The 72,089-nt window shown below is 34.2% G+C and overlaps 3 protein-coding genes and 1 pseudogene across 4 annotated transcripts; 2 read left to right on the forward strand and 2 right to left on the reverse strand.

Moving 5' to 3' along the window:
• The first annotated feature begins 25,380 nt into the window (after positions 1 to 25,380).
• On the forward strand, positions 25,381 to 32,808 carry LOC136208798 (vacuolar protein sorting-associated protein 35A-like). Its single transcript, XM_066000028.1, has 21 exons — positions 25,381 to 25,641; positions 25,743 to 25,839; positions 25,949 to 26,072; positions 27,179 to 27,364; positions 28,077 to 28,164; positions 28,337 to 28,393; positions 28,496 to 28,585; positions 28,691 to 28,813; positions 28,923 to 29,057; positions 29,567 to 29,683; positions 29,791 to 30,030; positions 30,138 to 30,200; positions 30,407 to 30,496; positions 30,593 to 30,682; positions 30,911 to 31,000; positions 31,102 to 31,170; positions 31,265 to 31,345; positions 31,433 to 31,540; positions 31,627 to 31,730; positions 32,035 to 32,148; positions 32,253 to 32,808. The coding sequence occupies exons 1-21, from the start codon at positions 25,549 to 25,551 to the stop codon at positions 32,461 to 32,463; spliced, it is 2,370 nt and encodes a 789-aa protein (XP_065856100.1). The 5' UTR covers positions 25,381 to 25,548; the 3' UTR covers positions 32,464 to 32,808.
• A 2,026-nt stretch (positions 32,809 to 34,834) lies between these two features.
• LOC136208942 (rac-like GTP-binding protein ARAC1) lies at positions 34,835 to 38,129 on the reverse strand. 2 transcript variants are annotated; one of them, XM_066000241.1, is made up of 9 exons: positions 37,877 to 38,129; positions 37,659 to 37,785; positions 37,466 to 37,566; positions 36,730 to 36,817; positions 36,531 to 36,640; positions 36,351 to 36,414; positions 35,479 to 35,543; positions 35,307 to 35,372; positions 34,835 to 35,220 (listed from the first exon to the last, which is right to left on the reverse strand). In XM_066000241.1, the coding sequence occupies exons 3-9, from the start codon at positions 37,562 to 37,564 to the stop codon at positions 35,119 to 35,121; spliced, it is 594 nt and encodes a 197-aa protein (XP_065856313.1). In that variant the 5' UTR covers positions 37,565 to 37,566; positions 37,659 to 37,785; positions 37,877 to 38,129; the 3' UTR covers positions 34,835 to 35,118. The 2 variants fall into 2 exon arrangements, with proteins under 2 accessions (XP_065856313.1, XP_065856314.1); XM_066000242.1 differs by having other exon boundaries at positions 37,659 to 37,802.
• A 5,225-nt stretch (positions 38,130 to 43,354) lies between these two features.
• Positions 43,355 to 44,803, forward strand: LOC136207989 (uncharacterized; annotated as a pseudogene).
• A 10,474-nt stretch (positions 44,804 to 55,277) lies between these two features.
• Positions 55,278 to 56,056, reverse strand: LOC136209712 (pectinesterase inhibitor 10-like). The gene has a single exon (XM_066001284.1). It carries the CDS (start codon positions 56,043 to 56,045, stop codon positions 55,449 to 55,451), a length of 597 nt encoding a protein of 198 aa, XP_065857356.1. The 5' UTR covers positions 56,046 to 56,056; the 3' UTR covers positions 55,278 to 55,448.
• Positions 56,057 to 72,089: the final 16,033 nt, after the last annotated feature.

Raw genomic sequence — 72,089 nt, forward strand, 5'->3', positions numbered from 1 at the left:
TAGATTAAATTCTTATGAATAAGAATAAGACCCTAACATGTTTTAAACAAAGGGTCCAAATTAAAGTTCTCTAATTTAGTAGCCTAAATTATAATTTGTTCTAACTCAGATAAATGTCACATTCTAAATTGACATAATCTTATTTTTACTTAATTATTATGTTCCTTTCAAAATGAATTAGCTTATTTAGTATTATAAAAATAAATAAATAAATTATTGCAAGTCAACGTGGCATGTATTGAATTAGGAAGAATTAGGTAGTAACCTTATGTGTCAACATATCAGCTTAAATAGTGATGAAAGCTTGCCAAATGTATATAAATTTTCATAAATAGACATGTGTTATCATTGATGAGATTTCATTTATCATAAATATATCTAAAATGAAATTGGAGTGGGGGCGAACCGAAAATCAAATAAATAACTATATAAGATGTGATTTTGCTGTAGTTTTGGGGAGGCTTTGATCATGGAAGGGTTTACATAGGATTGATAATGTTTCTCATTCGTTTTCTTTTTCTTCTTGAAAAACAAAACGTAATCGATCAAGGATAACGAAGAATAAGAATTTATCTATATAGAGCCAACGATCTCGAGCTAAAGTAAACGGTCTCATGTGGACAGTCTAGAATCTGGAATGTTTACACTTATAAGAGGTAATGTTATTTTCACTTTAATACGGTCATAGTTAAGATAATTACAAACTGAAGTGGATAATTGTTTGTAGGTTTCGGTAACGGGAAGAATTGACATTAGTTAATTATTAAACGGTCACGTTCTAAATCATTATATATTGAAAAATAATACTAATATAAAAAAATTGAAACTAAAAATTTATATGGATAGACTCGTAACAGTGTCACGAGTCTAACTGAACCTTCGGTCGGAATTAACGATATGAGTTTAGTTTACACGTTACAATTTCGGTGATAAACGAGAATAGTCCAATAAAAGTGTTTGTTTTAAAATTTAGTTCTAAGTTATTTGTATAATATTTTAGTGACTTTAAATTGTCGAGTTAAAATAAGTTATATATTAGAAGGACCAATACCGATATTTGTTAAATAGAGTTATAAATTTGAATACAAAACTAGGACGAATATACTCCTAATAGTTTAACATGGTTTAACGAGTCTAATAGTATCCATAGTTCTAAATAATTATTCAGTTTAGAATTTTGTTATCGTAACCGAAAATAGTCTGATAAGAATATTTCCTTTTAAACGATATTAAATTTTATTGATACAGAATATTTTGAGCTATTTAGTTCTTGGAGTTGGATTAAATTATGAATCGATGATTTTATATGAATTTTTAACGATTTTAGTTATATTAAAAGATTATTTGATTTTAACGATTGTGATTATTTTTGCGAAAATTGTTATTTGAAGTCAAGTGGTTTTATGATAATGGAATAAATTGAACGTTTGATTGTGAAAAGATACTTGAGCATATTGTGATTTTGTGATTTTTATATCCATCTAGAGTGATCCGGATTGGTGGTTGTGATATTTAAAGACCATGTTCAGTGAGGAACATGGCCTGTGTACACAGTGTAAAGACCTAGTCGGGTATTGGCAGCGAAGTGTGGGGTAAGACCAATACGGGATTAGGCAAGGTTAAAGAGACGTCTTGACTATATATGGTTTATGAAGTTTATGGATTGATACGTAAGGGGAGAAACTCTAGAATGGATATGAGGTTTTTGATATAAGGTTCTATGTGTCGATTATGAGTTGATTTTGATATAAGGTTTTAAGTTCTCGGTTATGAGTTCGTTTTGATATAAGGTTTTATGTTTTCGGTCATCAGTTAAGATTTTGATATAAGGTATTACATTTGATTAATTACGAGTTTATTTGATTACGGATTTGGTTTGATAAAGCGTTTGTTTGTTTGTTTACGAGTTGGTTTGATAAAACGTCGGTTTCAAACGTTTATTTCTTTTATGAACTAGTTTAACGAAACGTTTATTAGATTTGATTCGTTTTGATAAAGTGAAATATAAAATTATAGTAATAAAGTGAAATATACAATCAGTGGTGGAGCCAGAGCTCAAAATCCGGAGGGGCTCCATTGCATGAAGTTTTTTTTTCTTAATAACGATTTAAGTCTTTGATTCATAGTAGTTAAATCAAAAGTTTCAAATTTTTGATAATATAAGGGTAAATTTGATCATAATTAGAAACATTAAGGTACAAAACAACTGAGATTCAATATAAAGTAAAGATAAGGTGCAAAAATACTCTAATGTTTACACCTAAAAACAATTTTACCCATAACGTCTAAAATGGTACAATTTTACCCTTAACGTTGGCAGCCAAAAGCAATTTTATTCTTAACGTTGACAGTTTGGTCAATTGGAGAAATTATTCATCAAATTGTATTCTCGGTCATGAATTTTGTAACTAAAAAAATACAATTAGAAATAATAGAGGAGAATGAGGTTAATAATGATTAAAAATGATACTTAATATTGATATTTTTAAAGGATAATAAGGTTTAAGAGAAAAAACTAAAATGAGATAAAAAGTGAGGAGGGGGAGATTCGAACATAGGACCAAATGGATGTAAAGCTTCCTTTAACTATCACTCCAACCAACTATGCAAACTTAGTTTTATGTTATATAATCACACTCTACATTATAAGTATTAATTTTAACTATTTTGGTTCCTGCTCGGAACTGAACCATTATTCGTCAAGGGTGTTCCGGAGAGTCGGAGGGTCAGGAGACCCTCCCTTACCCCCCTAGATCCGCCCCTGTATACAATTAAATCATTATCATGTTAATCGGTGTGTCAACAAGTTAAAACGTCTCAATAAATTAAGAGAACTACCTAAAATAGGTAGAACTACGTGGCTTTGATTCCCGGTTTAAATATTAAAAGATGTTCGGGATACGTAAGAAGCTTGATAGAATTATCAAGTCCAAGCCAAATAATTAATAAAACTTTAGGTAGTCCAAATAAATTTTTATTTGTAGAAAAATCGGTTCGCCTTTTTGACTTACGAACGTCCGTTATCTTATTTTCCCTTCATACCCGATGTCATTTTGGGTCGGGTGTTACATATATAGTAAAGAGTTGAAAATAAAATTGTTTTTATTTAAAATATTATATAGTAGAATCTCAACAAAGTCTACTTTTAAAACTCTTCATTATTTGATATTTAAATTTGAAATATATATTTTAAGATTAATTGTTAAAATTCAGTTTTTATGTTAGATTTTCAAATTTAAACACATCATAGATTTAAGAGTTATTATATTAACTGAAAATTCAAAATATAATTATGAATGGTAAAAAGAAAATCACGATATTTAAAAACTGATATCAATAAATTAAATTTTTTTTATGGTAGTAACAAATTAATCTTATAATCATGTTTAAATAGCAAATAGTTAAGAATTTGAGTCCAAATTGGATTCTGTATAGTTTATCACCATAAATATTCATTGCCACTCTAATATTAATATTTTGATTGAGTTTCTAAAGTTCTTTATGTATATTCTTCGGAACCACGCATTATGTAGTATTTCAATTTTTTTTATACATTGATTATTTCAATGGATAGGTCTTATTTTGTTTCTAGAAGTTAAAACTTTGTTACATATATTTGTAATATTTGGCACACTTTCATAAATATAATTTTACAAGATAATACCTTTAAATAAACTAATTAATGGGTAATAAATATCGTCTATTATTACAAGAGGCTCTAGATAAAACATAATATCAACTACTATAAATATTTTTTATATGTGGACATACTATAAAATGTTTAAGTTAACAAAAAAATGTCACTTCAATATAAGAAAACACATAGGGATAGAGAAGAGTTAAGATGTTTTTGAATGGATTTTAAGCATTGAAAATGAAAAAAAATATTACTTCAATCATTCATATATTTGATTGCATTAAATTAGTTTTACTTTCGAATATTTTTAACCATTTTCTAAGTTATAAGTACAATATTCTTTGAATTGAACAAATACTAATATATATACATGTACAATAATATTATATTGAAAATAAATATGCTAAAAAGAAAAAGAAGACTGTGCATTGCACGGGTGAAAAGCTGGTATTAGTAAAGAAATGAAAAAAAATTATGTGCATTGCAATTTATAATATTAAAAAAACCACAGACATATCTGTGAATTAATAAACCATATGGATTTTTTTTAAATTGCTTTTTTTTTAATGTTAACCTCTTTTATTATTTAGATTTTGAAACTTTAGTTTATTTGTATAAAAGTTAAATTATTCTCGAGATAAAATTTTTCTTTTTTATGAAAACTCTCGAGATAAATTCTTTTCAAAAGTTATTTGTCACTAATATATATTTATTTTAAATTATATAATAGTGTTTCAAATTATATATATTAGAGATAAGATGATAGAGTTTTAGATTTTATTTTTAATTTTGTAGGATTTTGAATTATTCAAATCACATGTTTGGATACTAAACTAAATTTGGAACTATTTTCATATTCCTAAACTGTCACACCCGACCCTAAATGACTTCAATCGGCATCGGGCGTGAAATAGAAAGACAATAATCAGTACTTAGAAGTCTCCAATTTATCCATTACAATTGAAATACCAAAGTTCTAATAATAATTCTAACAATAAGCAGCCAACTTCCAAATTTAGACACGGACGTGACATAAACCATCTCCATTATATTAAACTTCTCAACTATATTATATTAAATTTCTGCGCACTACATCATATTACCCAGTTAGTCATAATAATTTAATTTTATTAATAGATTATAATAATTAATTACATCACTTCAATATAAATATCATAAACTATTCCATTACTTTTTAATTCACATATCCGTTGAAGTTTTTATAGGATAATTTCCCCAAATAGCCTATGAAGCATGGAAACGTTGATGAATCAACGTTTCCACGCTTTCACAAGATGAGGGAAACGGAAACGCCCGGAAACGGAAACGAACCGTTTCCGGGCACGTTTCTGTAAATAAGGAAAACTAGAAACGCGTTTCCAATCTCAGGTCTGTAAACCCATTCGAATTCCAGATTCATGAACTGAAATTTGATTAACTGATACGTTTAATCATCAGTTCAAAAGTCGTTCTCAAATCTATATAAACCTTACCTCTTTTAATTTCTTCAATTGGAATGTTGAGACTGAAATCAATCGATCTCCAGAGTTCAGAAACGCAGGTATCTTCTTCGCCTTCTTCGTTTTCTTCTTCGTCTTCTTCGTTTTTCTCTTCGTCTTCTGCTGCGTTATGCGAATGTTGTTCCTCTTTTGTTTGTGTGCCATATTGAGTGAGATGGATGAGACTTTTGGAAGGTTTTATTATTATTTTATTTTAGGGTAATTAATTTATTAGTCCCTATATTTTGACAAAACATACTGTTTAGTCCCTGTATTTTCAAAAACACATGGTAAGGTCCCTAACTTTTTTCTCAGTGAACTGTTTAGTCCTTCCGTCTGTTTGTTAGATTTTTTACCGTTTATGACTTCAGAAATGACGAAATTACCCTTTACTATTTACCTTCAAACTTCAGAAGAGGAAATCCAATTTAGAAGAAGAAGCTATTTGTATGGAGAATAAGAAAAAGAACCGATACAATGCTTACGAATTTGAACGATTAAGAAGAAAATCAAGAAAAAGAACATTCAAAATTGATTTCAGATGCATTAGAGTTTAAAGGAAAGGAAAATAAAGGAAAAGAAGAACACAAATCCAAATTGACTAACAGAATCTTCATGAGAGTCTAACGGCAGGGACTAAACAGTTCACTGAGAAAAACGTTAGGGACTAAACAGTTCATTGAGAAAAACGTTAGGGACTTTACCATGTGTTTTTGAAAATATAGGGACTAAACAGTGTGTTTTATTAAAATATAGGGACTAATAAATTAATTATCCTTTATTTTATTGGGTAAAGTAAATCAGGAAGGTTTGATTATTTAGTTGGTGGGTAAAGTATATCAAGAAGGTTCGTTTGATTATATAGTGGATCTTCACTGCTAATTTTTTAATATATAGTGGACCTTCAGTGCTAATTTTTTAATATAAATTTGTTACAGCATTAAGATGCTAGTGGATCTGTAGTGATGTTTTTTAATATGTATTTGTTATAGCATTTTTTTAAGAGATTTATTATAGCATCTTAATGCTAGTGGAACTAAATTTTGAGATGCTCATATATATTTGATGATGATAGTTTAAATTATATATTTGTTTTTATTTCTTAATTAATTGATAATTAATGCCAGCATAGTTGGGATGTCCGCCGCTTACCCTTCCTCGCTAATCAATCTTTAATCAAATTTAATTAATATTAGTAACTTGTTTATTTTATTAAATTGGTAGTTTTTTAATTAATTTGTTTTCATTTTACCCATTAAACTAAGTAGTGTAAAAATATTTGAATTTTTTTATATTAATTAATATATAATTTATATTCATATTTTTAATTAATATTTTATGATCTACATTTATATTTCTAAATTATTTTTCATTTTAAATTTTATATAGTAGCTCAGTTGAATTATGGATTCTGGAAGTACAAAAGGTTTAAATTCTAGTCAAAGTATTGGTAGCGGATCAAATGCGAACATTGATGATCACGGTCCTTTATGGCAATATGTTACAAAACTTGAGAAGACGGGAGATACGGGAGGAAATTGGAAGTGGATATGTAATTTTTGTGGTCAACCAAAACAAGGTACTTATACTAGAGTAAGATCTCATTTATTAAAGGTATCTGGGCAAGGGATTGGTTCTTGCAAGAAGGTTACACCAGATAATATAAGTGATATGAAAAAAGTGGAACAAGAAGCCGCAACCAGACTTGCCAATGCTCAATCTAAAAGGGTTCCATTGCCTACTGCTTCAAGTCCTTCATTGCTTTTAGGTAATCAAACTGTATACGATGGTTCAAAGAGAAGAAGGTCGGATGATTCTCCACTTTCCAAAGCGTTTGACATGCAAAATAGAAAGGAGTTAGATGCTACAATTGTAAGAATGTTCTACAGTGCAGGTTTACCATTTAATTTGGCAAAAAATCCTTACTATGTGAACTCTTATTTGTTTGCTGCTAATCATAATATGGGTGGATATGTACCGCCGGGTTACAATAAACTAAGGACCACCTTACTTCAACAAGAGAAGGCAAATGTAGAGAGATTGTTAACCCCTATCAAAAGCACTTGGTCAGAAAATTGTGTTAGCATTGTGACTGATGGATGGAGTGATCCACAAAGAAGACCATTAAATAATGTAATGGTTGTTACTGAATCTAGTCCGATGTTTATCAAAGTTGTCGATTGCTCAGGTGAGATAAAGGATAAAAATTTTATTGCCAACATTTTGAAAGAAGTGATTAATGAGGTTGGTCATGAGAAAGTGGTGCAAATCATAACGGATAATGCCAGTAATTGTAAAGCTGCTGGGGAAATTATTGAAGGTATATTTCCACATATCTATTGGACTCCTTGTGTTGTGCACACACTTAATCTTGCTTTAAAGAATATATGTGCCCCTAGAAATGTAGAAAGAAACCAAGACCAATATCAGATTTTGAATTGGATAACTGAGGTTCATGGAGATGCTATACAAATTAAGAATTTCATTATGAACCATTCAATGAGGTTGGCTATGCTTAATAAATTTAGCTCTATAAAGTTGCTTGCAGTTGCGGATACTCTTCGATTGTTGTTATGCTTAAAAGGTTTAAACTTATGAGACGTGCATTAGAAGTAATGATTTTAAGTGAGGAATGGATACAGTATCGAGATGATGATCAAGAAAAAGCTAAATTTGTTCGTGAATTAGTCTTGAATGAAGAATGGTGGGAAAAACTTAATTACATTGTTAGTTTCACTAGACCTATTTATGAAAGGATTAGAGTTTGTGACACAGACAAGCCATGTCTACATTTGGTTTATGAGATGTGGGATTCTATGATTGAAAATGTGAAGTTGGTTATTTTTTAGCATGAAAACAAGCAAACCCATGAGCAATCTAATTTCTACGACACTGTTCATTCCATTCTTGTAGCTCGTTGGGCAAAGAACAATACCCCCCTTCATTGTTTAGCTCACTCATTAAATCCAAGGTGATTTTCTAAATTAATTAATTTTTATGTTTACTTTTTTTACACATTTTATATTTTCTTATTTATTGAAACTTCGATTTTGAAGGTATTATAGTGAAAGATGGCTTGAAGAAGGAGCAGGTAGAATGGCTCCTCATGTGGATCCAGAAGTATCTGCTGAAAGACTTCAATGTTTCAAAAGAATATTTCCTTGTGATGAAGAACGAAAATAAGCTTATGCCGAGTTTGCTAATTTTTCACTTAAGAAAGATTCATTTGCTGATTTGGATTCAATTACTGGTAGGTACGAACAAGATCCTAAAAGTTGGTGGGCATGTTTTGGTTCAAATGCCCCTTTACTTCAAAAATTGGCTTTTAGATTACTTGGGCAGCCCAGTTCCTCCTCCTGTTCTGAACGAAATTGGAGTACTTATTCATTTATTCACTCTATTAAAAGAAATAGATTGGCTCCACAACGTGCAGAAGATTTGGTCTATATCCATAATAATCTCCGTCTTTTATCAAGGCGCAACCCTGAGTACAGTAATGAAAAGACAAAAATATGGGATGTTGGTGGAGATGATTTTGGAAGTATGGATGATGTAGTTATTCTTGAGGTTGCTAACCTCACTTTGGATGATCCAGAGTTGGAGTCCGTACTTTTCAACGAAGATGGAAATGAAATTGTTGAAGGAAGAGGTTCTAATGTGGAGTAACTAGTTTAACTTTTTTTTTTTTTGACAACCAAATAGCATATATTAAGAATCAAGAAGAAGCATATTACAAATAAAATCAGGGGGTACAGAAAACCACTCACCCCGATGTAAAGGTAAAATACTACTTCTAGCTAACAAATGAGCAACAGAGTTTGCAGAACGACAGACAAAACGAATAGAGCAATTAAAAGACTCGTTCAAAGAAAAATGACAATCATTGGCTAAGGCGTTAAAAGGAGATGAAACCTGTAACGGGCGGGCCATAGACTGTACCACGATCAAAGAATCTGATTCAATGATTATATCCTTCCATCCGCGGTCTTTGATCCAACTAAGAGCCTCTCGGACCGATAGCGCTTCAATGAACGATGCATCTTGATAATTCTGCAAGGATCCATTTTTAGCCGCAACAAAACGGCCCAACTAGTTTAATTATTTTAATTATCATTGGTTTTTTTTTTTTGAAGAGTTAATTATAATTGTTTTAGACTATTTTAATTACAATTATGAAATTATGGATTCTACATTTTTATATTTTATCAATAATTAGTTTATGTATTTATAATTTATAATTATTATTATGTTTTTATTATACTTTTTAATATTTATAAATATGCCCCTATATTTTTAATATTTATAAATATGTCCCTATATTTTTAATATTTACACATTTCCCCCACGTTTCCGTTTCCGTGCATCATAGCAAATGGCTATATTGATTAAAATATGAAAAGAAAAATTTCGTACATTGCATGGGTGTAAAGCTAGTAATAATTGTAGTAACTAGTAAATTTAAATGTTAATGTAGTATACGTGATGGATTTATAGTGTAAAATAAAAATTTATAAAAAATCAATAATAATATAAATAAACTATTTCAGCACAATTTTTTTTATATAAATTTTGGGTTATTTAAAAGTGTTTAATTATGGTTCTTGAATTTTTTTATGTTGTAATATTTTTTGTTTTATGTATTGATTCTTAACTGGTAAGGGTACCCGTGAATTAAATGGGACGGGTATAAGATGCAAAAAGTATACCTGTTAGGGAAATGAGACAAGTACGGGTTATACAAGTTTGAGATTGACACTACCGACGAGTACCCTACCCGTTGCCATCCCTACCTGATGAGCATAAAAATTAGTTTTAAAACTCGATTAACAGAGTGTTATTCATTTCACATGCGTTAAATTTTTTATTTTTAACAGTTTGAAATATTTGTTAATATATATAATGTATGTGGCTATAAAAAAACTATAAAAACCTTATTTCGAGTTATAAAAAATATAATTTCAAACATATATGAAATTAATAACACTTTTTCAATTGTATTAGATATTCACAACTAACCAATTTAACAACCAATGGTTTAATGTGACAAAAATTGAAAGATCAAGCTTTCGATATATCCAAATAAAAAATTAGAAGTTTAATTGTAACATCCCTAAAACCCTAACATATACATCTTCCCACATTCATATATGTTTTCATGATTGAATACATACATTTTAGATTCATCGCATTGTCATTAGAAGTTTCATATGCATAATGTGATTACCATGCGATTAGTAGACGATTAGTGTATCGTTAAGATGTAACGATTGGTTAATTGAGTTAGGACTTAAATGAATGAATGAATGAATTCATATGTCCTAAATTAATTTTGAGAGATAATCAGATGTATGCAAAGCTGAGCAAATGTGAATTTTGGATGGATGAAGTTGTATTCCTTGGTCATGTGGTGTCAGGTGAAGGGGTTCAACCCGACCCTTCCAAAATTAAAGTTATTGATGAATGGGAACCGCCAAAGAACGTTACAGAGCTTAGGAGTTTTCTTGGGTTAGCTGGTTATTACAGGAGATTGGTAGAGGGATTTTCTCTGATTGCAGGTCCATTAACTAAATTGCTGAGAAAGGGCGTTGTATTCCAGTGGAATGATAAATGTCACCAAAGCTGTGAGGAACTAAAGAAGAGATTGACTTCTGCACCGGTGTTAGTGTTACCTTCTGAAGGTGGTGGCTTTGTTGTTTATACAGATGCCTCGGGACAAGGTTTGGGATGTGTTCTAATGCAAAATGGGAAAGTCATTGCATATGCTTCTAGGCAACTGAGACCTCATGAGATGAATTACCCCACACACGACTTAGAGTTGGCAGCAGTCATCCATGCATTGAAGGTATGGAGACATTACCTATATGGGGAGACATTTCAGATTCTCACTGATCACAAGAGTTTGAAGTACATCTTTACACAAAAGGAGTTGAACCTAAGACAAAGGAGATGGATTGAGCTATTAAAAGATTATGATTGTACAATAGATTACCATCCAGGAAAAGCTAATGTGGTTGCAGATGCTTTGAGTAGAAAGAGTGTTGATATTGTGGCTAGCCTCCATCCTCCCTAGTGTCCACAACATGAGCTAAATATGCCTCACACCCATTTCTAATCCATCTGATTGCTTGAATTGCAGATATTAAACAAGACGGCACAACCTTTCTCTCCCCAACAAATAACACAGTTGATTCTGAAGTAAAATGTAACACAACTTCCTTTGAACAACAATCAACTTTAGCTTCATATTTACACAGCCAATCCATTCCCAAAATAATATCAAATTCTCTAAACCCCATAACTACTAAATCTATAGGGAACTCACTTCCCCTCACTTTTATAGGACAATCTCTCAGAACCTGATTTACAATAACATTATTTCCAACTGGCAGGATAACTCCCACATCATATCCTAATGGTTCTACCTTCCCATTTATTTTCAATATAAACTCAGGTGTTATGTATGAATGAGTGGATCCAGGGTCAATCAAAACAAAAGCTATGGTATCAAGGATAGAAATTGTACCAGATATAACTTCTGGTGCTGTTTGAGCTTCACCCCTCGTCATATTGAAGGCTCTGTTTCGTGGTAAATTTTGTGTCTGTCCACCCATAGGAGCATCATGTCTACCCCCTCTACCTCCTCCTCGACCTCTGCCTCTGCCTCTATCCACTCCAGCTGCACCACCTCCTATATTAGACTGAGGTTGAACTCTCTCTCCTCTATCAACTAGTAAGGGACAATCATTACGATAATGGCCTGTTTCTCCACACTCAAAACATGTACCCTTCTTAAATGAACCATAACACTCTCCTGTGTGAGATCGGCCACATCTGCCACAAACAGGGCCGTCTCCAGCATTTTAGAGGCCTTAGGCAATTTTTTTTTTTCAAATTTGTCAATATTAGTTTAGAGATAACAACATAATTTCAAACAATATATTAGCGTTCATATAACAATCAAAATCAAATAATAATAACCTAAGCTAAGAAATTATTATTATTCTTGCTTTTATATGTGCAAAGTCTCTAATTAAATCACTATAATAGCTAAATTTTTTTCTTAATAGACGATATGGCCAAACAGTTCAACCTCTCTTATGAGATAGTTGATCAGAGATAATTTTTATTAACTTCAGATTAGAAAAACTTCTTTTGGAAGTAACTACGGTAACTGATATAATCAATATAATCATGTAAGCAACCTAAGTATTACGAAAAGTAAGATGCAAATTCCTTATGTATTCTAACACTTCAACTGGTTTGATTAAATTATTGGTAATGATTTTCTGATTTTTTTGTGTCACTGAATAAATTGAACCACTATTCATACATAGAAAACTAAAATGACAAAAAACGGATACAATAGTAAAAAATTGCATTGAAAACTAAACATTACAAATAATATGAAATAAAAAAATTTGATAAAATGTGACAGTTATTTTAAATTGGGGGAGCATATAATCAAAGGAGTAATAATTTTTTGGGCTATTTGCATGAAAATCATATTTGATTATAAAATTACAATTATATCATATTACGAAACTTAATTCTCAATATGTATATCACAAATAAAGTATGATTTTATATCTTAATTTGTAAATTTTAGACCTCAATTCATAAATCATAAACACTAAAAAATATATTTTAGATCCTTAATTCATAAAATATAGTTCTTAAAATATATGAAAAACAATGGTTTTTTTAGTTTAACATTGTTTAAATTAGTACTTGGCATAGTTGTAAATAATTTGTAAAATCTGAATTTCTGTATAAATTTTTCTTTTTTTTTTTGTAATTAGTGCAGTAATTAATTAAAATTTAATTAGCCTTAATACGATAGGCTTACTCTTAAATAATTGTACTCACAATTTAATTAGTACAATTTAATAGATAGCCTATTTTCTAGTGTAGTGCAGTATAAAATTTACAAAAAAAAATTATGCCTTTTAATCTATTACTAGTCTTTGGAGTAAATTAATAAATGTTGGCATGTTGCTGAAGGTTTAAATTAAAAAAAAGAAACGAATTAAATGAAAGAGACAAGATAAACTATGATTCGTGAAAATGAGTGGATGTATGAGGTGAGGTAACTGACTATAAGTAAATGCTCATGCAGTTACTTTTAATCACAAAAAAAAAACGAAACTATTCATTAAAACATAAATTTGAGGCCTCACAATTTTGTGAGGCCCTAGGCCGGCGCCTAGGGAACTCCCCCTGGAGCCGGCCCTGGCCACAAACCAGGGAAGGTCCCCAACACTCACCTCTGTGTACCCGTCCACATGTCTGACAAGCTGGAAAAGATGTTGTCCTCGCTCCTCTTCTATACCCACTATTAAACCGACCACCTGAAAATCTGTTACTACCAACGGATGGAGCACTACTCAAAACATCTCCAAATCCGCCCCGTGATCTAGTCCCACCACGATGGATACTACTACTACCACCTCTAAATTGTTGAGAATAGCCTCTAGAAGAAACTGAGAATCCACCTCTCTTTGTTGGCCTGCTAGACTGGCCCTCTGTATCAAATCTAGCCCTTTTGGTTACAAAAAGTTGTTCTCTATCTTTCACAATTTCCTCAGCTCTGAGTGCAGATTCTACTAACAATCTAAAGCTAGTTTCATGTGCATGAATCCCAATTCTAACATCTGGGTGTAGACCATGTTCAAACCTACGACATTTTGCTTCTTCTGTAGCCACATTTGCAGGTGCATATTTGGCTAAAGTGTTAAACTTAAGCTCGTATTCAGCCACAGACATATCCTCCTGCATAAGAGTCAAAAACTCTGTTTGTTTCCTATCTTTGTATATCATTGGCATGTACTTATTAGTGAACAACTTCTTGAAAATATCCCATGTTATTTCAGTTCTAATTCTTGTCCTTTTTATAGATCTCCACCATTCTAAAGCTTCATCAGTGAAAAGATTAGAAACATATTTGACCATTGAATCTAGTCGACATTCTGTGTTCTCAAGTACATCTTCAATCTTGGCCCACCATTTATCAGCTATATCAGGATCTGTACTACCCTCAAACTCTGTTGCGCCCATCTTTTTAAGCCTTTCAAAATTTTTATCAAAGACTGGCGCATCTCGACGAGCTTGAACACGTGCCTGAGGCTGACCTTGAGCCAAATAGATTCCCATCATTTCTTCAAACTGGTTGTAACCCTGTGGATAACCTGCATGTCCTGAAGCTCCTATATGTTCTGAGCCCCCAGACTCATGAACATGACCAACTGAACCATGACTAGACACATTACCGGATTGTCCATTCTCACCATCAGACTCCATAACCCTATATGAAACATGACCATGTTAACATGCTTTAGAATAAGAAAACATGATTATGTGGTCTTAACCTAGGAATCCAAAACCCAAAACAAGTCATACACAACCTAATCCATAGGAAAGTAGACCCGCTCTGATACCACTAAATGTAACCCCCTCACTTGGATCACATGATATCTCACACAATATCAGTTATAGACATGCTTTCAATTCTCAATCATATAAACTTCAATCTCATATAAACTTTACATATTATACATAAGAGAAAGCATTTACAAATTGATTAAGTTACACTTTAGGAGGGCTGAATTTGAGGTTTGTGAGCAAGCACGAGGTGTCACCCCAATATTAAGACAAAATACACCTCTTCATTTGCCAAATGATGTGCACAAGATGTACAGAAATTTGAGACCTTTTTACTGTGTTTATGATACGTCATGATTGATAAGAAAGTGTTATGATTGAGTATGTTGCAGTGTTATGCGTAAATACGGCATGTTAAGCCTTGTGCACATACTGGAACTGAATAATGGTTGGATTATAAATGAATATGAGCTTGCTTCGATGGATATGTGAAATGGTCCAAGTTGAGAGTGCTATCCGAATATTGTGAGCCGGAAGCACATGTGTTGAGATATATGAGTACGTGAGTGAGTGTAACTCCTCCGTAGCACAGATGATTGTATTCCGAATTTAGTGAGCCGGAATACAGATTGGGCCCAAGGACCATTTTATATATATTGTCTAAGTACAGCAAGGCCTTTCTAAAATAAGTATTACTATAATAAGTGAAACAGGTGAATAAAGTCTAACTTGGTATTGATGATATATTTTGATTTGTGCTCTTTACATTACTTTTGTATATACATATATGCGTAATATGTTTATTGAGTAGGCAGCTCACCCCTTGCCAACAGATTTTACAGGTTAGGTGGAGTTCTTCTTGCTTAAGGTCGCACCAGCAGTGTCAGTCCATTCTCATCTAGGCATTTTGGAGTCTTGTGATATACTTTTGTTTTGTAAATCCTCTATGTAGGATAATGACTTAAACGTGTATTGTAAATTGTAAATGCTTTCTCTTATGTATAATATGTAAAGTTTATATGAGATTGAAGTTTATATGATTGAGAATTGAAAGCATGTCTATAACTGATATTGTGTGAGATATCATGTGATCCAAGTGAGGGGGTTACATTAATACACCAAAAAATAAAAAATCAGGAACCTCGTGAAACTTTTGTATAATTTAAATAAATAAATAAATTGACATATTTATTTTTGAATAATTTTATATTATGTATGATTAGGAATACGGGCCAACCTAAGCCCACCTGAGCACATGCCCACAAATCGAACGCCTTGGGCCGAGGCCCACGGGCCCACTATGTCACATTTCACACTATAAAGGAGTCTCTAGCCCCCAATAAACAGGTCTGCATACTCTCTCTCCACTTGAGACTCGAACCATCTTTCTCTCTTTAAGTTTACTAACTTGGGCGTCAGAGTGTTCCCAAGGACTGCTCCCTATACAGAAAAAGGGAAGGACTCCGGAGATCCACCGCTACTCCACATATCCATTATTTAGTGCAGTGAGCGTGAAGAGCAAGCGACCTTCAGATCAATCAGAACGGGTAGTAAAATAAAGCATACTTAACTGTAAAACAAATTTCAAACATAAATTTCTTTGTAATTTTCTCTATTTTCAAATGGTTTATTGATGAAATATAAATGAAAATGGGAATAACCGAGACTTAATCAAATATCATCGTTTCAATTATTGTGTAAAAATACAACAATTAATTAAACTAAAAATAAATCAAAATGGTTAAATTGAATGAAATTAAATTATAACTATTAGTATCAAACGACCATGAGATGAAATTTATCTCAAATTAGTTCGAATCATTATTGTTGGTCCCGTGTGATTAGTTCCAAGAGGGGGGGGGTTAGGAACTAATGTAACTTTTTCGCTTAATTATGCTGACTTAATTGATTCTTTTAAGTTACTTAACTTAGTTTAGGTCAGCACGGCCGAGAGAAGTAAGACAGCTTTAGTCAGATGCTGACTAGAACTATTTTACTTGTGAGTTGGGAATTAACACTTGAGGTCAGCTTCCAACTCAGCACCAAGATTACTCAGTGTCAGCTTTTACAATCTATATTTTGAGCAATTTAATCAAGCAACATATATATAGATATATTGAGAGAGAGTTAGAAATTACTCAGCACGACTTATCCTGGTTCGGCCTCTCCGCCTACTTCCAGTCCCCAGAGTCCCTCCGGGCTTTTTCAATCCAATACTGAGCTCTTTAAAGGTAGAGCACAAACCGTTTACAAGGCAGTTGAATATGCAAGAGTACCTTTCTCTATTCGTTTACTCAACTCCTACTGAGCGCTATAACCAAACACTCAGATTCTCTACCGCTGAGTACTTAAAACCGAGTACTCAGCACAACTCTCTCAATTTTACAATTGATACAAACTTGTTATTTCTAGATGAAGAATACTTTAAATGATTACAAAATCAATCTAGCTTTTACACAGAAATGGAAATTTGGTGTAAGATCTTTTTCTTGTTTGAATGTGCTTTGTATGTATGCTCTTTTTCTCTTTTTGTATTTCGGCAATCGACTTAGGATCCAAGAATGAACTTGTCCTTTTATAGTTGAAGTCTGAAGCTCTAATGATTTGAATCTGGAATTATCCGTTGGATTCAAACGGATCTATTGCGTCATTGTTCTGGTCAGCTTCAGATTTGCAGGCCAATCATGTCGTCTGAAATTAGCAGGCGTCAGGCTTGTCTTCTTCCCGCAGGTGCGTCTTCTAGTGCTAGTTCGTCTTTTAGCTAACGGACAGTTGACCCATGCATCTCGAAATTGATTTTGTGCGTAATTCCAAGGCTTCTGTTATTGGTGCAGACAGATGTCGGATCTTGTCTTTTAGCAAACAGATCAATCATGTTGTCCTGACGAACACTCAGCTTGACTTTATTGACGTTGCTTTTGTTCTTTGTTTCTGAGTCATATTCTTACTCAGATTTCGTGGTCAGCTTCGTCTGCAAGCTTTAAGGTTAGAGGAAGACTTGCGTTTCACTCAGCTTCTTTGCTCAGCTTCATCTTTAAGCGTTTGTTCTGAAGATGACTTTCCTTCTGTTATGCTGAGTTGCACTTCACTCAGCTTGTGCTGTGTTCTTATGCTGACTTCGTCCTGTCTTACTTTTTATTTCTGTTTTCATTTATACTTATACTCAACATTGAACAAACATATTAGTACAATTAAATCAAAGCACTTAAATTTAATTGCCTCTTAATAATGGATTAATAATTTTGTCAAATCAAAATCATGTGGAAAGGTGTTTCAACAATTATTACATGTAAAATGAATCAATTCAATCAATAATATTAAATTGTTATATTATTAATATCAAATTCAAATAAAAAAGCACTAAAACGAGTTAATTTGAATACATTAAGAAGTCAAAAAAATTCAATTGATTTAACTAGTAAATAATTTCTTTTAGATAAATTTAAATCAATTTAGAGGGATCAAATATATATAGTAAATATATTTGACAACCTGTTTGATAAGATATAAAAATGAAATTAAACTAGAATGGGAGAAAGATGAACGATATATATATTTTACAGTACAAAGAATTAAATATAAAAATATATTACCGTAAAAAAATATAAAAATACATTTTACCTAGATTGTGGGATTTTAAAAAAAATCAAGGATAAGGATAACAACTTGTATATTTCAAGAAATTGGGATTTATTCGGTTTGTCTCGGTAAAATTTTAGTTATACACAGTCTAATTTTCGTCTCCTTAAACTCATATAAATGCTGCTATTTATAAGCAATTTTAGGATTACAAGGTTAAATATGTAAAAATGAATTAAAGCAGTTAAAAAGGAAATTTCATGACTTTAATGTAAATATTACTATAGCCATTAAATTGCAATCCTTTTCTAACGGTTAATTAAAAGTCATAAAATGCTTGATTTATTTACAAGTGTCTCACACTTATAAAAAAACCCAATCTATATCAAATAATCATTAGTTTAAACATGAAATAGAAAAAAAAGGAGTGAATAACTGTTTGACAAAATTTAAATTACTTTAAAGAATTTATGAGATTTCAAATGTAAAACACCATATGGTGATAAAAGACAATAAAATAAAGCATACTTACCTGTAAAACAAATTTCAAACATAAATTTCTTTATACTTTTCTCTATTTTCAAGTGGTTTATTGATACATGAAATATAAATAAAAATAGGAATAAAACTGAGACTCGATCGAATATCATCATTTCAATTATTGTACAAACATACAACAACTAATTGAACTAAAAATAAATCAAAATGGTTAAATTGAATGAAATTAAATGATAACTATTAGTATCAAATGACCATGAGATGAAATTTATCTCAGTTCATTTATTTCGAATCATTATTACATATAAAATGAATCAATTCAATTAATAATATTAAATTGTCATATTATTAATATCAAATTCAAATAAAAAAGCACCAAAAAATGAGTTAATTTGAATACATTAAAAAGTTAAAAAAATACAATTAATTTAACTAGTAAATAGTTTCTTTTAGATAAATTTAAATCAATTTAGAAGGATCAAATATATACAGTAAATATATTTGACAACCTGTTTGATAAGAATTAAAAATTAAATTAAACTAAAATGGGAGAAAGATGAACAATATATATATATATATTTTACAGTACAATAATTAAATAGAAAATATATTTTACTTAGATTGTGAGATTTTAAAAAAAATCACGAAGAAATTCATGTTTCAAATTTGTTTTAGAGTTAAACATCCTTTATTTTTATCTTTTATGAGTATGTGATTGTTAGCGATATTTTCGAAATATGCTAATTCTCAACCTTGTCACGTGTGGTTAGGGTGCGGGCGTGCCAGAGGAATTATTCCTCAATTATGAAAAACGGTTACGTTTGTGAAATTGTGCGCCGAAAACATGAATCCTAAATCGAAGCGATTGGCGAGGGACACAAGGATTGAAAAAGTCCCTCTTGGGTCTCTCGCGCCGTTATAGAAACTTTGCGAGATAAATTGTTTTTATTTAAGCTAAGCGTATAAATTGAAGACGGAAAAATAAAGGAAATTAAAGTGCGAAATTGACACGAGATTTTGGGAAAATTGGTATTTTATTGATTGAATAAGTGTTTGAATACATGAAATTGAATAATGAATTACAACTGAAAAATTTCTATATTAAACATATAGACAATCAATTGAATTAGGAAAAGACAAATCAATACAAAGAATTGAGATGCAATTAAACTAAAATTGAAATTCAACAACAAACTCGGAGCCACAATAGCTATCTCGGATTGATGTTGATTTTCGGCGTTGGTGCGAGGTCCTCGGAGAGCTGCAGCCGGTCGGGCCCGTATGGTATATAGTCTTAGCAATGTTAAAACGTGCGGTAGGCAAATGGGGCAGATTTAACCTTCAACTTCGGTAGGCTCGTTTGGGTGTTTGAGAATTCAGAATTGGGTAATTAAATAGTGTAAATTGAACTTCGGGAGGTCAGAAACAAACTTCTATAAGGGATCGAAGGCTAAAACGGACTCTAAGTAGACGAAATTGGGAGTTGAAAATAACTGGACGAATCTGGAAAATTCTGGAAACAGAATGTCTAAAACGATTTGGGGTGCAAAGATCAGCTTGTAAATGGAGTTTCTGGACACGGAATTGAGTGAATCAAAATGCTAAATTTAATTTCAGAGCGTCAGGAACAACTTTGTTGAAGGGATCGAAGGCAAAAAATGACGTTAAATGGACGAAACCAGGCTTTGAAAATAATTGGACGAATCTGGAAAATTACTTTGGAAATGGAATTCTAATTAAAAATTGAGCAGAATAACAGCTTAGAAATACTAAATTGAATCGAAAAAACTTGAAGAGAGGCTATTGGAACTTGAATTAAGGCTAAAGGAGAGCTAAAGAAGGAATAGAAGCTAAGAAAAATGAACAACAAAAGAAGAACTTGAAGAACTAAGAACAAAAGAACTTAAGAACTAAGAACTAGAGAGCAAAAACTAAGAATTAAGCATTGGAGCTTTGAGAGGGGGTTTTGTGTATTGAGTTGAGTGATTTTTTTATGAAGGGGAAGGGGTATATTTATAGTTTTTTAGAGTGACGTTTTGGTAATTATTGAGTAGTATTTTGGTAATTATTTATCCACTAACTCACCACTACCTTGCCACATCATCAACTAACTTAACTTCCTCAACTTCCACTAACTGCTGTTGACTGCTTCCAACTGCTACCGAGAGAGATAGCACGCCCCGCGTATGTCCGGGCACGCCCTGCGTGTTGGAGGTCTTGAACCTTGTGCGTTTCGTTGATGGTATCTACGCGTGGCGCCTTTGGTGTCACGTCCCGCGTAGGAAGGTACGCCCTGCGTAAGAGAAGGCCGCCCTGCGTGTTTGTGCTTCTGATCGCAGAACACCTTGTTGATGCGCTTTACGCGTGGCGTATAGGAAGACACGCCCCGCGTAAAGGAGTCTCTGAAGCGATATGCCTTCGGATGTGTGGTATACGCCCCGCGTATGGAAATACACGCCCCGCGTGTTTGAGGTGAGCTTACGAATGTATTTTTATTATTTTTCATCATTTTTATTTCTTTTATTTAGACAAATAGAAACTATACCCTAAAATTAAATATAAGCTTTCTATGTACATGAAAATAAAATTTATTTATTTTGGGCCAACAGTGATGTTTTTCATTTTGAAATCTCATAAATTTTTAAAGTAATTTGAATTTTCATTTTTTTTCCATTTCATATTTAAATTAATGGGATTCAATGAATTAAGTGACATGATTTCTCATAGCATAAAAATTTAATTATTTCATCATACAAATTAAAATTTAATAATGTCTATGAAAATATTAATGCAACCATTACTGGATATGCATTTGAATACTTTTCAAAATAGTAGTAATATGGCCAACCAAACCAAACAACAAAAATTTGACAGTTACTTTAAAAAATAAAATAAAAACATAATGATATGCCAGAAAAACAAAAGACTAATTTAAAAACTTTCTTCACTGAGAGGTTGCATATTTAAATCCAACACTCTTTATGGTGGCGGAATCGTTCAATGGTTCTTCAGTGTTAGTTATTTGTTTAGATTAAAGTCTCTGACGGTCAGTATATTTTGAGATGGCATAAGAGGAAGACCGGTCAGTGGTTCTTCAACTGTTGGTTCTTTGTTTAGATCAAAATCTCTAACGGTCGGTATATTTTGAGATGGCATAAGAGGAAGACCGACCGATGGTTTTTCAACCGTTGGTTCTTTGTTGAGATCAAAGTCTCTCACAACACTGCGATTAAGACTTTTTTTATAGCTCATGATTGCGATACCTGAGTGAGGTGTGGTTGCCTGGAGTGTAGAAGATGAAGATCAAAATCTCTGATGATCGGTATATTTTGAGATGGCATAAGAGGAAGACCGGTTGGTGGTTCTTCAACCGCTGGTTCTTTGTTGAGATCAAAGTCTCTCAGAGCACTACGGTTAAGACTTTTTTTTGTAACTCATGATTGTGATACCTAAGTGAGGTGTGGTTGCCTGGAGAGTAGAAGATGGAGATGGAATATATTTATAATGGAGTGAAATATTTAGAAAAAATGCCCATATATTTATAAAATCCTGTTGGATTTTAATTTTTATAACTCATAGATTTTATTACTAAATACATAAATCTAAATTAAGTAACTCCAACTAGCTTCCTAAAAAGAATAATTTTAAGAGATTTTATTAAAAAGTATTAATAGTTTTGAGTAAGGATTAGGATTCTATCCTTATGATGTCAAATAAGAAAGGTCCCCTTTAATATTAATTTTTTTTAGAAGTTAATATTATACGCAGGTAGGCGAAAGGTTAAAGAACACGTAGCCTAAAACGTGGAAGAGTAAAGAGAAATAGAAAGACTGAACTGGGATAATATGTAGTGGATTAGCATTAGGATTTATACGATTTTAGATCAACGGTGAAAAATACAAAATATACCACTTCGCTTATTAACAAAAGTAAAAACAGCCTACACCTAGATTTATATATAGTGTAAAATAAAAATTTTAAAAAAAAATCAATAATAATATAAATCAACTATTTCAGCAATATTTTTGTATATAAATTTTGGGTTATTTAAAAGTGTTTAATTTAAAAAAAGTGTTTAATTATGGTTCTTGAATTCTTTTTACGTCTTTAATGGCTTCAATTTTTTTTGAATGAAATTGGGGAAAAACCTAGGAAATCGAAGCGAGACATCCTAACCAGGTTGACATCCTTCATAACCAGCCCTATAAGCGACTTGAATATTGTTAAAAATAGCTACAAAGAAAGACTAGTTAAACAAAACTAAACTGTTTGCGATGATAGTAACCATAAAAATGAAAGGATTATATAAAGTAGGAGTCGAGAATTACCATACAATATTAGCAGTTGTTGTATCGTAAATTGCAAGAGCATCCGCCATCCCGTTATCTTCACGATAAATATGAGTTACGATGAATTCATTAAAGCAACAAGTTCGAGACAAGACGATCATTCTTGCCATAGAACCCACGACACCCCTTTTGATCAAAGCTTAAAAAGGGAAACCACATAAGAGGGGTCATATTAGTGCAAAACTTGATGCCAAACAACCTAGATAGCGAAGATCTTTGCTATAAGCTCAGTGACATGCGCATAGTTCTGCCTAACGAAGAAAGCAAAACAACCGTGAGGAAAGCCCTTACTTGTTATGAAGACACCTCCTGCACCCACATCTCTAGAAACCCTCGAAGCAGAATCGTTCGTGTTTATCTTTAGCCAACTCTATTGAGGAGAGTTCCATTTCACACCAACCAAGGTCAACTTTTAGGGGAGCGAAACGAGATTCCAAGTTTATTCACAAACTCGCCTCTATGATAGAATTTCTCATCAACCCAAAACTTCTTCCATTGAACTCCCGAATCAGATACTAAAGGAGGCGAAGCGCGAGGGAGATAATTGGCCGATACTCTTCAAAAATGGCCAAATTCTAAACTCACCCGATTAACCAAATTGTCAAAAGTTGTTAGTTAACAGCCGACCCTAAAGCTATTATTAGGGTCCAAAATCATCTTTTATGTAAGTGACATAGGGTCAGTTGTACAAACAACCGACCTTATTGAAAGCTTTAGAGTCGGTTGATAGCTAACAACTGATTCTAAATCTAGCATTAGGGTCAGCTTTTTTTACAACCAACCCCAATATCACTTATTTCTTGGAAGATGAAGCTGACTTTAGGATCAGTTGTATAAACAACTGACACCAATGACACCTTTAGGGTTGGTTGTTAGCTATCAACCGACTCTAAAGCTTTCATTAGGGTCGATTATGGCTGATGCTAAAGAGTTGCTCATTAGTGTCAATTTTGCAACTGATGCCAGGCTTTAGTGTCACCTTGTATTAGTGTCGGTTGGTTAACCGACGCAAAGTCCCCAAAACAACCGTCCCTAAAGCCCCTTTTTATATTGGCCACAAAGACAAATGCCCTAAGTTACCTTCAACTTTTGTATTTGGATTATAGATAATATTTATATATAAGTGCTATGAAGCATATGTATTCTTCATATTCTCTTTAATGAAATCGCTTTAATATTCATATCGCTTCTATTTTTGAACTAGATCTTGATTTGTTCAAGAACAATCTCATCCTTTCGTTAATTATAACTTGACAAATTGAGAAGGAACACTCGTGCGAGTGAGCTATAACTTTTTCTAGCACGCTCAATTATGACAACAAAAATTTAGAAAACATTCGCACTCATATATTGAAAAAATTTAAAACTTTATTGAATAATCATGTTCAACATTACACGAAAATAAAAGCACATCATTTTAATTTTAGAAACATGGATATAATTAAGGGGCTAGTCGGGGCTAGAGTTCCAACTAGCCCTAAAAAATTGGTTCAAAGCAGACTTGGCCATGGGGTGGGTTCGGGCCGAGCCTATCAGGCTTTTATATAAAAGTATTCAGTTTAAGCCCAGTCCAGTCCGCTATAAATTTAGACGGGCTCGTTCCGGTCTGGACTCGGGCTTAAAAATCAAATCCCAAGCCTTGCGTATATAAATCCACCTAAACATATATAATTTTTAATTATAAAAAATAAAATTTAAATTTAAAAGTAAAAATTTAATATATAAATGTATAAATTAATTAGAAAATATTAATAGACGGGCCGGACTGGGCAGACCCCTGCTATTTTAATCATTCCTAAGCTCGCCCAAAAAATAGACGGGCTTTAGTGGATGTGGGCCTAAGCTTAATTTATACTGTCTAAGTCCGGTCCAAGGGACACAGACCTGGACGGGCCGGGCGGATATCGGGACCCGTGGACAGGTCTAGTTCAAAGTAATTTTCGAACTCTTTATTGTTTCGATTTAGGGAGTTGTGTTTTGTCGATATGCAAGAATAATTTTTCTAAGATAAAAATGTGTTTGGTTGTAATAAGAACTTACCATTTCCCTTACCCTTTCCTTTCCCTTACCCCAAAAAAACGGCTCCTTTCCAACAAAAGGAATGAATCCTTCTCTTTCACCTGCTCTTTCCTGAAACCCCCAATACAAACGGCTCCTTAACTAATACTTTGTTTTATAAATAAAATATACTATAGACATTTGTTTGCAAACGTTTAAATCACAGATATCGGTTTATAAATTAAGCAAACCACAAATATTCGTACTTTTCCTATTATATTTTCCTACATTTTTTAATAATATGAATAGTAAAATAATATGTGATTCATAAACATGAAATCATACTAACTCGATGGATCCACATAACAATCAATTAGTCAGGGACTCCCTTCGCCAGAATGGACGGCCTAGATTCAATCAGCTAGTTTTTGTAGCGCTTTGAATTACCAGCCAAAGCTCAGCTGAATAACCCAAGATCAATCGGATCCAAAATAGCGAGTACTTGACACTTGACAGGCAGTTGAGGTTCGTCAAAATACAAGCAAAGTCAAAACGCAACCTCGATAAAAATTAAGATCGTTTTAGAGAGAGAAAGAGCTAGTGAGAGAAAATGATCGCTGATGGAGTGGAAGACGAAGAGAAATGGCTGGCGGCGGGAATTGCCGGCCTTCAACAGAATGCCTTCTACATGCATCGCGCTTTGGTAACCCTATTTTTCCCACTTTAATTGTTTGTATAGGTGAAGATTTGTCAACATTCTCTGAGGAGGATGAATTTACTTATGGAAAACCCTAATTTATTCAGGACTCCAACAATCTCAGAGACGCTTTGAAGTATTCAGCGCAGATGCTGTCTGAGTTGCGGACTTCGAAGCTCTCCCCTCATAAATATTATGAACTCTGTAAGGGCTTGTTTTTTGAGATCTTATTTATATGTCTTAGAATTGATATTTGAATTTAAGTAGATAATTGTAGACATTGTGGTTTTGTGATGTGGCTATTATGCTTTAGACATGAGAGCATTTGATGAACTGAGGAAGCTGGAGATGTTTTTCAAGGAAGAGACTCGGCGGGGTTGCTCAATTATTGATTTGTACGAACTTGTGCAGCATGCTGGTAACATATTGCCACGATTGTAAGTCAATTTTCAGTTTAATTCTTTTTGTTGATTCGATCTTCACTCATGTTATGTAATTAATGTTATGTGATTTTGTTGATCTAAATTTGCTTCCATAAGGTTAATTTAGTATCCTACTGCCATTGTTGTTTGAAATTTTGGTAATGTGAACTGGATGTTTAGTATCTACAGATTTTGTCCAGGAATGAACCATTATTTTTTACAAATACAGAGAAGAGTTGTCTTTTTCTTCAGTCTGTCATTGTTTCAATTACATTAATCGGCAGTTTTCCCACTTCGTCTAGACTCATGCATTTAAGGACTCCATGCTCTCATGATTCCAGTAAATAGAAAGATGTAAAGAGCTCAATCAAAGATTGATCCTGACTGAATATCTTGGCAACCAATTAACTCTTGTCCCATTCATTAGCTAGAGTGCTTTATTGTGCTGTATTTTCTATTTATCAAATTCCCTTCATAAGAAACACAACAGTGAAGCATAGAGGCCTGAAAGTTTGATCCATTTTTAGTCTGATATTGATCTTTAAAATATATTTATTTAGGGTGTCAAAAGCTCTTGCAGCTGAAAATCCTATATTAGCACAGCTATTTCAAAGCAAATCTACATTCATTCAATTGTAACAAGTATGGTCTGCCTAAAAAGGGCGGCCCTGTGCACTACGCGTCCCCGCTGAGCGAGGGTCCGGGGAGGGGTCCCACCACAAGGGTGTAGTGGGAGCAAGCCTTCCCCTACCAATTTATTTGGCAAGAGGCCGCTCCTAAGACTCGAACCCGTAACCTCTTGGTCACACGACAACAACGTTTACCGTTGCGCCAAGGCTCGCCCTCTAACAAGTATGGTCTGCCTATAGACAAAAAATCTGGGATGTTTGTATAATCCATTTGGCTTGGATATGAGTTAGTCGCAAAGCAGAAAAGTTGTTTTGCAACTGAGAACTGCCTGATCATGAAATTACTTATTAATCTTTTGAGTGAAGAATTTTACTTCTGAATAGTATAATCTGTGAATAAAGCATGCTCATGTATGAGAATTTTGTATTCATTGCTTGATGGATGGCAAAGTTCTAACTCCAATGCTTTCGTTCCATTTTGTTCCATATCAGGTATCTTCTCTGTACTGTAGGGTCGGTATACATTAAATCTAAAGAAGCTCCTGCTAAAGATGTCCTTAAAGATCTTGTTGAAATGTGTCGCGGCATTCAACATCCTGTACGTGGGTTATTCTTAAGGAGTTATCTTTCTCAAGTCAGTAGGGATAAATTACCTGATATTGGCTCCGAGTATGAAGGGTAAGGATATGATTAGTTTGCAGGTTTTGTTAAACTTCCTTATGAAACTTATTTTTTTGGTTATGGACATAAAATTTAGTGGGAGTTGACACCTTTTAAATGCTATGGCCTAACTCAAGGTCGGTTAGATGAATTACAAAAGTAGGTCTACTATTTCAGATCAAGTCAGTATGATAAAATTTGAAAGGAAAAATCATCAATTATAATATGTAGAGAGCTTTGAAATGCTTTGTATGCTCGTCAATATAACATGTGGACCCTTCATGTCAGTTGTAGCACCAAGCTGGCAGAGATATTTTTATTGCTTTTCACTATGTTTAGGAGAGAGAAGGATAATCGTTATTGTAGGGGATAGAAAAAAGAAAGAGAAAGAAGGATTGACCTGTTATCCGTGGTTGGATGTTTCAGGGGATAGTATAGGATTTAGTAGTAAGGCTAAAATAGTTGCCATTATAAAACAATTTGTTATTAAGAAGCTGAGGGGTGAATCTTATTCCCTCAGTTTTGGTTCTGTGTGATTTGAAGGAAATCTTATCTTTTCCTTTTCAGCATCATTGAACTCCCAACCAAGGGAGATCTTCAATCTTTTCATCAATTTTTCCTATCCCTGCTTATTCCTTCATCAAAACTAAGGGGTCATGTTTCATTTGGAATCTTGTGCTGAACTGTAAATGAAATTTAAAAAGTGCTTTAACTTTTTGACCCACTGCAGAGATGCGGACACTGTCATGGATGCTGTGGAGTTCGTGCTGCAAAACTTCACGGAGATGAACAAGTTGTGGGTGCGGATGCAACATCAGGTTGGTTGAAACTCTCATGTTTGGCATGCATCACAATGCTTGCATGTCATGAAGGTAAAACACATCATGAGGGCATGATTTCTGGTCATGCAGGTCTTATACTGCTTGTCAATCATTCATACTCTTAGCTGATCCTGAGTTGAGGCTTGCTGTCGGGCTTTCTGGTCTGCAGGGACCTGCCCGGGAAAAGGAGAAGCGGGAGAAAGAACGGAGCGAGCTGCGTGATCTTGTAATACCAGTAACCCGTAAATGAATATTTTCACACTGCTACTTGGTTAAGTATGCGCAGTCCACATGATCATCTAAGTCTTTTCTCCCTGCTATCTAATAGGTTGGGAAGAACCTTCATGTCCTCAGTCAGATAGAAGGTATTGACCTTGATCTGTATAAAGAAACAGTGCTACCCAGAGTTCTTGAACAGGTTTGACATTTTTGTTTTTCTGTTACGTATTTAAAGCTGGATTTTGCTCACCAGTAATTTATATTTCGTCCAAAAATAAATCCAGTATCTCAATTATTTTGGCAGGTGGTGAATTGTAAAGATGAGATTGCTCAGTTCTACTTGATGGATTGCATTATTCAAGTCTTTCCAGATGAGTATCATTTGCAAACGCTAGAAGTTCTATTGGGTGCATGCCCCCAGCTTCAGGTGCAAACTTGGTTTGATGCATCTGTCAATAGACTAATTAGATGCAAAAATTTGAGTTTTTAAATTCTGCTTCTGCTTCTGCTTCCTCTTCTGATTCTGTGTTTTACAGCCATCTGTGGACATCAAGACGGTGCTTTCGAGATTGATGGAGAGGCTCTCAAATTATGCAGCTTCAAGTGCAGAAGTGTTGCCCGAGTTCTTGCAAGTAGAAGCTTTTTCAAAATTGAATAATGCCATTGGGAAGGTAATTCTATGTGTAGGATGTTGACTGATCTAATGCTGAACTTCATTGGGAGGGTAGAAAGGAGTAGGGAAGTGAATTTTGTTTAAATACTTACTAGATACAAATAGCAAGTGTGTAAAAGACTAGCCTGTTAGTCCAAAAACCATTTCCACTTTATTTGTCCTGTCAACCAATCATAGTCTAAATAAGGACATTAGAGTCGAACCCATAGGGTGAGGAAAGAAACTTGATTAATATTAATTAACACTAGACTTGAGGCTTCATGTAGTAGTGGTTTTTGAAGTGGTAGGATCTATTCCTCTTGTGGTTAATATTGCAACTGCTCTGGTTTTAGTTGGTAGTTGTCTGCCTAGTTTCTATGCTTTTACTTCATAATTTGTTACTTTTTTCACAAATAAAGTTCCTTGCTCAGCTTTTTTTGATCATATTTCCATTTTGATGCCTTTTCTGTGATTCATTAATTTCTGCTTACCTAAACCTGCAAAAATCATACTTAATTGTTAATGCAGGTGATTGAAGCACAGGTTGACATGCCTATTTTTGGAGCTGTGACTTTATATTCATCTCTCCTCACATTTACTCTCCATGTTCATCCTGATCGGTTGGATTATGCAGATCAAGTGTTGGTATATTTCGCTTCCTAAACTATTTTTGCATGTGCATCGTTTCTGGTTTTGTCTATTTCTGTATTTTGGATGTTTTACATATACTTTTTTTTTTTGGGTGAAATCAGGGAGCTTGTTTTAAGAAATTATCAGGGAAGGGAAAGCTTGAAGACAGCAAAGCCACAAAACAAATTGTGGCACTCTTAAGTGCTCCATTGGAGAAATATAATGATGTTGTGATTGCATTGAAGCTTTCAAACTATCCTCGAGTAATGGAGTACCTTGACATTGAGACAAATAAAGTTATGGCAACTGTAATAATACAAAGTATTATGAAGAACAACACACGTATATCTACAGCTGACAAGGTATATTTCTCTTCTTGATCTTTACATTTCAGACAAATCTCCATAATGTTAATTTCAGAAAAACAACATAGGTTTCTGCAGAGGATAAGATCTATTCTCTCTTGTAGGTGGAGGCATTGTTTGAATTGATCACAGGGCTTATCAAGGATTTGGATGGAACGCATGAGGAGGTTAGTTTAGTTTTAATACACTTCTAAATATTACCTAATATGTTCCACAGCCATTAGGAAATAAAACTTCTAAGTTGGCTTTGCAATTATTGGGATGGGTTTGTGTTTTTGGTGATCAGTGAATATTTTGATTTTCTCTCGGTATGCTTCTGAAACTCTTAATATCACTTTTTCTCGATATAATACATTTCTTCCTCCACCCATAGGCTGATGAAGATGATTTTAAAGAAGAGCAGAATTCTGTTGCACGTCTTATTCAGATGCTGCATAATGATGATCCAGAGGAAATGTACAAGGTATTTAATTTATCATGTATAATTTTGGTACATTAATTTCTTGAATTTACTTTGTGCAAGTAGATTTGAGTTGTTCCCTTTTATTTAATATTGCAGATCATATGTACAGTCAGGAAGCAGATCATGACTGGAGGTCCAAAACGTTTACCCTACACTATTCCTCCACTTGTGTTTTCTTCTCTTAAGGTTTACTTCTGGCTGAACTATCATGTTGGAGACAAATTAACTAATTAAGTCTGTTTGGTGTCTGGCAATGCGGGCAGCATTCATGACGACTGTGTTTCAATCAGTAATTCTTTTTCTAAGGATGGTCTTGACAGACAAAACCGAAGCTTCAGGATATACATGATCTGATCTTTTGTCTTGTAGCAATGCAGTTTCATTTGACATACTTATTGTGAACCTGTTGTGCAGTTGGTTAGGCGACTGCAGGGGCAAGAGGAAAATCCTTTTGGGGATGATTCATCAACTACGCCAAAGAAAATCTTTCAGCTTCTGAATCAGGTATCATTTTGTTGTTAGTGGTCGTTTCTTATTGACTCTTTAGTGCAAGAATGGCAACATGATCGTTATTTTATTTGATAATGCCAACCATACTGTATCAGACAATTGAGGTACTGCCGACTGTCCCTGCTCCAGAACTGGCATTGAGGTTGTACTTACAATGTGCTGAGGTAAGATACTTGGCATATTAATATCTGTGTTCCATTTGGCTGTTGCCGTCTTTTGTCTTCATATGTGTTCCCTTTTCTATTGCTTGTTTATTAGGCTGCCAATGACTCCGAGCTAGAGCCTGTTGCGTATGAATTTTTCACCCAAGCATATATTCTGTATGAAGAAGAAATCTCAGTAAGCTGACTCCTGGCTTAGTAAATAATCAGACCTTTGTTGTCGTTTTTATTTGTTCACTTTACTAATGCCACCATGGTGTGACAGGATTCTAAAGCGCAAGTGACTGCTCTACATTTAATAATAGGGACTCTACAGAGGATGCATGTCTTTGGTGTTGAAAATAGGGACACTTTGACACATAAAGCCACTGGGGTAATTATAGTAGCAGATGATCATATTTTAATTCTCACTGCATTAAATTTAGGACTTGTACTGATTTAGACCTTTGCTTGGAGCAGTATTCTGCCAAGCTTTTAAAGAAGCCTGATCAATGCAGAGCTGTCTACGGGTGTGCACATCTTTTTTGGGTTGATGATCAAGATAATATGAAAGATGGAGAGAGGTGGGTGCTGATTAATTATCATTAATAAGTGGTCAGAACTTTGAACTGTTACTTGTTTAGGAGCAATTACTGAATTTGTCGCTTGGTTTTTGATGTTCTGTTCTTGTTGACATTTTGTAGAGAACAATATGAGAAAAGGTGACCTATGATTTTTGGATCTCACTTTTATTGTTTGCTTGGGATGGAATAACTGGATCTATATGATTTAAAAAAAAAAAAAAAAACTGGATCTATATGACATGATAGGTAGGTTTCCTTTTGCTTCATTGTTACTAATTTTGTTTGCATTATTTGTTTGTGCCAGGGTTCTAATTTGCCTAAAGCGTGCTTTAAGAATAGCAAATGCTGCTCAACAAATGTCCAATGCAGCACGAGGTAGCACTGGATCAGTGACGCTCTTTGTTGAGATTCTGAACAAGTAATTGCTTCTTGTTTGGTCATACTGGATCGTTCGTTCATTTCTGTAGTCTCGAATAACTTTTCATGTATTAATCTCAAGTTTTAATTTATCGCATTTTGCAGGTATCTTTATTTCTTTGAGAAGGGAAATCCACAGATTACAGTTGCTGCAATTCAGAGCCTTATTGAATTGATTACAACTGAGATGCAAAGTGACTCTAATACACCGGACCCTGCTGCTGATGCTTTCTTTGCCAGCACCTTAAGGTACGTTCAGTTCCAAAAACAGAAAGGTGGAGTAATTGGTGAGAAGTACGAGGCTATAAAGGTGTGACAGGGATACTATGTGTTTAAGAGTATATTCCATGACTTATATCAAGTACGATTGCCGCTGTCGCCTCCATGGATAAGGTTATTTTTGTTAATATGCCTGGCAAAGAAGATAATTCCCCCCGAGTCCAGTTCGAGTGAAATATAGAAGTTATGCCTCTGCTCATTATACCAAATACTGAATCATACGCCAACATTTTATTGATGTTTTAGGATATTCATTCAACTAATAAGTTGGATACTGTTTTTGTTTAGGTTTTGGTAATCGACACCAAGTTTATCTGTACTTATACCGGGTTTTTACTTTTTGTAACATGATTTTTCAAGCATGTGTTGGACTGCTTCTGTATTCAAGTTTTCTTACTAATTTTGGGTTGTTCAAAGGTGCTTAATTTTGTTTCCTCTTCAATTACCTGCCAGTTCTATGCTCTGATATGTTTATTAATGCTATTGACATATTGTGTGTATCTTTTCCAAAAGACTCAATTTGAAAGGCAAACAATAATGTCTTAAATATTTTGGAGTTGAAAAGAGTAGTTATTTGCCTAGGTTAAATGCATAGTTAGTCAACTTTGTTTCAAAATGGCACGAAACTTCAAATTGTCTCAATAAAATCTGTTAATTTTGGATTTTGTCTCAATTTAGTCACTCTACTTTAAGATGACTTTTAAGTGCAAAACACGTGACGTGAATGCCACATCAGTAATAGTCAACTTTCACAGTTGATCGAAACGATATGTAGATGTCACTTAGATGAAATGTAGCTGCCATCTAGTTGATTGAAATGACCCGGTGGTAGTTATGTGTCGTTTGTTTCGGTCCGTAATAAAAGTTGATTACTGTTGATATGGCAGCCACGTCATTTATCAGTATCTTTTCTCTTAAAGTTGTCGGAGTGTTTTAATTGAAACAAAATTCAACAAAATTCGACAAAATTCAAAATTGAATAAATAATTTTATTGTGATAAATTGAAGATGAGTAACTATATTTTAAAACCACCATAAAAATTCAACGACAAATGGTGTATTTGACTCTTGCCTAATTAAATCATAGGACTTTCAGTCTGAAAAAAGAAGAAGAATCAAATTCTGTTTGTTTGGATTTTAATATTAAATTTGATAGTGGAATTTCAATTTTACTTGAATTCCTTTTGTTTTCCCCCCTATAAATATTGTATATCTGAAATTAGTTCAGAATGAAATGAATTTAATACTTGTAGCAATAATATATCATTATTGAAAGAATTTCTCAATCATTTATATAAATTTCTTTTCTTTTATTTAAACTAAAGAATATCAAACTTTAGTCTGCTAAATGTTTTTAAGCATTTAAAATATGCATCTCAAATTGTTATAGTCTGACCATTACAATATCAAGAATAATGATAGATGCTTTGTATAAAATTGTAAAAGCAGAGTTGCAACAGACAATATTTTCAGAATGGATGCTCTTTTTGCATATATATAATATATGGAGTCATACAATATTATGCAATGGTCATTGATTTTGAAGCATTTGATGTTCCTTTTAAGGGATAAGTGACGCATTATTTACTTCTTTGGTTTAACTAGATTTCCCATAAACTTTTTTTTTTGTAAGTAAAAGTTTAGGTAAGGGTAAGTTTACCCACTCCCAAACCTGTCAAACATAGGTTCAACGCCTTACCACTCAGACCAACCCCCATTGGCCTGCTAATTTTCTATTAAACATGTCAGATATTCCCATGATTTCATCTTCATGAGCTTTATCAAACCCTGAGAATATATATTTGGCTCCGTAGTCTTACAAGTATTTTTATAAACGACATTTAACCCATCTGTAAGGAAAATTGACCGATTTGTTAATTATACATGAGACAATTTTTAACATTTAACATATATAAACAACAATTGTTTTAATTTTTTTTTCTATATAAACTTAATATATCCCAAATCTTATTATTTAACTCATGTAGTATCATTTTGCTTTCATGAACTATTCTTTCATGTGACATTTAATCCATTATAGATGGAAAATTAACCGATTGGTTACATAACACAAATTTTTACACGTATAAATGCCAATTATTTTAATTGTTTTTTCTATACGCTTAAATGTGTATAAATAACAAAAAGAAAAAAAAATTCCTTATTCACATGTTTGTATGCACCATGTCAAAATTTGTGACGTGATAAAAATTAACAAATCAATTAATTTTTTATCCAAAATAGATTAAATATCATCTAATGCAAATATCTCATAAGCCAAAAATGTTACCAAATGATACCACACGAAGCAAAGGACAAAATTTTGAATACCACAAGGTCAGATAGGAGTTTAATCCATATATATACCATTGTGTTTTAACCACTTTGTTGACATTGCGATGCGCAAATAAAATAAAAATTTCAATGCTAACATTAGGACATTAAAAAAGAAACATACGTTTGATTCCTGGAGGAATTTTTAAGAAAACTATGCCAAAGCCATGATTAACCTAAATGAGGAGAATTCCAGTCTACTAATACAAAAAAACATATCAAAACCAGGAGGTAAGAGAAGGTGGGCAATTACATAACCGAATTCAACATTAGACGACATCCACAATAATCCGAGAAGCAATACCGAACCACCTGATGCTTCACTGACTTCCTAATTACTCCTTGTACCACATTTCAATCATAAGATCGAACACGCCTTTTGCGCTTTGTTCTTCTTTTTCTTCTGTTTCGGTGGTTGAAGGACAACTCTGATGGCTGCATCGAACACTCCCTTCACATTCTGCAGATCATAAACCGGTCACCAAATATATGATTGTCAAGACCGAAACATTAATCAGGCATAGAATAAAACGTTAATCCACAAACCTGCTGAGTCTTCGAACTGCATTCTATGTAAGCAGGTGCACCAATCAGCTTCCTTAGTTCTTCTCCCTTTCAAACCCAAAACCCAAAACACAAATATGATAACAATCATGTTGATGAGGAAACAGAAATTAAGAAATAGGTAGAGCAATCCGTCATGACAAAAGGACATTACCTGAGCTGTACTAATGGGAACAGCACCGGGATGGTCGATAAAGAACTGCTTATCATCCCGAAGATCTGGCTCATTCGAAAGGATAGAATAATTAAGGACAGTAACTCAAGAATATACCCTCTATATCTAAGTTTGTATGTCCAAATAAACAGCCAATGAAAAAAATATATCAAGTATCATAAAAGAAAGGATGCTGTGCCTATGCATAATTTTGGGGATGAATCTGTCAACAGAATGATGAAAAACAATGAATGATCAATTTGGATCGAATGACAAACATGTTCCAATAAAAGAAGCATTTTTAGAAATGACTTCTGAAATAGCATGCCATGAGGGACACCACCTGTGATGATGGCTTTAGCATTTGGATTCTTTTGAATGGTTAGGAAGACAGCTCACTGACAACTCGGTTTTAGCAAATTATTCCCTGTATCATGAATTTGAAGACTGATTGATTCTACAAAGGAAAGTTTTTGCAATTTGGGTATTCTCTCACATACTTTAATCCAAATAAATAGCTTTGATTTATTTGGAAACCAAATATTTATTTAAATGTACCAATATACTAATCATGCACTGGGGCTGAGGTGCTAGCCTAGAAGCAACTCATAGAAAGCGCCTCGCCCAGGATAATGGGTGGCGAACGCTTCACTTTTAACAACACTGTAAAGAACTACCTTGAGAGCGTCCAAGGATGATTATAATAGACTGCCTCAGATGACCACTCAAAAAGCACATTAAACTCAAAGATCTGTGATATTATGAATTCGAAGCAAAAGCAGTTGACAAGAAAATAGCATCAGAAAATTTGCAGTTCCGCAGAGACTAATGCATAATAGATACAAATGCATCAGAATGAAGGAAAAACTTACCAAGCTTTGTCCCAACAAGAACAATTGGGACCCCAGGTGCATAATGTTTCAACTCTGGAATCCACTGGAAATTAAACCAAATAATAAACATTATCACCATTTTATAATCATCATTATCCAAGAGAAGTAGTATATTTGCAGTTCAAAAGAAAAATGATAGCAATCTATGTCGATCATAACCTTCTTAGAAACATTTTCGTAACTAGCCTTGCTGATGAGAGAAAATGCCAGTATGAAAACATCAGCTCCACGGTAACTCAAAGGTCTTAACCTATTATAATCCTCTTGACCTGTTCAAGCAATTACATGCTTAGACCAAACCAAGAATAGACATCCATTTATAACAAAGAAGAAAAACAGAAAAAGTTGGTAAAATTACCAGCAGTATCCCACAACCCCAGATTAACGGTAGCCCCATTGACGACCACATTTGCACTGAAATTGTCGAAAACAGTTGGCACATAATCCTGTTTCAAGTAGATAATGCACAAATAATTAACGCAATGGCATGAATCAGAGATAAAAATAAAAGCACTTCATAGATTCAGCAATGACACGTTCAAGGTTTGCAAGTCAATTCCAATAAATGAATGATTATTCAATCGTTTCTACATTTACAATTAACAGAAGGAAGAACTATATTTCTCCCAATAAACATATCCAAGATCCCTAGAACCGGCCACAGCAAAAGTCCACCAAACATTTAGAATCACAGAATTATTGTTCATTTCTACATCGACAAGAAGCTTTTCCAAAGCATTTGAATGAATTACCCACATTAGAAATCACATCAGTCTAAATTTTTTATCCTTCCCAAGATGAGGAAATGCAGAAAACCTTAACCATGAAAGTTCAATCTAGGAATGTTGGTTGTTTGGATATTCAAAAAGCACAAATGTAATGTATGTCCCTGAAGATAGAGCAGCAAAATTCAAATTTGATCAGAGTGAAACAATTGGGGCTTGTTTGATGCATCAAATGTTTCCAAATCAAGCAAACATCTATACAATCATTACGATCAGCTGAATTGCACAATCGATCAATCAATCATAAATGCGATTTCTACAAGAAAATTATAAAAAATGAAGCATAAAAAGAGGAGAATAGAGAAGTACCGTAGGGAAGGTATTGCTGGTGTAAGAAATCAAGAGGCAAGTTTTACCAACGGCACCATCACCGACCGTGACGCACTTGATAAACCTCGAAGCGCTCATTTCTAATTTAGTGGTGTTATTATTTATTTAATTACAGATGATAATGAAATTAAGAAAAGGAAAAGAAGAAAGAAGAAGCCTCAGATCGTTTCACCTGAGGAGCGTCCTCTTGATCAAAACACAACTCCTCCGCCAATTCCAACACTAGTTCTTTTCGTTTTCCTCTTCCTCTCTCTCTCTCTTTCTACCTTTCTTCTTCTTCTTCGTCGTCAATAAGCCATCTGCGAAAATGAGGCAACTACAGAGTGAAAAAATATAGATATAAATGGGGGAAAAGGAAGAAATTGAAGAAAGAAAAAGGAGAACCCTAACTGAAAATGGAACAAAAAATGGGGGAAATTCAGAGATCTGATGAGAGAGGGAAAAAGGAAAGAAACATAATTTCTTTGTCTGTTTAATTTTTTCTATATTTTTTTGATTTTTTGAGAATTAGTTGGCCGGCAAATGTTGCCGTTGAAGCGTTCGTTGAGCAAAACCAATCTTCTCCAACAAATCCTCCGATTCTCTTGTTTTCCGTCTTTCCTTTTTTACTCTCTTTCCATTCTTCTTTTCTTGTTTTCCTTTTCTATTTTATTTTTTCTAAAAGTATTTTATTTTATTCATCATTTTCTACATATATTAATAGTTTAATACTCTGGTATAATACTTATTTTGCTCCCTAAACTAAGGTTTCAGAGTCAATTTAGACCTTAAACTATCAAAATCATCAATCAGATCACTAAACTAACAAAAAATTATCAATTAAGTCCTCATTAAACCATCAATTGGAGTCTCATCGAAAATCATTCGACTGAACAGTTTCAGACCATTTTCTCTAAAATCATTTTGAACCAACACAAATATTATTATAGTCTATATCAAATATGTTGGTCCCGTGTAACGTGACAATATTAGTTTTAAGGGGGGTTAGGAACTATTTAAAATTTTTCACGTTAGGCTGACTGTTAATTTGAACTTAGACTTTTTCAATGTCTTTTAGCACAGTGATACTGAGTAAGTTTTAAGATACAAGCTTAGTCAACAGATGACTAAGTCTGAATCTGTCCTTGAGTCAGGAGATAGCACTTGAGTCTATTCCTGAACTCAACTTCACAGTTCACTCAACTCAGCTTATGTTCTTTTTAGTATTTTAACTAGGCAGTATTATAGCAAGCAATATGTTAAGGAGATAAGGGTTAGAAAGATATTACTCAGTAGACGTATCTTGGTTCGACCTCTCCGCCTACGTCCAGTCCCCGGAATTCCTTCCGAGCTTTTCAGAATCCTCTACTGAGCTCTTTAAAGGTAGAGCACATACCTTTTACAATAGCAACTGAGTATACAAGAGTACCTTCCTCTATTCCTCTACTCAATCCTATTTCTACCGCTGAGTACTATGACCGAGTACTCAGCTTCTCCTTTCTATACTTCTAGAAATGATAAGTGTTTGTTTGTCCTAAACAACAATTGCTAAGAACACTTTAGATGAATAAGATCACTCTAGACTTTTACACAAGATTGGAATTGGTGTAAGATTTGCTTTGCTTTTCTTAACAGAACTTCGAATATCAATTTGGTCAGCGTTTTGACTTAATTGAAGATCTGCATGGAATGAAGCGTTTGAGTGACCTATTTATAGTGACATTTGATGCACCGGTAATTTCGAATTTCAAAATAACCGTTGAAGGGAAACGACTTCCTGTCGCTTTCACTCAGTACGTGCTCAGCGTCCTTGGCCAATCAAATTCTTGTATCTTCTGTCTTCGGCAGTGCTCAGCAGCTTTTCGTCAGGCTGGACAGAATGTTTCCACATTTATGGCAAAGTCTTCCAGACAGCTTCCTGCGTCTTCTGTACTTTACCCAAAGTAGAAATACTTTGTCTTCAAGTTTGTTCAGGTCAGCCACTGACCTGACTTCCTTATCGCACAATTCAACAGCTTCGTCTTGAAGCTTTTGGTCGAAGGCTTCTCGATCATTCTCCTTGCTGGGCTTGCGTTTCATTCAGCTTGAGCTGCGTTTTGATCTGCTTGGGCCATGTGGCTTTCATCCGTTTACTTGGGCTTGACTTTCTCTTGTGGGCCTTTGGGCCTTACAACTTAATGTCTTATAAATTAAATAACTCAACATTGAACAAACACATTAGTACAAATAAATCAAAGCATTTAAATTTAATGTGTTAGAATATTTTTATCATGGAGATTTAATTCTTGTTAAATAATTTTGTCAAATCAAAATCATGTGGAAATGTGTTTCAACAAAATATACACGGTTTCTGATTTTAAGATATGATAGAGACTGAATTGATGATTTTTACTTAGTTCAGGAACCTAATTGATTTTGAAGCTTTAGTTTGAGGACCAAAATGAATGTAATACCTAAATAATAGGCATAACACTCATTTGGCTCCCTAAACTAAGACTTTATAATCAATTAGGACTCGGTCCCTGAACTAACTAAAATTTTTCAATTGAGGTCTCATCGAAAATCATTCAACTGAACAGATTCAAACTTTCTTCCCCGAACCCATTTTAAACTAACACGGAGATTATTACAGCCTATATCAAATAGTCACAGTTTCCGATTTTATGATAAAATAGGAACTCAATTGATGATTTTTGCCTAGTTTAGAGACCTGATTGATGATTTTGATAGTTTAAAGTCCTAATTAACTTTGAAGTTTTAATTTAAGGACCCAAATGGGTATAATGCCTAATTAATAATACTAATAATAAAAACACTCTTCATAAAAGAAATAGTTTAATACTAGTCTTAAAAAATTGTAATATTGAAAAAAAAACTAACATTTAGACAAATATTAAATTTTTTTAAAAAATAAAAGCTTAATGTATAATTTATAATCGCTTGATACATTTGTTGCTCACTTATTTTAAGGGTGTTTGGTTACCTACTTTTCATCTCTAGGAAACTGAGCGTTTCGTGGTTCAAAAATGCCAAATCTCGTCTCAATCATTATTTGTCAGGAAGCATTTAAAAATAACTAAAAACATCTAATACATCAATTTCATTAAATTTCAGCATTATGTAAATTAAATGAAAGTAGAATAAATTCGATGAAAAGTAAATGAAATTGTCTATAACTCACTATTAAATTCAGTGACACAAATAATAAAAATTGAAAGTTAATGTTATAAAAATTAAAAAAATATAACATACAAATCACAAACAATTCAACTATTCTAAAATTTATTGAAAGTGAAAAAATAAGTAACTTTGAATGAAATACATGAAAAAAATACCAAAAATTAAATAAAAACATAAATAAATAAAAATTAAAACTCATTGAAATTGGTTGAAACTTAAAAAAAAATAAATAAGAAAACAAACTATTCTCAACAAATAAATGAACTGTTTAATAAATTATTTTATGATGAAACTACACTAACACATAATATAGCTTGCACATTCTTCCATGAAAAATATATTCCAAGTCCTTTCGCCATGAAGTAGTACATAGTTGCAGATTGCAGGAGCAGTAAAGTGATAGTTGAAGTTGAAACCATTTCCAGAGACAAGTGAGCAGCGTAAAAATTCAAGAACGAGTGTTAATCAATTTGGAAAATATAAGTGCAGATGTCTTGGGCAGAACCTTGATGACGTTTGGGTAGAAAGTGAACTCTCTTCGCATAAGACAAACTCGATCAACGTAGATCTTCACATACTATCATATATGTAGTAGAAAGGGGGTTGAGTTTCCCCATTCGTATAGAAATCAATAAAATGGAATTAGGAAATATCAAATTTTGCAGCTCACCACTGTTAAGTCATTTCCAACTCATTACGCTATCTCCATTTTCTACACATCAAATCCTATTTTTTCTCTAACCTACTACACTATTTATTCAATCAAAAAGAATATTCTCTACTTTATTTCATTCTATATGACCCTTTTATTAATATTTTATTATTTTTTACATATATTATTATTATTAATCTATAATAAAAATTAATTCGAGAACTAATTAAAAATACAATAATAATGTTATTTAATTTTAAAAACTAATAGTAATAATTTAAATAATTAAATATAGTCAAATTTCGTGATAAGCCAAAATTAATATTGCAAGTCTAAAATAGAACGAAGATAATGAATTAAAACCATAACAAATTATATATAATATTTACTTCAAAAAAAATTATATACAATATAAAAAATCAGCATACAAATAAAATACTATTTAGAACTTTAGCGTATGCCATATACAAAAATAATTCAACACGAGTATTACATTACATAAATTTTTATCAAAATAAAATATTGGAAAACATATTTTAAAATAATAATAATAAAATAATGTTTCCACTAAATTGATGGAAACTTCAACTTAAAAAAAAAAAAGGTTCAAGTTAGCACTCGACGCTATGTGGAGTTTTGGTGGTGGTTGGAAAGTCAACCACCGTCAAAATTGGTATCTCCAATCTTTATTTGGTGAGGGTTGAAGATGTTGTAAGACTATCATATACTAATGTTAAAAAAAAAAAATGTAAACTAAAGAAAACTTTATAATATTTCAAGTTAGATAAAATATATAAATTCATTATTGTTTTAGTTTTCTTTTTACAAGTTAAATTTTGCTTTCATAAGATGTTTAATTTTTGTTTTTTTGGGTTAACTTAGCCCTTGAATTTTCTCAATTTTAAAAATTGAATTTCTCATCGTTTATTTTTTCATTTCCAAATTGAACTTTAATAATTTTAAGAATTAAACTTCTCATGCATATTAAGTCTCTCATCACTGATTCTGTTAATTAAATTTAATGTGAAAGTCCAATATATATGAAAATTAAAGATTTGAGGTTTAATCTTTAAAGGCAAAAAGTACAGTAAAACCTCTGTAAATTAATACTCAATAAATTAATACTCTTTAAAATAATAATTTATTCTGGTCCCAACTTGGGCCAGTTAAAAAAATGATCAATTTTAATAAATTAATAAGATAATAATTTTCCGGAACAATCCTTTATTTTTTTTGGTAGAAACAGGAAATGAAAAACCAACAAACAAAAGAAAACCTAACCTGAGATCAGCCTAGGAAAGCTAACCCCAATCCTGTCATCTAAAAGAAGAGAAGAGAGAAAGATAGGAGGACCAGAAAGGGTAGTGACGCCCAACATCCCCTCATGACCAGCCGCCGCCAAGCGATTCGCAATCCGGTTTTGCTCTCTGAAAATGTGGGTGAACTTTATGAACTCAAAGGAAGAGCAAAGCCTTTTAATAGCTTTGATAAGGTTGCGGCTATTAAGACAAATAGCATGATTATCAGAAATCATTTTGATGACCTCCATGTTATCAGACTCAACAGATAACATCTTTAAACCTAGATTCTTGGCAAGCTTGATACCAGAGAGAATACCCCAAAGCTCCGCCGAAAAGGAAGAGCCCAACCCCAGATTCTGGGTGAACCCAGACAGCCAGGCGCCCCCCGCATCTCTAAGAACACCTCCGGCAGCAATCTTCCCATCATTGAGGCATGAGTCATCCGTATTCAACTTCACCACCTCATCTCTCGGCCTGCTCCATCCAAGGAGGTGGACATCTCTTTTCTGGGTAGACCTGGCAAGGGAGTCCCCTTTGAAACTCTCAGTAATAATAGGGAGTTTTTTCGAGAAAAACTCAGCTAAGTTAGGAATAAAAACAGTTTTATCACCAAAAATCTCCTCGTTCCTCCACTTTCAAATTTGGTGACAGATGATAGCAAAGAAAATATCACCATGCTCCATGTTAGCCAGTAACTTTCCACTAACACCATCAGAGAACCAGTCATATTCAGAATAGGCAAGGAAGGAAGAGAGAATGTGGTGTGGGAGAATTTTCGTACTAAAGTTATATCTATATACTAAAGTTAATATATTATATTTTTTATCACTAAAAAATAATGAAGTATATATTAGAGAGATTTTAGGGACTAATTTAAATCAGTAAACAGGCACAAGCGTCGGCCACAGCGGTTGATGATTTAATTAACTCATTTAACAAGAATCGATTGTACAGAGAAGTCACTCTTGCCCTCCGTACCAGTCTCAATGATGCTCGCGCCGAATTCACTCTCCTCTGCCTCTGTGGACTCCGTTCACTTCTTAACTTCCTCCGCTCCGTCGCTCAATCCGACTCCACCATCAACCTTTTCTGTCAAACCTAATCAATTCCTGAACTTCAAGGTTTGTTTGCTTAGATTTTCAATTTCTGTTCTAATTAATCGTATTTGAGATTGATTCGTTTATCCTTGCTATGATCAGTGGTTCCCGTTCTGTTTCGACATTCTCTCAAGGAGGCAGATGATTGCAAAGTGGAAAGTTTAAATCATATATTTGGAGTACAGCCTCTTAAGATAGCGGGCCCTTCAATAGGTGTGGAGATTGCCATTGCACTTCGAGTTCTTGAAAGTTGTTGTCTCCTCCACAGAGAAAGCACCATATTGGCTCATTAGCATAAGGCTATTAAGGTGTTATTTCATGTTACTTTACTGGCTTTATATCATATAAATTGACTTAAGACTCTTTAATTGTTTAGGAATTTTGTCACCTAATTAAGTGCTAAAATTGAGGAATTGAATCATCCAGATTTTTCTTTTGATCCTGCTGGACCAATGCATCTATCAATTTAACCAAATCTGAGTTATGCTTATCTACAATTTGAGTTTTTCTGCTTGCAATCAATGAGTGTAGGTATTGTTGCATATATTATCAGCTAGAGGTGCGCCAGAACAAGGTGCCTGTCTAGATGCTCTAATAGCAATATTGCTGGAAGCCTCGTTTTACTTAAACAGCTTGTAAGTAAATCCATTCTTAGCTCTGAGTTGTAGGCCAATCTCAAAAAGTTTCTAAACTTGTTGGTAATAGTTGTTTTATTTGCAATTGCAACTGATTTATGTAAGCTCGTGAAAGAAACTGGTCTTATAACAGTTTGGAATGGATGTAAGACATAAGAATTTGCTTTCTGAACATTCTTTGGATATGAATTAATGAACAAATGCTTTTACAATATTCCAAATAGTATTTTAAGTTTAGTAATTATAATATAGTACATTAAGCAAAGACATAGATTTATTCGTGTTCAGATGGAAGCTGAATGGTTATGCTGCTATTACTATTAGCACTAGTGTATGTACATATGTCCTTTCAAGGGTATATTAGGTGATAATTCCATATTTTATTGTTCTTTTAGTAGCTTATACTGTGTTGAATTACATAGTGTGTTGCTACTAGTATGTCCTGTGCTGCAATTGCGTTCCAGTTTGTTTGATGGGTGAAAAATTGTAGGCATCCTATCCTATGGGAAAATTAACATATCTCATCTTGCATTTGGGGAGGTTTCTTTGTTTCAATTTCTGAATGAAAAGAATTTGAGACTTCTGTTTCGTTTCTGGTTTACGGAAACTGCTTGTAGTTGTAGGTTTGATGATTAACGTAATTGGAGCTGAACCAATTCTTCCTTCTTAAACAAAGTTAGAAACCTTTGCCTGTTCTGTTCTAGGGACCAAGTGTAATCCTCATCATCAACAACAACAACAACAACAAAGCCTTAGTCCCGAAATGATTCGGGGTCGGCTAACATGAACCATCATATAAAACCGTGAAAATCAAGTCGTGTCAGCGACACAGATTCGCTCCCTCCACTCCGTCCTATCCACTACCATATTTTCCTCAATTCCCAATAAACTCATATCACTCTCGATCACCCTCCTCCAAGTTTGCTTAGGTCTTCCCCTACCCCTCACCACTACATCCCTTTGCCACTCTTCGGTTCTCCTAACCGGTGCATCAAGCGCTCTACGTCTCACATGGCCAAACCACCTTAGTCGGTTTTCTCTCATTTTATTCTCAATAGATGTAACCCCTACTTTTGTCCTAATTATTTCATTACGCACCCGGTCCTTTCTCGTGTGACCACACATCCATCTCAACATACGCATCTCCGCCACCGACATCTTATGGATGTGGCAGTGTTTCACTGCCCAACACTCCGTACCATATAACAATGCTGGTCTAATTGCCGTCCGGTAGAATTTTCCCTTCAATCTATTAGGCATGCCGGGATCACAAAGGAAACCCGTAGCACTCTTCCACTTCGACCAACCAGCTTTAATCCTATGGGCAACATCTCCATCTACTTCTCCATCCGTTTGGATAATAGATCCTAAATACCGGAAGCAATCCGAGGCCTGAACAACTCTCCCATCTAGGGTGATTGTCCCTGCCTCCCTACTCCTACGGCCGCTAAACTTACACTCCAAATATTCTGTCTTACTTCGACTCAACTTAAAGCCTCTAGATTCTAGAGTTTGCCTCCATAGTTCCAACTTCATCTCCACTCCTTCTTTCGTCTCATCAACCAACACAATATCATCTGCAAACAGCATGCACCATGGTATACCATCTTGAAGTGAACTTGTTAGTTCATCCATAACGATGGCAAAAAGAAATGGGCTTAGTGCGGAACCTTGATGCACTCCAATCGTAATAGGAAACTCTTCAGTTTTCCCAACACTAGTACGTACACTCGTGCATACTCCCTCATACATGTCCTTTATGATGTCAATATATTTCCGCGAAATGCCTTTCCTTATCAAGGCCCACCAAAGTACTTCCCTTGGTACCTTATCATATGCTTTCTCCAAGTCAATGAAAACCATATGCAAGTCTTTCTTCTTATTTCGATAGTGCTCCATTAATTGTCTCATTAGATGGATGGCTTCCATAGTTGATCTTCCCGGCATAAAGCCAAACTGGTTTTCCGAGATCTTCACCGTCCTCCTTAGCCTTTGTTCAATCACTCGCTCCCAAAGTTTCATAGTGTGACTCATTAATTTGATTCCCCGATAGTTGGCACAATCTTGGACATCGCCTTTGTTCTTATACAAAGGGATTAAGGTACTTTTCCTCCATTCTGATGGCATCTTATTATTTCTCCAAATTTTGTTGAAGAACGTCGTCAACCATTCGATTCCTCTTTTTCCCAAACATCTCCAAATCTCAATAGGGATGCCATCAGGTCCTACTGCTTTCTTCAACTTCATCTTACTTAATGCCATTTTGACTTCACCCTTTTGAATTCTCCGCAGGCATTCATGATTTATCATATCGTGATGGATACTTATATCTCCAACATCTTGTTGGCGATCTCCATTAAATAAGTCATCAAAATAGGACCTCCATCGTTCCTTGATATCCTTATCTCCAACTAGGACTTTCTGGTCCACATCCTTCACACATTTAACTTTTCCGAGATCTCGCGTCTTCCTATAATCATCCGAGCAATTCTATATATGTCTCTTTCCCCTTCTTTCGTATCCAATCTTGTATACAGATCCCGATTCACCTTTGCTCTAGCATCTCGTATGACCTTCTTTACTTCCCTTTTAGCCTCTTTGTATTTTTCGTAGTTCTCGTCACTCCTATATTTCCCCAATAGTTTATAGGATTCTCTCTTACTCTTTACTGCTTGTCGTACTTCTTCTGTCCACCAAGATGTGTCCTTACCCGGTGGCATGCTACCTTTAGATTCCCCTAGAACTTCCTTCGCTACTTCCCTTATACTATGCTCCATCTTATTCCATATTGAATCTATATCTGAATCCATATTGCAAGTCCAAATATCTTTTTTGGTCATCTCATCCACAAATTTTTGTTGATTCTCCCCTTGCAATTTCCACCACTTAATCTTAGTCTCTACTTGAGGTGTTTGTTTTCTTATACATTTCCTACTTCGAAAATCTAGCACCACTACTCTATGTTGGGTTGTCGTACTCTCACCAGGGATCACCTTACAATCAATATAACTCTTTCTCCAAGCACTCCTTACTAAGAAGAAGTCAATTTGGCTCGCATTACCGCCACTCCGATAAGTCACTAAGTGGGATGTTCTCTTCATAAACCATGTGTTCATGATACTCAAGTCATAGGCTGATGCGAATTCCAAAATATCATTTCCTGCTTCATTCTTATCTCCAAAACCATACCCTCCATGAACACTCTCAAACCCATCTCGCCTAGAACCCACGTGTCCATTGAGATCACCCCCTAGTACCATTTTTTCATCCCTAGGAACCTGTTGCACCACTTCCTCTAAGTCATCCCAAAAAGCTTGTCTTATAGACACATCTAATCCTATTTGTGGCGCATATGCACTAATGACATTCACAACCTCATCCCCTATCACTAGCTTAACACTCATAATTCTATCGCTCTTCCTAGACACCGCTACTACCTCATCAATATACTCCCTATCAATAAGAATACCTACTCCATTTCTACCCTTATCCTTTCCTGAGTACCAAAGCTTATAACCCCAAGGAGCTATCTCTCTAGCCTTGGCTCCAACCCACTTGGTTTCTTGTAGGCATAATATATTTATTCTCCTCCTCTTCATAACATCTACAATTTCAGCTAATCTTCCTGTCAAAGAACCTATGTTCCATGTCCCAAAGCGTAACCTACTACCCTTACCCCTACCATTACCGTGGACTAGCTTATTTACCCGCAACCCTTGCATATTTGACACCACCCCCGGGTCCTGGGGTGGCGCGCCGCTTCGGGGCGACGACCTAGCAACCCTTGCACATTTATCACTACACCCGGGTCTAGGAAGTGCAGCGCGTCGCTGAGTAGGGAACGCCCCAACGGTATTTATATTATGGTTCATGTCATAAGATGTGGCTAAGTTTTACGCTGGCCGCCACAAACCTACCGCAACCCTCCTCCTTTGTCCGGGCTTGGGACCGGCTGTAAAGGCCACCAAGTGACCCTCACAGGCGGAGTTAAGTGTAATCCTCATCATTTAATGAAATTTGGGACTCGTTTGATTTACGAGCTTGCTTTTCATTGAGCTGCTTACTGCACAAGTCTGGTTTCATATATGCATAACGAGTTATCCTCTTACATATTTGCATTTATTACAAGCCTTTTGAGAAGCATGAAAGCAGATCTAGAACTGTTAAATGTCTTGGAAGTAAGTGCAGTGCAGTTGTATACAAAACGCTGTTCCTTTCCCAGCAAAAGGGAATGATTACATTGCTTGATTGAGAAAACCTGCTCTTTATCAAACATCTCAATCTGTTGTATTAATATTTGTTCAGGATTTTGAGGTTTGTAATGGTATCGAGGAAGTGACTATACTAATTAGGGACAAGCAAGTAGATGAAAACCTCAGGTATATTAATTTCATAGATTCATATTCCTTCCCTTTATTTTTTTTGTTTTACATTCTAATCTATTGTGGGATTAATTTGTGACCTGCATTGTATGATGTGGTTCATGTAGTATTTTGTGTTATCATGAACACCACTGAGGAAAAGAAAACGGCAAAGGTACTAAAATAACCTCAAGGTTTTTGGGGAAGAGCTAATTTAGCCCCCACATATAAAACAGTATAATTTCAGTCTCAAAGTTTATCAAATGGCGCAATTAAAACTAACGAAGTCCCTCTACACCTAGACGCCATCTCATACTTCCACCAACATCAAATGTGGATTCTAGGTGTAGAGGGGTTAACGATGACCTCCAAATGTATATCAAATGACCTCTCTCTCTCTCTCTCTTCTCTTGATATTCACACTATAAATGGAAAACGCGATCATTCTAAATTTGTGAAATGGAGTTTCCCATATTCCTCCTTTTCAATTGAAGTTCGAATCCCAATTTTTTGTGTACATGAAATGTTGGGAGTTGTTCAACAGAAATTCGAATACCAGATTTTTTTCAATCACTTTTATCACTCCAACCCTGTGCTGCAAATCTCTATCTCTCAATAACTTAGTACGCATATGTGGCAGCTGGGGCGAGATTGGTAATCTAACCTTATTTCATGTAAAGTAACCAGTAAGCATATGATTATTTCCCTTTTTTCAGTGGATAGATAGGGAGGAGACTCAGGGGAAGTTTTTAAGAACATGACTTGGTCAAGTGTCTGTCAGTTAGGCAATGCCTCAGCCACGTAGTAGAAGTCTTAAGATTTCAGTAATAAGATCAAAGTTCAATGTTCATCTTTTCTTAATAAGGTTGATCTATATTTTGCAATTCAGACTACTAAAAGTAGAATGATTTCATCTTTTGCTAGGTTAAAGTGTGGAGAGTTCTTGCTGCTACTCATCGGCCATGTTAATGGGAGGGAAGGCCCTCCAATGGTTAGCATACATGAAGACATAAGGCGACTTCTTGGTGAGAAATCGGCATCTTTGATATGGGCAGCCAGTCAATTTGGCTCAACCCTTGACCCAGAGCAGAGACTTACTGCCTTGCATATTCAAGCTGGCAGAGTCCTTGAGTCACTAGATATGTATTAATGAATACATCTCTTAACATTATTGTTTTGTAGCATCTTTCTTGAGTTGATTAGAAGTTGCAAATAGGTTCTCTTTGTACCCTTTAGTTCAACATATTTAGTTAGTAGGTTAGAGCAGATCCTAATCCTAGTGCATATTAATTTGTTGTATCACATCCAATTTGCATCCTGACAGGCCCCAAAAATTGACGCCTTTTTGAATTGTTTCCCTATGCATCATCAATTCATCATTGTCGTTGCTGTGTGTTTTCGTTGCAACATTCGCTGGTGTCTGTCTTTTATCAAATTGATTCATGAGCTCACATTGCATCATTGATCAACACCCATATAGCTTATTGCACATTCTCCCAAGAGCTATCTTCCAGCATCTGACTGCAATCTCAACGAACCTGCATTGTTGGTGTTGCTGAGTTAGGCTTCAGTTTTACTGCTCTCTGTTTTGTCAGTGACTCGAGCCTGCAATTTCGGCTCACTCATTCATGGAAACCACAACCGTCATCTGTCTATACTAAGTGGAATTTGCCAGCCATCATATGTTCTTTGGCTCGGGGAATTCACGGAAAGCTGTTTGCAAGTTCTGTAAGTGACCTCATTTTAATTCCAACAATGAATAACTGTTTAATTTCATTTAAGGGTATAAATTTGTGTTGTCTTTCTTTTCCATATTTGGTTCCTTTTGTAAAAAAATCATTATAAAAGAACAGAATCAGCTAACAGGAAGTGTGCAGTAATGTTTTACTGTGTTTATCTTTTGAGTAGGGAAGAAAGTGAGACAAGGAAACTTCATTGTTCCAGAGAAAAGGAAACTTCAACTTTTCTTTTCTGTTTGGTATTATTACAGTTCTGGTTTTGAGGGACAAAATTATTTAGGCTTAATGCATATTTACACCCTTAAACTTGGCAACTTAACTTTTTAAATAACCTATCACACTTATAGTTGGCATTAAAAACATATTACACACCTATAGTTAGTTTTAAAAACATATCACACACCTAAAGTTGGCTCATTCTGAACTCTTGCACACAAAATCATTGATCTGTCATATTTGACCGACGAGGTCGCTATGCGTGCTATAGAGAAAAGAAAAGCGTATTAGTTCGTTCAGTATGTCCCCTCATATGTCAAAGATGACAGATCAACAATTTTGTGTGCATGCATGAGATCCGAATGAGCCAACTTTAGGTGTGTGACAAGTTTCTAATGTCAACTATAGGCGTGTGATAGGTTTTTAAAGTCAACTATAAGTGTGTGATAGGTTATTTAAAAAGTCCAGGGTGTCAATAGGCAAAACTTGCAAAGTTTAAGGGTGTAAACATGCATTAAGCCAAATTATTTATCTGCTTTGAATTTTCTATAGTAGTACTGTTTTTGGGTTTATTACCAAAGTATTGACTTAAAATTTTGCTAATTTGCAATTATTGCTGGTTGTTTTTTCTTTGAACTAGAAACATCCCTTGTCAGACTGTTTAGTTATTTAGATTTGATACATACACGATTTTGTTGACATACTCTATAAGAGCATCTCCAATAAGCTTTTCGGAAAAAAAAAAGCATCTCCAATAAGGTGATATGGCTCTCTAAATTGCCAAATTTAGCTAGCCATTTAGAGAGTGATCACTCCAACAAGGTGACATGACTCTCTAAAATAAATAGCTTGTCATTTTCACTAACTAAATTTGGCTAGTCTCCTTGGCTAGCTATTTCTATTTTTTATTCATTCTTTCTCTTTCCTCTTTGTATCTTTTTTCTACTTTTTCTTTTTTTCATTAAATTTAATCACTTTTAATGATGAAATAATCAAATAGAGAGTCAAATAGCTAGCATGGTTGGAGCAAAACATAATTTCGCTAAACTAATATTTTATATTATTTTAGAGAGTCAAATAGCTAGTTAGTGTTAGAGATGCTCTAAAATTCAAGCATGAGCTTACCGGGTATGCAAAAATCCAACCAATCTTGAACTCTGTAAATTGTTTTTTTTTTTTTTTGGCAAAACCCATAGTTAAGCCTTTGAACTTTTTCGGTTTTAAGGATTGGGTCCTGAACATTTATTTTTCAGATTAAGTCCCTAAACTTTACTAGTTCTAAAGATTAAGCTTCAAATCTTTAATTTTCACGCATATTGAGCTATTTTATTAACGGTTTCGTTATCTAAACTGTTAGTGAAAGGTTTAATGCATGTGAAATTAAAGATCAGATACTTGATCCTTAAAATTTTAAAAGTTTGCGGGTTCAATCCTTAAAATCTTGATAATTTTGGAGCTTAATCATATACTTTGATATTGTTTACTGGATTATTTTATTATTATTAAGTCATATTGAATTACTATTTTTTATACATATGCCCAATAATTAAAGAAATTAACATAAAAAATAAAAATATTAATGAAGATGACCTTGTATTTCTAATTTTAAACTGTAGATTATAATATGTATAAATATATATAAGAAAAATTATGTGCATATTACAAATTATATGTTTTCGTTATATGAATATAGGTTCATGTATGATTAAGGTAAAACCCTAAAAATGGCTTATATGCCACATTGAATAAAAACTAGAAATGGATTATAAGTCACATTGAATTTAAAAAATATCATCTTAACATCTATACAAAGACAAATAATGAATAAAATCTGTCATTTCAATAATTAAGATCTATGTCATTTGAAGCACGTTACAACGACATACTTAAATATATGTAAATTGTCATCATGATAAATAAAAAAGCCAATTTTCAATAAAGTTTTTGACATATTTATTAAATAGGTTGTCATTCAAGGGTCATTGAGTTGACGGGAGGTAATAAATATACTGTCATTGTAATGTGCGTAAGATGATGGAGAACAAATAGGCTGATGTCATGTGACATTATTTCAAATGATAGAAAGCAACTGTCATCAGAAGTATCATCAGAAGGCAACGAGTCATGTGACATTTTTATTTTTATCGGGACGTGGTTTTTAATCGTCGTCTGAAGGGATTATTAGCGTAGTGATGATCTAATTTTACTTATCTTGGAAGGAGGTTCTGAAGGTTGTGAGTTAATACAGACCGTAAAAGAATCCGACCATTTAAGCGAACTAGATCATAATGGAAATGACAAAGTAAAGGAAATAATTTCATTTGATCACATCTAAATGTTCTTATTTAGGCTTAATCATCAGTTGCTCCCTGAACTTGTCCAAAAAGATTGATTGTCTCCCTAAACTTATATGGTGTCTCATTAGCTCTCTAAACTTGTTTAAAGTGTCATGATTAAGTCTCTAAATATAAAAAGGGCTAATTACAAATTTAGCCCAATTAGGAGGGGCATTTTACATATCTAACTCATTTTGCTTCCATCTTATCAAATTAGACACTTTCAACCATTTTGGATAAAATTAACCTTAGTTCTATTCAATCATCGTTCTACTTCTTCCGCTTCTTCTTCTTCTTCTGGTTCTTCTCCTTCTTCTTCTTCCGCTTCTTCGTTTCAACTTCTTCTTCGGTTCATCTTCTTCAATTTCTGATACCAATCATTAGCGATTTTTGAGATTATTGACGTATTATGTTCAATTTTTCGTAGAAATTGTATGTTTTTTTTATCTTATACGCTTGCTTTTCTCATTGGTCTTGCCTATTTCTTCATCCGTAATGGTATTGTTTCAATTTCCTCTATTTTCCACAATTTTTCTCAATTTTCCTCCATTGCTGTCGCATTTGTGACGAAATTTGTCGCATTTCGTCAAATGCGACAATTGTCACATTTCATCACATTTCGACGAAATGCGACAACTATTGTCGCATTTGTGACGAAATGCGACATCTCTTGTCGCATTTGTGACGAAATGCGACAAATTTCGTCACAAATGCGTCAGCAATGGAGGAAAATTGAGAAAAATTGTGGAAAATAGAGGAAATTGAAACGATACCATTACAGATGAAGAAAGAGGCAAGACCAACGAGAAAAGCAATCGTATAAGCTAAAAACATACCATTTCTACGGGAAATTGAACATAATACGTCAATAATCTCAAAAATCGCTAATAATTGGTATCAGAAATTGAAGAAGATGAACCGAAGAAAGAAGTTGAAACGAAGAAGAAGAAGAAGAAGAACAAGAAGAAGAAGAAGCGGAAGAAGAAGAAGAATCAGAAGTAGATCGATGATTGAATAGAACTAAGGATAATTTTGTCCAAAATGGTTGAAAGTGTCTAATTTGGTAAGATGGAAGCAAAGTAGGTTAGATATGTAAAAAGCCCCTCTTAATTGGGCTAGATTTGTAATTAGCCCATATAAAAATGACATAAAGATATACAAAACAGAAAGTTAATTTGTTTTAGAAATTTAGAATCATATAAATTAGGTCTTTACTTTTTAAGTTTTGATTTTTTTTCTTTTACAAATTTAGATAAATTGAAATGCATATCACTTTAAACAAGTTTATTAGGAAAAAATGGATCACTCTAATCAAGTTTAGAGGGCCACTGGGTCACTTTATACAAATCCAGGTGTCCAATAGGTTATTTTAAGCAAGTTGAAGGGGCTAACAAGACGCTTTGTAAGTTTAAAGGGTTAATCAAGCTTTTGGGACAAGTTCAAAAGGCTCTTGATGTATTCAGCCTTTTAGTTATCACTGTTCGGACACATGTGCATATTTGTGAAAATAGAAAATTGTAATTGATTATATATAAAAAAATTTGTAATTGAGATCAAAGTTCTACATATGGTTGTGAGATGAATTCTAGGATAAGGCGTGCCACCTGTCATTATACATGTTCAAATTAAAAGACTATATATCTCCAATGAGTATATAATATTTACTTTGAAGCATACCCATCGAGACGTTATATATCTACAACGAGTATATAACACTAGTTCTCTCGAGTGTATGACGGCCGTACAAACTATTTGCAAATTATGAAATAAGACTGAGAAAGAACTTGGATTATGTTCCATTGTGTGCGAGTGGGAGATCTTGGACTTATTCGGGTTTGAGAAGAATAGGAGGCCGCCCATAGATGGAGTAGGCCTAACCCAAGTAGAGAAGGGTTTTAACGTAACATCCTCTTATAAATAGACAATTAAGTTGTCTAACTTAACGGAGAAATAACCTAAGGACGTCGACAGTCTGCCTCATACTCTCTCTATTGCGCCGCCCCCTGTCTTTTTTGTCTCTTGAATTCAGTCGTTTTTAGTTTGCGGATCAATCATTTCCTCTCCCTATTAATCTCAATATAATGGAAGTGTGAATGGTAATACGAAAATCACGGTGATCCGTACTTTCGCTGCAAATCATATCAAAGGTTATTCGCGCTACAAGAGTTAATCCAATAAAATATGTGATATTTATCAATCAAATTGCTTTGTTAATATTGTGCACAAACCATCTACTAATCATTAAATTATATATTATCTTTACAACAATCACAATCTTAACTACTAATTATATATAAAATTTATTATTTCATTTACTTGAATAAGGGAAAAGATAACCACACAACAAATGAGCCATAAAACTTATTCCAACAACAATTATACTAATCAGAAATTCTACAATACTCTCGAGAGAGTAACACATACCACTTATACACATTTATTTCTTAACACGAATCAAGAATCCTGTTAAGAAGAATGAAGTTTGTTAATAAGAGCCAAAGCATTACTAGTCATCATTGCAAGATTCAACACAACCTTTTTAATCATCTTCTTCACCGAAGCCCTAACCCTAACCCTAATCTCATCATCAAATCCATCCAAACAAGTATCTTCATCAGTAATGGCAGCACTAACCCAAGTCTGCACATTAGAAACCTGAAACCTCAAATCAGAACTATAATTCAAATTCAAATTACACAAAACATCCAAAGACTGCTTCAATTCATCGACACTATCCCCGATTTCATCGACGCAATCTCCAATCACCTGAGCTTCAGTTTTCCCCAATCTTGAAACAACATAAGTTAACGAATTAGATGTGTTGATTGCAGCCTGGAGAGATACATTTAAAGCAGTTGAGCAAAGGGTTAGATCATTGGTTTTGATTATGGAGGTGTAGGAGGAGAGAGAGTTGTAGCAGAGTTTAGGGTAAAGTGTGGAGTTGCAGGCTGTTTTTAGGTACTTTTTGTAGTTGTTTCCGGCAGCAGTGGAGGTGCCGGCGGAGATGGAGGATAATAAGGTGATAATAAGAGGAAAAGTGAGAAGATGGGGTTTGGGTTCCATGTTTATTTTTATTTTTTTGTAATTATGGTGCATGTTGGGGAATCATTTTTTATAGGGTGATAAAGAGAATCATATCGGATAATTAAAATCATTAATTAAGGAAGATTACAATAATAATTCATAATGAGAAAAATGAAGCAATGTGCATGACTTGTAATTGTAATATACCATGAAATAATTTAAGCTAATCATTAAGAAATATAATAATATCAATATGAGATATGATATGACACATATGCTTTCATGATTTTTTTCTTGATTTTTTCTATATTTTTTTTAATTTTTTTTAAAGTGAGCTTGCATAAATTGTATGGAATTAGAAGATAGTTATTCTTAATTAAGGGAGAGTAATAATGCTATGTTCTTATAATAATTTATTATTATTTATTATAATTATAATTTTTTTATAATAATTTTTATTATTATTAGAACCATTATTATTATTATTATAATATTTTTATTTTAAAAGTCAATAATATAATTTCAGTTCAGTAGCATTCAATTTAGTTTACTTAATTTCAGTAAAAAAGAACAGTACCTAAATCGTTTTCCGAACGTACGATATATCAACGACATGGTTCACGAATCTAAAAACGAAAAGTTTTATTATTTGTTTGGCGTACCATATAGTTTGTACACCGGGTCAATATGATTTAATATGATGTTACATTTTAACCAATAAAAAATAACATTATTTAATTAATAAACTATATATATTTTTAGTTAATTATTTATATAAAAATGTATTCTTCAAAAATATAAACTCTAGACACTAAATTTGAAACCTTTAAATTATATGACATGTGTTAGTGTATTTGAACATGTATTAAGGGAGTGTTTGGTTGCTCCTTTTTGTGATCCTGTTTGCATTTTCACTTTAAAAGAGAGAGTTTTAGGTGTTTGGTTAGTGATCTTATATTTGCCTTTTACACCTGAAAAACAACATTAGATGTTTGGTTAGTGACTTCATGTTTGCCTTTTACACCTAAAAATCAGTTTTTCACAAAAGCAGAGAATCTCTGCCTTTTGGAAAAGCAGTTTTTTCCAACAGCAAACAACAACAACAAATAGTAGGTAAAACAAACGGACCCTAAGTCGGATTTTATTAGGTTTCATCAGTTTTCAATTAGTTTTTTTTTTTGGAAGTAAACTTTTATTAAAGAATCAAAGAATCGTTACAAATTGCCGAATATAAATAACTAGGAATAGAAAAATCACTGAAAAAATTAGCATTGGAACGGGCATGGCATGCCATAGCATGACCCACCCCGTTCGCTAATCTAGGGGACAAAAGCCACAGAGTAATCTTGGCGTTCTGATAATAACACTCTAATATCTTCGACCACCCCACCCAGTTCTGTATTCTCGAGAGAGGCTGACTTAATTTTTTCGACCACGCTTTTTGAGTCAGTCTCGAACGACACATTTTGGAGACCTAAACCTTCACACCACTTCATTGCTTCCCAAATCGCCAATGCTTCAGCGAGGATTGCAGTTGGTCGTCCTTTTTTAACACAGCTGAAACACGCCAGAAAATCCCCCAAGCTTCCACGCACAATCGCACCTGCTCCGAACTCGACAGAATCCGCGAAGGATGCATCCACGTTGCACTTTACCTTGCCATCACTTGGGGGAGTCCATCCGCATCTCACCGCCACCGCAGGGCCCTGATGTTGCTGTTGTTTTTTGTTTTGGGCTCCCCGCCATTCCTCCACGCTCGCTACTGCCCGCCCCATAACTGCTGCCACGGTTTCTACTTTATTTGACCAGAGTACAGCGTTCCTGTAATTCCATATAGCCCATAGAACCGTAGCCTTCACGCTCGCTTGTGCCGTACTGTCCGTTTCGAGCATGTTTAGCGCCCAATCATCCACCCATTCCTATTCTGCCCCCGGTGCTACTATTCCCATCCACTGCCAACACCCTTCTGCAAATGAGCAGCCCGAGAACAGATGCCACCCATGTTCGACGTCTTCTCCGCAGATCACACACTCTGTCGGTACAGGGATATGCCGTTGCGACAATCTAACTCGTAATGGTAATGTTTTTGAGCATAGTCTCCAAATGAAATTCCAGACTTTTGGCGACACGTCTAGGGACCAGATATTTTTCCAACTCTGCGTTGTCGTAGCACCCCACCGTTCCTCCTCTAGACACCTGTACCCCGATTTTACTGAATATATGCCGTCCGCGGTAAAATGCCACCTTAATGTATCATCTCGGTTCGACCATGGAATTACTAATTCCTGAATTACTCTTCCTTCCTCCGGCGTAAACCAAGCTTCGATTTTCCCTCGATCCCAAATGCGTGATCCTGGTATGAATAGATCCGCAACCATCGCGTTCCGATTTTCCTCCGAGCACCTCGAGCTTACCATGCGATTAGTGTCGGAATGAATCCAAGGATCTCGCCAAACTGAAATGGTGTCTCCCCGATCGATTTTCCATCTAATTCCCTTCTTTAACACCTTGATCGAGCTCCAAACACTTCTCCAAACGTAACTAGGATTATTGCCTAATTTGGAGTTTAGAAAGGCTCCCTGTGCGTAATATTTTGCTTTGAACATACGGCTAACTAAAGTGTTTGGATTCTCAATCAACTTCCAACCTTGTTTCCCCAGTAGTGCTATATTAAACTCGTGTAAACTTCTGAAACCCAATCCTCCTCGCTCCTTCCTCTTACTCAATTTCTCCCAGCTACTCCAATGGATTTTGCGATCACCATTTTCCTTCTTACCCCACCAGAATGAATTCATCATTTTTTGGAGCTCCTCACACAGAGATTTTGGAAGTAAAAAGGTGCTCATACAGAAAGCAGGTAACGATTGAGCAACAGATTTTAGTAACACTTCCTTACCAGCTTTTGAGAGGAGCCGATATGTCCAATTATTGAGTCGCTTCCCCAGTCTTTCCTTCAGAAAACAAAAAATGGCCTTTTTGGATTTGCCAATCAGAGACGGGAGGCCCAGATATCTACCAGTGTCCATGCTAGCGTGAACTACGAATATTTCTTTTATAGTAACCCGTTCTTCCTCACCCACATTCGAGCTGAAAAAAATTCCTGATTTTGCAAAATTCACTGCTTGCCCGGACAACGTCTCGTAAGAGTTCAGAATCAGTCGCACCTGTTCGCTTTCAACCTTCGTCGCTCCAAAAAATAAAACACTGTCATCAGCAAAGAATAGATGGGATATGCTTGGAGCTCCGAGGCAAATTCTACAGCCAGTGATTAAGCCTGTTGCTTCTGCTTGTGAGATTAGGCGCGAAAGAACCTCCGTGCAAATAATAAACAGGTAAGGGGATAAGGGATCCCCTTGCCTTAAGCCTCTCCCGGGTATAATAGGTCCAACCAGCTCCGAATTCACACTGACATCATACCTTACTGAATTTACACATGTCATTAACCAGTTCACCCAACGATAATCAAACCCCATTCGTGTAAGGACTGCTTTCAGAAATCCCCAATCCACCCTATCATATGCCTTGCTAATATCAATTTTCAACGCCACTTCCCCTCTTCCTCCCCTACACTTTCTTTTCATAAAATGCAAGGACTCAAAGACTATTTGAACACTATCAATGAGTGATCTCCCTGGTACAAATGTTGACTGACTCTCCGATATGATTTTGGGAAGTACATCTTTCAGACGGTTAGCAAGGACTTTTGCAACTAATTTGTATAAAACATTACACAGGGAGATAGGGCGGAAATCCTTCATACTAGTAGGGCTGTCACACTTAGGTATAAGGGTTATAATTGTGTCATTTAGATAATCCGGGAATTTATTATGTGAAAGCCAGCTACAACAAGCCAAGAAAATATCATGCCCAATTACTGACCAGTACTTTTGGAAAAAACCTGGATTTAAGCCATCGGGGCCCGGAGACTTCTCAGGTTGCATTTGGAATAATGCAGTAGTGAATTCCTCGAGCACAAACGGATTCATCAATAGTTGATTCAGTTCTGCTGTCACCAGTTGAGGAACTACATTGACTGCATCGTAATTTTGCAGGTTTGCGGCACTGAACAGATTGGTAAAGTATTGAAAAGCCACGTTCCGTTTGCCTGTTTCCTCCTCATGCGAGATGCCCTCCATGTCGACCAGTCGAGCAATGAAATTTGCTTTTCTCCTGACTTTTACACTGGCGTGAAAGAAACCAATGTTCTTGTCCCCTTCCCGGAGCCAGAATGATTTTGCCCTCTGCCGCTAATACGCTTGCTCTTGTTATAAATAGATGTTTAAGTTCTCCCGAGCTCTCCCAAACCTGTGTACTGCTTGCTCATATGTTTTGTCCTTTAGCTTTTCCATCAACAATTTACACATGCTGATTTTTGCTGTGAATTTGGTGTTGAATTATGATCCCCATCTAGCCATTACATTTCTGCATCGATCGAGCCTATTCACAACATCCTCACCATGACTCTCCTGCCAACAGCTCTTCACGATATCGTCGAACCCTTCCTCAAGCCCCCAAGCCATCTCGAATTTGAATCTGTGCCTTCTAGCTACATGCTGTTTATAATCCGAATCTAATATCAAGGGAGAGTGGTCCGAGTACGCCGACGTCCCATTCAGCAGCCTGTAGTTACCAAAACGTGCCATCCAACCTCCTGTTCCTAATGCTCGGTCCAGCTTTTCTCGTACCCAATGATCGGTGCCTCTCCCTCTGTCCTATGTGAACGGGCTTCCCGTCAAACAAAGGTCATGGATGTCGTTAGATCGGACTGCCTCCGTAAAGCGTCGGCTCAGGACAGATGGGTACTCAGGCCCACCCCATTTCTCTTCAGGGTTCAACAAGCAGTTGAAATCACCTATGAAAATGCTGGGTAAAATAGAACACCTAGCCACTGAATTGAGGAGTTCCCAAGAATCACGGTGCCTGCTCCTATCGGCGTAGCCGTAGAAACCGATTAACCTCCATTCGCCTCTTTCTACATCTCTAATAGCCATTTCAATGTGATGATCCGAGAAGCTCTTTACTTCAAACTCATTATCCCCCCCCCCCCACATCATAGCGAGGCCCCCGCTATGCCCTCGAGCGTCTACCGCAAAACAACCAGATAATTTGAACTGACGCTTTAAACCCTCAATTCTACTTTTCGTTACCAATGTCTCCATGAGGAAGACCAAGTTCGGTTTGTGACCCTTTATGAGGTCACCAAGCGTGCGAACTGCCCGGGGGTTACCGAGACCCCGGCAGTTCCAACTTAGACAGATCATTGCGTTGGGCGGACCTGCATCTCAGGTCCCGCCCTATTTTGAGTGACTAGATTCGTGGGATCCTTTTTTGTCAAAGAAACGTCCACCTCCTCCTAATTATCCGAAAAACTTGTTTGGCCTTTTTGGTTTAGGATGGAAAACTTCTCCTGGTTTCCATCCCCTTCACGCCTTCTTTTCTTTTTTTTCTATTAGCTCTAGCTCTTCCTCTTCTCCCGAATTCCCTGTTTTCGACTCGTCCACTATCCCTTTCCCTTTGTTAACACTGCTGCTAGAGTTGTCCATACCTGTTCCCACATGACCCATTGATGCCCTCCACACTCCCTCATCGGTCATACTTGGCTCACGTAACTAGCGGGATATCGGTGTGTTTCCTCCTCTGCGGGATTGTGCCACTAACCACACACCCCATTCCCTTTTCATCCCCCTCGTATCCTCGATGAACAGATTATCGCAAAAGCGCTCTGTGTGTCCCATTATTCCACAAAGAAAACAGAAGTTACATAATCTTTCGTATTTGAACTGAAGGAAAGATGATGCAGATTCTGCTCGTTTGATTCGCTTGCATCGTTTCAGTGGCTTTCGAACATCAATATACGCGCGAATTCGCATGTAATCAAGCCGTCAGTTTGTCGTGCCATTATTAGCATCATATTCGACAAAGCCCCCAATAAACTCACCTAGTTGTCTTCCTACTGCTTCTGAAAAGAATCCTGTTGGCACCCCATGTACCTGAACCCATATCTGGATGAATGATAACTCAACCTGTTCGGGTAACTGGCCTGTTTTTAATTCTCCCAAGACGAGCATCTTGTTGTCGAAAGACCAAGGTCCCCCTCCTATCACCCTCTCCACGTCAATCCTGTGATAAAATTCAAACCGAAATAGGTTAGCATTCTCTTCCGTGATCCAGACCCCTTTTTTAGGCATCCATATATCTGCCATCCGTGCCTTCATGGTAGGAAAGTTGACAGGTCGTTCCATAAGAAACTTTCCCACTAGCACTAAGCCTTCCTCCCCTTTACTAGCTTCGACATTCTCCACTGGAAAATTGAACAAAGTTTCCTCTTCGTCTGCTAGGGAAAGTTGCGTAAAAGCTTGCTCCATTCTAAACCAGTGAAATAGCTTCTCTCCCAGTACCACTTTTGATGGTAACCCTAACAATCTTGCGGAGCACGCAAGACGGCTATCTTCAATCAATCGATATCTTGATTCGCAGCAAAGTTGAAACTCAAATTTAAACAGTAACCGATGGGATGAACGCAGAGCTCAAAAATCGTTGAAGAAAAGATGGTAATCACAACTTAACAGATTCGGCTCCCACGAGAAGGAGAGAAAAAAAAAACCCTAGCTCCCACGAGAAGGAGTTGATTGTTTTTCTTTTTTCTGATAAAATGACGCAGTTTTCAAATAGTTTTTGATATTTTTTAGTATATTTTACTTAAATTCCATTATTTTTCTTACACATCTAATGGATTTCAAAACAGTTTAATTTGTTCATGATTTCTATGTTATTTTTTTTTATTTTTTTTAAATTGTATTACACAATTTTCTTGTTTTGTATTCGTTTCATTGAATTTAATTGTGATTTACATTTAATTTCATTTACTTTATCGAATTTATTTCACTTTTATTAAATATACAGAATGCTACAATTTAATGAAAGTAAATGTGTTAGTTGTTTTCATTTATTTTACTATTGAATTGTTAAATATTTTGAATTAGTTAATTGTCTTATTTGGATCTTTTTGAACTATATTTTAAGTTGTGTTGGATTTTTATATTCAAAACGTAATACATTGATGATGTTGTGATCAAAATTCAGTGATCGAATTTGGAATAGAAGATTAAGGTTCGATTGCTGATTCTTCGTTATTTGTTTGTCGTGAGTTTGAATGGCGATCCTATTCTAATATTCAAAGAAACTAATATTCAATTCCTTATGTATTATATTTGGTATTTTAGGAATGTTGGAAAAATGGTATAAATGTTGGTTTCGATTTTCTAGTATTCTAAAATTATTCATGTGTTATACATTTTAGAAATGACAATATTGTTTTCTCGTGTTTAGATGATATATTTCTCCTTGTTTTAACGGGTTGAATTGTAACTAGGGGTGAGTATGATTATATACAATTTGGGAATTTGACAATCTCCAGAATAGTAAATATAAAGTCAACAGTACAATTCGGTTTAGTCCTAAAGAAAAAAGTCAACGGTTCAATCCGGTTTTGGATCTTTTTTCGGGTATTTAGTCTGGTTCCAAAATCTCCAGCACATTTACCCAAATATTAGGAATTTGAAAATCTCCAGAATTATACATAATTAAGTCAACGATACAATTCGGTTCGGTCCTTAAGAAAATGTCAATGGTTCAATTCAATTCTAGATATTATTCGGGTATTCGGTCTCATTCAAGAATCTCCAAAATCCATGTTCAACTTTAATTGTAACCCAAACACTATAAATTTATTCATAGATGAATATTGATTATGGGTCTAAATCTGACTCAATTGTGAGGACAAAATAGATACGATTTTTTATTTTTATTAGGTACAAATAAGTTTGAGTTGTCCATATATTCTTTAAGTGATCCATCTTTCAATTAAAATCTAACTGTATATACTACTAGAACTTGAAGTCGCAATCTTGAATTTAAGCGATTTGAGAACCTTACTCAAACCCATTGGTACAAAATCAAAGTAATATAAATATAGTTTTTAATAATAAAAATTAAAATTTCAACTTTAAAATAAATATTATATATATAAATTAAAAAAATAATATTAATGGGCGACTCCGGTAAGACCAACCCATGTTATTTTGGATAAAATTGAAGTCCGCCTTAAATATAAATAGACTCTAGTAGGTTTGAGTCGGGCTAAAATCAATATTTTTTTATCCAAGCCAAACTCGTTGGATATAGATCTGGATAGATCGAGTCGGTATCATGGTCCGTGAGCAGGTCTAACACTAATTAACTTGTTTTCCTAACTACTTGAACTTTGCATTTTCTCTGACCACCCCCATTTTAAGATAAAATTTAATAATTAATTAATTTGGTTAGAAATTTCATTAAGAGACTTATTTAATTATTGAATCTACCCATATGATAAATCATTAATTAAATTAAATCTTATTTAATCATTGCATCTTCTCCTTGCAAGTTTAGTAAATATATTGATTCCTCTTTTTTAATATGGCAAAAATTGTACCAATTAAGATTGTCTTTGTAGTTAAGACAAAATCATTTAAGTTAGAGATCTCGAATTCAAATTTTAACGTATCCAGAAAGCTTTAATTAAATGTCTGACGAGTTTCAAATCGAAAAACCGAAACAAACTATAAAAAACAAATATAACGGAAATCGTTTTAATTTTGGACCAGAGTTGCCTAAAATTAAAATTGAGAAGAACAACTGATGTTTTAAAAAGAATTAGATAAAAATCATTTTAATTCTGAAATAACCAAAATCATTTTAAAATTTTCAGATAAAAAAAACCCAGTTCATTATAACAACCAAAACCACGAAGAATAATGATTTTTTTTTATAATTAAATGAATATTTTGTTTTGGACAAGTCTACCGCATCATATTTTTTACTGTTAAATCAAATTCCTCGATTTGCTAATGGTGCAAAATATAATACTCATTCAGCAATAACAACAAAAAAAAAAACACAAAGATTGATTACATAAAAAAATATAACCACGATTTTTTAAAATTTACCCTAATTTTTATATACAAAAATTTGCAATAATGACATTGTTTTTTGCCTTTTTAAAGTAATTTAGCGTTTAAGTAATTTTGTATATTTTTTTTAAAAGTAATTGTGCTAAAAAGAACGAAATAGCTAAATTCGTAATTAATACTGTAAAAATAACGATTTAATGAAATGAAACGAGAATAAAATAAATACTTGAACTACTAAAATTAGAATTGAAATTGAATTAGAAACTTACAAATTTTAAAATTGAAATAGCAAGAATTGGACTGACAAATTTTGGAATTGAAATTTCTAGACTTGGAATTAAAATTAACAGATTTTGGAATTGGAATTGTCGTTTTAATTATTTCTTAAATTAATATATTCAACTTGCTTCTTTCGATAGTTAATGAAAGTGTCTACTTAATTATTAAGGAAAAAATAAGCACAACCTTGGAAATGGATAAGGGAAAATGGGTTGATTTTACAATAAGAAATGGGATTTGTTAATGAATGCTTTCAAGTGTAACAAGACAGCACCCAACAACTTCAAACTTCAAAGAGACAATGCGTGTATATTTTGTATATACATAGCTGATGTTCTGTCCTTTAATCAAAATCTTAAGAAAACACAGGAATACACGAAGAGATAAGGTGCAAAAATACACATAACTAACGTTTAGTAGTCAGGAGTAATTTTATTGCCAATGTCTAATATTGTGCAATTTTACACCTAAAGTTGGTAAGTTGAGTCAATTTCAGACATTATTATAAAACACAAATATTTTGTTCTTGATTCTGCATCGATTGCATATCGTTTCGTTTTAAAAAAATTCATATTTTGTTTGATTTAACAATGGAAATTGAGATTAATATTTATAAATTTGATGAATTTTTTTGAATTTTTTTTTGTCCAAAGCGTACAACAGACAATATATTTTATAATTTTTTTTAAAAATCACGTCTAATCATATATGTTTATGATCTGATATTAATGAGTGATAAAATGACTGATATGTGAAGTGTAGATAACAAGATTCATGACTGAGAAAATAGTTTGATGAATTATTTCTTAAATTGACCCAACTTGACAACGTTAGGGATAAAATTGCTCTTGGCTGCCAATGTTAGGAGTAAAATAGCATCATTTTATACGTTAAGGTAAAAATGCTTCTAATTGTAAACTTTAGAAATATTTTTATATCTTATCCCAATGGAGAAAGTTGCTTTTTTATGGGGTAAATTACATATGTGGTGTACAACCTTTACCCCAAATCACACTTTGGTGTACAACCAAAATTTTGTCACACTAAACCGTACGAGCTTCAGGTGACCTCCCACTAAAGTATACAGCCGGTAATTATGACCGGTCAACCCAATGTCAACGTGTCACATCATCATTTTCATTCTACCTATTATAAAAAATTGGAGCCCACTCCTTATGAAATTATAAAAATACCATTTACCCTTATATAATTACTAAAGTGTCATTGTCTTCTTCCTTCCTCCAATTTTTCTCCATCTTTCTCTTTCCCTTTCTCTCTATTCTCTCTCTAAATCTCTCTCTCCTCTCTCTATCTTCGATCATCACAACCTGAAGTTTATTACCATTGGTAAAAAACGATGATATCCCATCATAAGGATTAAGCAAGGAGTACCTTCTCACGAGGATGTCCCTGCGGTCATCATCCGTGAGAAGCGGAGGGTCCAGCTGCGGTATATCAACTGTTATTTCATTTAGGGGGGCTTCAACGTTTTCCCCAATTCCATCGTTTTCCTGAATACCGGGAACCACAGGAAAAATCCCCCCTGGTGCGAGTTGCCTGAAATCAACAAACAAAAAAATGAATTCCTTTTTTCTCCAGAAATAGGGAATGAAATGTAACTAAATACCTGAGTTCGATTATCATTGCTTGTAAGGGCTGCTACCATTTTCGGAGCAACTTTGCGAGTACGACTCGACATTCGCCGAAACGGGCTCGAAACGTCATCGTCCATGGCTGTCGCCTATCAATTCGAACTTAATCACAAGTGATTAGAATTGCATAACCAAGTTTAACAGTCCAATCGAAAAGATCTGGGAGAACGAAATACGAATGAGTCCTGCTGTCAAGAAGCAAATGAAGACAGAATATAGGAAAAGATGAAGGAAAGGACAGAGTGAACTGTAAGAAGAAGACGATGTCGTTTTGCTAAGGGTGCAGAGGACAAAAATTTAAATGACTTGGTTCCAATTCAATTATGATTACTACTTGCATTTTCGGGAAGGAGAGAGGAGTGAGAGAGAAATGGTAGTGAGAGAGGAGTTGAAGGAGAGAGGAGTGAGGGAGAGAAAGGAAAAGAGTGAGAGAGGAAGGGGATGAGGATATTTTAGTAATTTCACAATAGGTATGTTATTTTTTGACTTTTAGAATAGTCAAATTGATGACGTGGAAACGTTGGCCGGTCACAAAAACCGGCTGTACACTTTAGTGGGAGGTCACCTGAAGCTCGTACGGTTTAGTGTGACAATTTTGGTTGTACACCAAAGTGTGATTTGAGATAAAGATTGTACACCACGTATGTAATTTACCCTTTTTTATGTTTAACGTTTTCGCACTTTTTCCGTTTTTCACATTTTTTTTATTTCTCATACTTTTCTCATTTTTCACTTTTCTCATGCTTTTTTTTATCTTGTTTTTTCCATTTTCCATGTTTATCACATTCTTTTTTGTTGTTGTTGATTTTAATTGTATAAATAAAATTTTATAACTACATTTAACTAAGCAAATATGAATAATATAATAATAATTACATTTCATCAATTTTTTAAATTTACAAATGCAACATAATATAATGGAATACAATAATGATTTCATTACAATATTTAGTTAGCAATTTTTACTTAGGTCGAAATGTTACTATTAATTTCCGATGACGATTTGAGCATCCACCATGATGTTGGACTTGTCATATTTCTTCTGAGCGAAGCCCTTAACCATGTCCCAAACAGTCTATCAGTAGTATCAAGATCGAGCAGATCCAATAACACATCACAGAATGTGTCTAATTTTCCTATCTGACCTGAACTTGTCTATGGATCGGACTAGACCGGGCGAGCTTTCATGTACAAATGCTCAATCCAAGCTCAACTCAACCCACTATTAATTTAGACGTATTCAGGCCGGTCTGGTCTCGGGTTTAAAAATCAAACCACAAACGCAACCCATATAAACACACCTAAAAATATATACATAATTTTTAAAAAATAAAATCTATACTTAAAATTAAATATTTAATATATAAGTTAATAATTAATATTAATAGACGGACCGACAATTTTTATCAATCCCAAACCTGTCCAAAAAATAGACAAGTTTTAGCAGACCTGAACCAGACTGGACCCATGATAAATTTTCATTGTCTAAGTCAGCCCAAAGAACACAGGTCTGGACAGACCCGGTGGGTACCTAGACCCGTGGACAGGTCTAATTCTGACCATAAAAAAAATAGAAAGTTGAAAGCCTTTTATACAGATCAATTGCACTACCCCCAAGATTCAGACCATCTTCAAGTTTAGGTGTTTATGACACCATAGATCAACCATGGTGTTCTTCATAATAGGGACTTTGATTCCAAGATCCATCAACTAGACTCCAATTAGGCTCCAGGTGATCGTTGTTAATCCTGCACTACATCACTTCACTTCCAAAGACGAGACCTGAATCTCCATCTTCCAGGCTTATTTTGGCACACATCACACATCTCATTCATCGAATCCATAGAACTGAACGATAGGGATAGGGAACTCGTCAATAGCAAGACATTCTTCTGAAAACTTAAGTTAGAAATACTCTCTCTTTCTTCTTAACTATACCTGGAGAAACATGGCATATAGAAAGTCGGCTTCGTTACCATAATTATGTTGTAGCTATATCAAAAAACTGACATTGAAGGCCATAAACCTGTCCGTCAACATGAGGAGTCATAACAACAAAAAAAGAAAGGTAAAAGATGCTGCATAAACTACAAAATCATAAACATATGATTAGACGTGAAATTTTCTTCAAAATATACTGTTTAATCGCAGAACGATATGAAATCTTTTTTTTTCCAATGAGGGATTTTATACAGGGATCCAGATGTTGCAACTCACTTAAAAAATCTCTCATGCAAATTCTGACGGTTGTCCTATTTGTTTACAGCTCATCAATTAAATCAAAATGAGAAATTATATCCTTCTATGTTAGTTCCAACTAGACAATCTAGTTGGAACTTGTGGCCAATAGAAACATGCTATGTGTATTCATTAATACACATCACTTTAATGAAATTAAAAACTAAAAACCCTAAAATTAAAACCAAATTGCTCTCTTCCATCTTCCTAATTTTTCGGCGTTTCTCTCAGCGGCCATTGAACAATTGCGTTATTCCTCCGCAGTGAGTCGTTCTATTATCTTGGACCGGAGGAGTCAATTGGTGGCTGTCGGAATGTTCCCTGATCTGAAGAGGTACATGAAGCTCGACATTCTGGTTCTTCTAAGCTGGAGTCGTGGTTGTCGACGGAATTGCATCGGCAAAGAGTACAATATCCAAGCTTTTCCAATCACATGGAATCCCCCTTGACGCGGATATTATTGGTCGTGCAATATCTTTTCTTCTTTCTTTGGTATACTTCCATATGTATCAGAGAATTAGCTACAACAATTGAAGCATTTAATCTATTTTGTTGGTTTTTTAGACTTCAGTGTTTGCTTTTGACGAGATTTGTGAAACTGAAACTTAGAAATCATTATTATTTTGAGTTAAGATTGGAAAAGTTGTGATCTTGGTCGTTTTTTAATGTTATTGATTTTTGTTGGTTAAAATTGATACATTGACGAATCCAATTGAGGTGATTTTTGTTGATTTTAGTAAAAAAAAAATTCTCTTAATTTTCATAACTTATATTGAAATTTGAAAAGTTACTTGGTCTTTTTCAAAATTTGAGACTTGAAGCAATTTATCATTTCTTGATGGATCTGGCAAAGAAATTGGGATTTCGAAAAGTTCCATCTTAACTTTACATATTTTCTTGAAGAGATTACTTATGCTTTTGTCCAAAGGAAATTTCTGCAGTAAAATTGTTGCAAGACTAATTAAGTAGCTTGAGGCATATATATCAAGTTGCTAATTCTGAGATGGAGGAAGATTTGAGAAGGATAAATGTGCAGTTTGACTAGTGGAGAAAAGCTGCAAGGAAGCAAAAGCTATGCTTACTGCAGGAAATAATGAGAAATTCATGGAGAGAAACTATAACCTTATTAGTGGAAAGATGGACCTCTTTATAACGAAGATATGGTGAATGAAAAGTTAAGGAAAATAAATGGGAATATGTTGAAGAAGATTGGGGTGTTATGGAAGAAGACACGAATTTAGAGTAGCTAATGTTATTTTAGTTTGGTAATTATAAAATACGATTGTGTATTTGATTTCTGTGAACAATGTATGGTTGTAAAATATTTGTTGTTGATAAGTTAAACCCGAGTTCACTTGGGGAATGTATAATTGAACTCCAGGAAATGGATAAGTAGGTATGGAATGTTTTTATTGAAAAATTGCTGAAAAACATCAATCAAGGCTAAATGATAGGTTTAATTGCGAAAAGTAATCGCCAAAGAACATTGTTCGTGAATGAATTTTTTAGGAGATTCATATTTTCTCTCGCATTTGATTTACTTCCTTTGAAAGTATTTGGTGATTGTTGCATTTGTATTCTAAATTTATTTAAACTACATATTATCTCGATTGTAGTGCAAATGCATAACATCTTAGAGGACAAGTGGTCAATTGCACAAGATGTTAACTTATCCAAACTTCTACAAGTCATATAATTTTATACTTTTGCTAGTCTTTTATGTTTTTTTTATGGAGAAGGGAAACCTATAATATATAGGAATATACTAGAGATTTGTTAAAGCTCAGGTCAATATTAGTAATGCACTCCTGAGATTGTGATACAGATTTTTGCACCATTGTGTTTATATGGAACCTTGATACTATTCATCATCCCTATAAATTCGAAATTGAGTTTTTATAGCTTTGAACAAACCAAATAACTCTTAACTTTTGAGCATTTTACTATGTTTTTTTCTGGACAAAGGAAACCTATAATCAAATTACAACTTAATTCTAACTAATTGTATCAACTAATATTATGATTCCCATGTTATGCAGTTAAAGCCACAAATATAGTAAAACATCAGTATGTACTAAACAACAGCAATAAGAGCAAGACATTACCAAAATTACAAGATTGAGATGATGGTCGTTTACAAATTAAAGTCCAAAATTGGAAATGAGTAGAGTTTCCAAATTAGTAAAATAACAATCAAACAATGTAAGCTAAAGAGAGTTTCCAATATCTAAAATATAAACATAGCCAAAATGACTGCTTGAAACAGTATAAAAAAAGCAATCAAACTGAAGCAACCGTCTTCTGTACTTAAGAACCGACAAAATCAACTAGTTGAATTTCTCATTTTTACGCACTTCCTCTTCAACCTCCTCATATGCTTCTACATCCATTGATAAACAAACAAAAAATGAAAAAAATCACAAATTATCAAATTATCAGAAGCTCAATTAAGCAATTAAATAATACTCAGTACAATAATAACATAAAAAATGTGTTCAAATAAAATGGTACTTTTATATTTTCCATTACACTTTTGAATGTGATTGTATACTGCAGCAGTTTGTGAGGAAGAACAAGAACAATAAATGTTAGTTTGCAATCCACTAATTCATCAGTGAAAATTATATTAATTATGCTATTGACATTGTGTTTTTTCCTACTAATCCCCCCAACTTTAAATAAATTAAAAGAAACAAGAATAAAATATGATGAGAAGTTTAGCTTTATAATAAAAAAAATCAGAAGTAAAAGGAATTATTATATAAGTTAATTTTTTTTATTTAGGTTTAGTATTTTTTTTAGCATTTGGTATAGTTTTCTATTTCTTGCTTATATATTCTATTTCTATATAAAATATATAGAAATCGAAAAAAATATATTAAATAAAATAGAAAAATATAGAATACATTTAATATATTAGAAAATATATTATTTCTATTCTAATAAATATAGAAAATAAAAAT

The sequence above is a fragment of the Euphorbia lathyris genome, chromosome 10 (assembly GCF_963576675.1).
Source record: "Euphorbia lathyris chromosome 10, ddEupLath1.1, whole genome shotgun sequence".
Lineage (NCBI taxonomy): Eukaryota > Viridiplantae > Streptophyta > Magnoliopsida > Malpighiales > Euphorbiaceae > Euphorbia > Euphorbia lathyris.

What these genes read in the sequence shown, in the direction of transcription:
- LOC136208942 (XM_066000241.1), bottom strand. Translation starts at nt 37,564, where the DNA reads ATGAGCGCTTCGAGGTTTATCAAGTGCGTCACGGTCGGTGATGGTGCC. An exon ending in ACGAAAATGTTTCTAAGAAG is followed by an intron (nt 36,415 to 36,530) that starts GTTATGATCGAC and finishes TTTAATTTCCAG; the next exon opens with TGGATTCCAGAGTTGAAACA. An exon ending in TCTTGTTGGGACAAAGCTTG is followed by an intron (nt 35,544 to 36,350) that starts GTAAGTTTTTCC and finishes CGAATGAGCCAG; the next exon opens with ATCTTCGGGATGATAAGCAG.
- LOC136209712 (XM_066001284.1), bottom strand. Translation starts at nt 56,045, where the DNA reads ATGGAACCCAAACCCCATCTTCTCACTTTTCCTCTTATTATCACCTTA.
- LOC136208798 (XM_066000028.1), top strand. Translation starts at nt 25,549, where the DNA reads ATGATCGCTGATGGAGTGGAAGACGAAGAGAAATGGCTGGCGGCGGGA. An exon ending in TGAATAATGCCATTGGGAAG is followed by an intron (nt 29,058 to 29,566) that starts GTAATTCTATGT and finishes TTGTTAATGCAG; the next exon opens with GTGATTGAAGCACAGGTTGA. An exon ending in TGTACTTACAATGTGCTGAG is followed by an intron (nt 31,171 to 31,264) that starts GTAAGATACTTG and finishes CTTGTTTATTAG; the next exon opens with GCTGCCAATGACTCCGAGCT.